General features: G+C 34.7%; 3 protein-coding genes and 2 pseudogenes across 3 annotated transcripts; 1 reads left to right on the forward strand and 4 right to left on the reverse strand.

Annotated features, from left to right (window-relative positions):
- LOC132181548 (cellulose synthase-like protein H1) overlaps positions 1-3,363 on the reverse strand; it is a 4,590-nt pseudogene extending 1,227 nt beyond the window's left edge.
- Positions 3,364-12,862: 9,499 nt separating this feature from the next.
- LOC132183363 (cellulose synthase-like protein H1) lies at positions 12,863-18,131 on the reverse strand. Its single transcript, XM_059596792.1, has 9 exons — positions 17,559-18,131; positions 17,150-17,474; positions 16,912-17,031; positions 16,654-16,770; positions 16,237-16,449; positions 15,711-15,825; positions 14,809-14,987; positions 13,522-13,872; positions 12,863-13,428 (listed from the first exon to the last, which is right to left on the reverse strand). Exons 1-9 carry the CDS (start codon positions 17,813-17,815, stop codon positions 12,880-12,882), a joined length of 2,226 nt encoding a protein of 741 aa, XP_059452775.1. The 5' UTR covers positions 17,816-18,131; the 3' UTR covers positions 12,863-12,879.
- A 5,207-nt stretch (positions 18,132-23,338) lies between these two features.
- Positions 23,339-27,950, reverse strand: LOC132180508 (cellulose synthase-like protein H1). The gene is made up of 9 exons (XM_059593368.1): positions 27,688-27,950; positions 27,259-27,583; positions 26,842-26,967; positions 26,240-26,356; positions 25,903-26,115; positions 25,690-25,804; positions 25,361-25,536; positions 24,283-24,633; positions 23,339-23,984 (listed from the first exon to the last, which is right to left on the reverse strand). The coding sequence occupies exons 1-9, from the start codon at positions 27,942-27,944 to the stop codon at positions 23,415-23,417; spliced, it is 2,250 nt and encodes a 749-aa protein (XP_059449351.1). The 5' UTR covers positions 27,945-27,950; the 3' UTR covers positions 23,339-23,414.
- A 5,844-nt stretch (positions 27,951-33,794) lies between these two features.
- LOC132181549 (uncharacterized) lies at positions 33,795-34,745 on the forward strand. Its single transcript, XM_059594802.1, has 4 exons — positions 33,795-33,965; positions 34,055-34,147; positions 34,244-34,345; positions 34,455-34,745. Exons 1-4 carry the CDS (start codon positions 33,795-33,797, stop codon positions 34,743-34,745), a joined length of 657 nt encoding a protein of 218 aa, XP_059450785.1.
- A 4,068-nt stretch (positions 34,746-38,813) lies between these two features.
- LOC132181550 (cellulose synthase-like protein H1) overlaps positions 38,814-55,386 on the reverse strand; it is a 23,608-nt pseudogene continuing 7,035 nt past the window's right edge.

Below are 55,386 nucleotides of genomic sequence, written 5' to 3' on the forward strand. Positions count from 1 at the left end.
GGTTGCAACTTGAACAAGATCATAGCTAGTGCAGTTAAGTGTAGCAGCAAAATGGTTGTGCCTAGCACAAAAAATGGGGACTCGTCGAAGGTGAACCTACCAGCATTATCATCCTTGGAAGCATCAGTAGATTGGTCTTTTTTTGTCACTTCAAAGGTTGTCTCTGATATTCTTAAGAGCTTGAGTATGACACTCAAAAATCCGAAGAAACATGCAGTCATGCTGATAATTCTCGTCATTTTTTGGTTATTCCACCAAAATCGGACTGATTGGCCAATTCGTAGGTACTCGGATAGTGTATAAGTTATAAATGACAAAGAGAACAACTAGTACATAGAAGACTGGTTCTTCAACCTACAAATACACATGTAGTCAACAAATCAAGATTTTATTATTATTATTTTATTTTTTTCAGATGAGTGAGTTTGGTGATCAAATCATTATCCTCACCTTGGGCAAGAAGAAGGTGTTGGTGATGATACAATACGCTGGAAGTGCCGCATAGCATAGCTCAGGGATAGAGCGTAGGCTCCACAAGAAGATCCACAAATAGACCAAGCATTGCCTGAGTTGGAGCTTCCCGAAGAGGGTGGCAAATATGGGACAATTCTTGCTGAATAGAATTTCAAGCAGGCCAGTGGCCCACCTCTTTTATTGGGTCATTACGGAAGGCCCACCTGAGGGTGCACACCCTAAAAAATGCCGGTGGGTTCGACTTATAATAGATAGACTTCCAACCTCTTGTATGGATCGTTAGCCCAGTTAAGACGTCCTCTGTCATTGATCCATATCTCCAGCCTAACTAAAATGAGACGACCACAAACATGAGAGAGAACCCTTTTACAACTTTCTGCACTTATACTTATAATTCTTTTACAACTTGCTGACACATATTAACATGTAATTAGAGCCACGCGAATCACTAAATTTGCTTTTAACACTCTTCAATCACATGCTAGCACATGCCAACGAGTTGTAGAGAAACCATTTTATGGTTTAGATTTTGTTTTGTTGGATATAATGGTGTACATGGTATCACGTTTCTAAAATTTGAAATGACGTGATAATATATTTTCTAGATTCACAATGTGGACACTAACCTTTGTACCCCAGCCCGTACCATATTCATACTTGCAGCTAGCAATTTGGTATGCTGCCTGAATAGAGGCCCAAAGACCTTCAGATGGATTTGTCTTCCCTTTCAAAGCTTGAATGGCTTATTTAATCAGTTCCTTTAAACTCCCAAATTCTAGAAGTGTATCCTCAACAAATTTTCCTATCAAATAAAAAAGAACAATACGAGTCAACAAAAAAGGAAAAATCCCATTAATGTATTGTTGTCTTTGGAATACAAAATTTCAAGTGTTGCCACTAAAAATTAGTTGAGATAGAAAGTTATAACATGTGAGGAGAATGACACCGTTATAATTAAAAATATCAAAGTTTACTTATTGCTTACCATTAATTTATTCTAGAGCATGATATGGAGAAAGGCCATAAATAACTTTTCGCCTATGAAAACATCATGTTCCTCCATATAACGGTCCTGAATTCCAAATATTCCATGCATGATGTACATATATATGCAAAATACAATAAAGTAATTGACCAATTAGTGAGTGAAATTCTTCAATTTTTCCTTAGTCACACACTTGTGTGGTAAAAGAGAAGACTTATTACAAAGTAAAGATTTAAATTTGACACACCTTATATTGAACCACCATTTGATTGCCGTAGGGGTCATCCTTTAATCCATCATAGAACACTTGTGGGAATTGAGCAAATGCAAATTTCTTTTCATCATTGGATTCTAATAGTAGGCACATTGCATAAAGAACAACTTTTGGGTTGTTGACAAACATATCGCAGTCTACGTTAAGCATATAGGGAGCATTTGTCATCAATCCAGAGACTCTCGTCCACATAAGAATTGTTGTGTAATTTTGTAAACAACTAAAAACATTTAATCTTATTAACTAATTTGGCATAAATGAGTTTGGTTTGTCTCTTGTTGAAAAAAATAAACCATGGATGATGGAGATTGCCTTAATTTAGTACTAGTGAAAAAATATCTGGAGTTCTCCTCCAATCATCCCATGATCTCTATTGTTTATTTATTTATTTTTTTTACAGGAGATCTTTGGTAATTTTTTTTGATAGAGGCAAGCCAAACTCAACATTAAAAAAAAAAAATCTTACGAGGACATTCATGGCACCCGCTTTGTAATTATGTGGATGCTTATGCTGCTTCTCTCTAGCTATATAGACCAAATGTGGCACCCCATCTGGAAGACCCTCCCTGTTCTCCCACATAACCTAAAATAAGATTATCTAAATGAGCCCTTTTGGAAATTGCTTATAACCCATCTGGAAGACTTCCTCATTTCCCAAAGGTTTAGGATTATTTTTTTAACTTGTGCAGGTCCCAGCTAATCAATCTGGAGTTTACCTTGATAATAGTTGGATGGTTTTTGCGTTCTACATTTGAGAATTCTGCAAATTCCCCAGTAAAATCACATGGCCTCGACTTTTGGGCGGCATCCTCAATTTTATGGCAAAGCAGCTAGCTCATACTCATCCTGCAAGATATGAAGACAAACAAGTTTGTGCATAAGTGGCAGCCATTTCTCATCATAGGTCATCAAAATATATATAGTAAAAAAATGTCTCCAAGATATACAAATCACCTTCACACTCTGCCATTCTTGATGGAACTCCCAAATAGAGCTATCAGCGAAGGATAGAGAGTCATTGGAAAAGTATTTAAAAGGAGTTCTGACTTGAATATTGTACTTCTTACAGAATGGAACCTAGAGCCGGGCAAATTTTAAGGCTTCTGTAAGGCAGTAGAAGGTCAAGGGAGAACAAGCATCATCGGAAACATAGCAAGCAAGCTTGTGTGCTGGGTAATCAACTGCCAACAAAGAGAGCATGGTGTTTATGGTAATAATAGGAGGTTCTAGCACAGGATCTGCAGTTGTCACAAACATGTCCACTGAGGGAAGCTCAGTTACCCTATCAAGAAAAATCATAATTCAAAGTTATCAAACAATCATGTCAAAAACATCACAGCACAAGTTTTCGATCATATACCGTCACATGAGGTGGTCAGGGGTTCGGTTTGTATTCTACAGGACTCCATTTGTTGTTGATGCTTTAATTTGGAACCAAGTGAAGGTGAAGGATGACTCGCATAGGAAGGCAAGGAGCCAAGTGAGGCCATGGTCGTTGAGGAAGAGAAGGCGATAAACAAGGAGAGAAAGGAGATCGAAGGAACAAGATTATGACATCAAAGGCTCTTTGTACGGTGTTTTTGCGCTGGATTCTTTCATATAAAGGGAGCTGAGAGTTGGGGTTGGCCATGGAGTAGACAGGAAGATAATGGTTTATGTGCTCCAAGGACTGAGCTCGTTAATTTATATTGGACTAGGTTGTTAAGCAGCTGAGGTGGTGTCCTGGATACAGTCCCACTCACATACACGTATGTTCTGCCAGGATTGGTCCCATAGCTCTCATGGATGATCTTCATACCAATTTGTCATGTTTATTTTATATTAGCTTATGTGACATATTCTAATTAAGTATCTTTTTGGTTTTTAAAGTCGCTAACATAAAAAATCACTTAAAACACGTTGTGTAAGCGAGTCTGAAATGGATGTCAAGAGTAACAAGAGCCGACTCAATAGAGTTTGAGGCCTAAGACTACAAATTTAAATAGGGCCTTTTATATATTTAAATAATAAAATTCAAGTATATATATATATATATATATATATATATACTATTGTTATTTGAAACCTTATTCTAGGATTTACATCTGACTCAACAAATATTAGTTAGAATTTAACTAAAATACACATTTTTTTATTTTTTGATAATTTTCCATTGCGTAGATCCCCAAAATTTATATAAAATAAAAAAATTAATTGGCTCGATCTGATCATACAACCGAGTGTGAAGTTATGACCATTTGAAGCTTTAGGATTTTTTATGCAAAAAGATATGAAATGGATGCTAGTTATTTTTTTTATCCCCTTTTACATTGGATTTTTATGTTTTTTTTTTTTTAAAAAAAAATAAATAAAAAAAATACAAATCTTTTTTTTTTTTTTTTTTTTACACGTCGTCACAATAAAAAGAGGAAAATGGAAAGAAGAATCCGAACTAATGATCTCCGCTTTATGAGGAGTAGTCCCCGGCCAATTAAATTTCCCCTCGTAAACCGTTGGAGTACGTTATGCAATGCCATGAAGAGGTGAAGCTTTAGGATTTTTTTTTATGCAAAAAGATATGAAATGGATGCTAGTTATATTTTATTCCCTTTTATTTTGGAGTTTTATTTATTTTTTTTTTAATAATAAAACAAAAATTCTTGGGGTTATATGTTATTTTTTATTTTTTGACATATCCTCATAGAAAAATGAGAAGGAGAATTCGAACTAATAACTCATGCTTCATGGGAGATAGTTCCCAACCGATTAAGTTACCCCTCGAGGACCATTGAAAGTTATATGTTATGCAATGCCATGAAGAGGTAAAACACGAATACATGATTCTTTTGACTTTATTTTTTGTAACTTTGTTTCTTGGCGGCACTTGAAAGATATTAATCATGAGTTATATACGTCTTGGTTGGACTATTGTGATTAACCATATATATATCTTAAACAATTCTCACGTATTATTTTATAGGGAAAAATTCACTTTACCCCCCTGAAGTTTCAGGAGTTTTTCAATTTGAACCCCAAAGTTTAAAAAGTGGCAATGTACCCTCCCAATGTTTCAAAAAATTTCAATTTAAACCTTCCGTTAATAATTTCCGTTAAATTGGATGGAAATCTCTAAAATTACATAACTACCCTCAGGCTTTTTAAAAAAAAATTTCTGTCCAATTTAACGGAAATTGTAACGGAAGATTTAAATTGAAAATTTTTGAAACATTAGGAGGGTACATTGCCACTTTTTAAACTTTGAAGTTCAAATTAATTGAAAAACCCTTGAAACTTCAGGGAGGTAAAGTGGATTTTCCCATATTTTATATGTTAACTCGTGGCTTAAATCCTTGTTTCTTTTTAGGTTAGGATTCCTTTGCCAATCGGCTGGTTTTATTTTGTATTCAATACAAAACCGGACCGATCGAGCTAGCTTAACCCTAGCTGTCACACCCATGACCCAACCGACTTAATTGATGATGTTTGAAGCCGCAGACAAGCAAAGTCTAAACTAAAATACCATCATAATCACACTGATCATAATCGTAAGGTTACGGCCATATCTGTGGAAGAAGTCATGCCTAAGAAGGAGTCCACTGAGAGTTCAACGACAGGGTGATGATGAAGACTACTACTATTGTTTATCTTTGATAGATAATTTGGTTAGGACATATGATTTGGATTTGGATTTGGATGTACTAGTTGATTGAGATTGGGTAGAATAGTAATGTTACAAGTCTCTCTTGTATCCCTCCAAAAATGATGTGGCTCTTAAATTTACTATTGAGTTTGTGATTGATCATTATTGAATTTTCATCAAATTGTGATTTTAAAAGTCACATCATTTTTGAAGTGATACAAGAGAGACTTCTAGAATTGAATTGAACTTCAATACCATGCGCGCTATTGAGAAATTGACTTAATGGTCCTTCATAATGCTGAAAGACTGAAATTTTATTAATACTTCAAAGCTAAATTTAAAAATATTATAGACATGCCTTTATATAGGCTAAGTTTGAGAGTACTGGCGATTTTCAAAGGAGGGAAAGAGGAAGGGGGAAAGAAGACATCCAAGTAGAATATTGGGTAGTGATTGTGGTTGAGGGGTTGGGTGTAAATTTAGAACAAAGATGAGTGATCGAGTTAAGGGAACGAGTAATGAATTGATGGTAATTAATTAGCATGTATGACATGCGGTTTATTTTGGTATGTAAGATGAATTGAACTGATCAGATGGTAAAATGTAGTGACAATGGAATTAATAGATTTGAAGGATATGTATATGGCAAATTTAAAATTGATATAACAACTTGGTTATAATGTCCCCAACTTTCTTTGGGAAATTTCAAAATCTGTAAAGTATCCTAATTTACATATGTATATAATTAAGCCACATCTTTCGTTCATGTACTTATTAAATAGGCATACATTGACAATATTCAGGAAGCTAGGGACCTTATCTCTCACTATTGAGATCATGTACAAAAGTAATAATAGATGTCATCTTTGTATCTCTTTTGTGTCAACTCAAAACTTATGTAGCTTTTAAAATCACAATTTGATCGAAATTCAATAATGATCTATAACAAATCTAATAATAATTTTAAAAGGTATATCGATTTTGGGTAGAAACAAGGAAGACATGAGGGTGACATCTATCATTGCTCTAGGTACAATGCCTGGTTGTGATTTGTGCAAGAGAAATGATATTTAGTATCTCCCATACTTCATTTTTGAAAATCAACCATTAAATCTGTAGGATCCATAGATCGAGGTGTTTCTGCCAACACAACCACCCCTTCCTTTCTCTCTCTCTCTCTCTTTTTTCCTAATTTTTGTTATATATATTTTTAAGTGATATGCCAATATGGAGAACATTTACCGGCTCATATGCATCTCAAGATGTTGCCGATGAAAGGAGTAATATGATTTGGCAAGAAGGGAAAGTTCAGTCCAAATGGTCGGACCCTTTCAAGTGATAGGGATTGTTAGCTTGGTGGCGTATAGAGTTGAATTGCCGCATAGATCTACATGTCACAGTTGCGAAAGTGCATACATGATCCTTCATACATTATCAATTTCGAGCCTCTTGATATGAAAGCTAACTTGACATATGAAGAGCTTTGGTGCAAATTTTGGATCGCAAGGAGCAACAGCTTAGATCAAGGACCATTCCATTAGTCCAAGTTTTATGGCGAAACTATGGAGTGGAAGAAGCTTCATGGGAGCTTGAGCAGGATATGCAAGATCAATAGCCACATTCTTTCAAGTAAACCCAGGTATGAACATACTTTATAATTTTATCCAAGTACATTTTTTTTACTTGAACGCATATCTTGGTTGTGAGCATGTTTGCGAGGTAAGACTTAAATTTCAAGGACAAAATTTTTATAAGAAGAGAGGGATGTAGTACGCAAGAAAATATTTAATGGGTTTGTTACGATTAAATAAAAATAAGATGGATTAGTATAGCAAAATCACACTTGAAAATTTAATGGAAAAATTCTATTAAGTTTATCATGATTAAATATAATATTATAGGTTAGTGTGGTAAAATAATATAAGATGGTTCTATTCTTATAATATTATGTGTCTTAGTGTGTAACCCAAAGGACAAGGAAAATTGGCATTATTGGGCATACACATAGCAACTCAAGAAAAGAAAATAAAGGTGACAATATAAGTCCCAAGTGTGAGTTAAATCTTTAAAGTCCAATTTACTTTTACATTCATTTAAGCTAGAGAGGCATTTTTGACTTTTTCATTACTAAATGAAGAACCATATTAGGTAAACCCTTTTGGTGTTTAAACCCTAGGTTTATTAATTGTTTGTATTAATTGCGTTTAGAATTTTAATTAACCCTATATTTTCTATCGATTCCATAGATAATGGTGTTTAGGTACTAAAGTGTTGTGCGACAATTAAGATTATGTTATAGATGTGAATTTAATAAAGTTAATTGTGTAATGTTAAATTGCAATCATACGTAAGTTTGGGGGATCATTTTTAATGGTCATGGATTTGCAAGTATATTACTTATTGAGGATGATACTACGTTTTTTATGCTTTAATGATTTAATATTCTAATGTTTCGCAAGTGTTTTACTTAGTAAACGAAAAAAATTTTGAAAGGTATTGAAAGCACAATATGAATGTTTTATTCGAGCTGATATGTTATGATAATAAATGTTTTATGATTACTTATGACTTTACATGTTTTAAGATATGCTTATCAATTGTGTTGAAGAAATGATGATGAATGTAGCATGAATATGAAACATAAGAAAAGATTGTTTTAATGCATATTTCATGATCATGAATACGTACAAGGATAAATAAATGAGTATAAGAGATTAAAGTATTGGGGCTTTTTCCCTGGATTACTGATCGAGCATTCTCTCACAGCTGAAAGAATCAATCCCTAGTATTACACCAAGGGATCAATCCCTGGGGGGCCAACCCTCAATGTTGTTGTCCTAAGAATGTTATGGGTGACCAATTCACAAGTTATTGATTAAGCATACTCTCACAGTTAAAGGGACCATTTCCTCATGATGATCTATGTATGTTAAGCGAAGGATATCCTAAACAGCTATCGGGAACAAGTTCTTAGAGTGACATGATGAGAAAAAAAATGGAATGAATGAAACATATGAAAGCATGCATGCATTGCATAGTTTATGTTGATGTTTATACAATGTGATTTACCAGTGTTAAGAGTATATTTGATATTATTTTAGGGTTATTATGTTTCCTTATATATTATAGGTTTCTTGCTTATTACTCCTAACCACTCTATATATAGAGGTCACTATAATCATATTACTTACACAATCATAATAGAAGAAATGTAGTCTTATATGCTTCTGCTCTCTCTTTCTCCTCTCTCTTTTTCTTCCGCTTCTAATATATTATCCAATATATTTAACATGGTATCAGAGCCACCTTCCGTGGCCTTCAATAAACGTCATTGACGTTTTCCGGCTCTCCCTCCAGCGACCTCCCAATTCCGGTCGTCGGCGCCTTGCCAAGCGGTTTTTCGCTCACAATCCGGCGCTCCCTCCGGCAACCTTCCAAATCAGGTCATCGGCGCGCCGCCAAGCGATTTTCCACTCAAAATCTCTTCCACTCCTTTAGATCTACAGATCTGTGGAAAATCTGCAGCCATCGGCCCTCCGAGCTCCTCCGGCAATTTCTGCCATAGCCAATTGTGCCGCCACCGTGACTCCTATCAGCCAAATAACCACCAAAAGTGGTGTCTCGGCCCCAGAACGGTGGATCTATGCAATCTCAGTTTATTCCAGCATTGAACGCATTTCCACGCTTCGCCCTCAGAAACTGCCGTCTCTCCAACACGCCTCCACGTGCCTCCACCCATGCTGGATCTTCGTGGTTCTTGCTCCGTTCGGTAGATTGGTCGCTGCTGATCCCAAATCCGTCGAGATCGCCGCCATTGGACAACCGACGCACTGCCACGCTCAGGCAAGGGCTACTGCACGTGGGCTTCACGCGCGCACGCGTGGCACGCACCAGTCAACCCTCCTCGCGCATTTGAAACACGCGCCTCAAGCGGCCGTCAGCCTTGGCTCGTGCTTCCCTCTCTCCTCATCTGCCACGTGTCCTCCAGATGTGCCGCCACGTCAGCTGTAATTTTTCTGCCATGTGTTAGTTTTCGAGAAAAAAAAAATCACTACAATCCGGATCCAACCATTTTCGACAGAATCCAAAACCAGTTCCAACAGGGTCATCGGGCTAAATCGGATTTCCACAACCCGGTCCAATACAGGTTCCTAAACCGGGTCACCGAGTCAAGCTCTCTTCAACCCAATCCAAAACTGGTTCCAACCGGGTCATCGGATCTCCACAACCCGGTCCAATACCGGTTCCTAAGCCAGGTCCCGAAGTCAAGCTCTCCAAACCAGTCCAAAATTGTCAACCCGATTCATCGGGTTAAACCCGGTTCATATAATTTTCGAGTCAACCATTTTAATGCTCCATGGGTTTTGGCCATCTTTGGCCCATTTAACCGGCCCAATTGATTCAATTTCTTCCAGACTTCAAGCCCAATTTCTTCAAGGCTTCAACCCAACCAGCAGCCACCCTCAGCCACCTACTGCCACTGCCAACCGCCACACCGGCCACCTCCGGCGACTTTTCCGACGATTACCAAAAAAAAAAAAAAAAATCCCTTCTTTTTTTTCTAAACTCAATAGCTTGAGTTTGAGGGGGGATATTGGAGTATTTGAGAAATTACCTGAATCCAAGATTTTCAACCCAACGGGTTAGAGCAGGGTTCTACCGCTGCCAGCCTCCGGCCGCCCAACTCCGGCCACAACTCCGGCAACTTTTCCGGCACCAAAAAAAAATAAAAAAATCTTCTTCTTTATATTTCCAACCTCAATTTTATAAATTGAGTTTGAGGGGGGATGTTAAGAGTATATTTAATATCATTCTAGGGTTATTATGTTTCCTTATATATTCTAGGTTTTTTGCTTATCACTCCTAGCCTCTCTATGTATAGAGGTCACTGTAATCATATTACTTACACAATCATAATAGAAGATATATAGTCTTATATGATTCCACTCTCTCTCTTCTCTCTCTCTTTCTTCCGCTTCTAATATATTATCCAGTATATTTAACAACTAGGTATTTCATACTAGAAGTTTCTATATGCATATATATGTTTCTAGATTGGGAAGTGGAACATGTGTATACACTTACAACTAGATGCATAAGACGCTTTTGTACAAGTTCTTGCTTAAATATGCCCATATACTTATGTTTAGCTTGATGCAGTGGAATGTATGTACGTATATATATGTGTATAGTTGGGTTGTATATATGGTATATATATGGGTTTTTATGTATATATTTCCAAGCGCGAGATATATATATATATATATATATATATATATATATATTCTTATGTTTTAAGGATTTTCTTTACAGTGTTTACATTATCAACTACAAAATGCTTTAACGTACGTACGTTTTGAGCCTGCATGCACGCACCCACCATTCATGAATGGGTAGCACAAAATATATATAGCTTGTGAATGAAAAATAAGTGAATAAACATATAAGAATGAATCTGATCCTTTAATAAATTTTGTTTAAAATTAATAAAAAAACATGGCCTAAAAAGTAATTGCATGCCTAACCAAGGGCTCAACCCACAAGGGTCTTTCTAGACAAGTACAGAAAAGGTAATGCCAAAGAAGTTGACTTGCATATGGTAGACATGGGAATCCCATGCTTCCCTTTCCCAAATATCCCTTTGAAAAATGGCCAGAAGTATTGCAACAATAACACAAAACACAATAACTCCCCTAACCCTGACCCATGCCCATCATCAGCTGGTGGTTGCAACTTGAACAAGATCACAACAAGTGCAGTTAAGTGTAACAGCAAAATGGTTGTGCCTAGCACAAAAAATGGGGACTCGTCGAAGGTGAACCTACCAGCATTATCATCATTGGAAGCATCACTAGATTGGACTTTTTTTGTCACTTCAAAGGCTGTCTCTGATATTCCTAAGAGCTTGAGTATGACACTCAAAAATCCGAAGAAACATGTAGTCATGGTGGTAATTCTTGCCATTCTTTGGTTATTCCACCAAGCTCAAACTGACTGGCCAATTCGTAGCTACTCGGATAAAGTATATAAGTTATAAATGACGAAGAGAGCAACTAGTATATAGAAGGCTGGTGCTTCAAACTACAAACACATATTATATGCTTTTAAACAGAATAATAAATATATGAAATAGATTTTGAATAAATTATTGTTCATGAGCTTATTCAATATGCATATCTTACTCTGTTGCAATTTCCATTTTGAAATTAAGATTGAATGACATTTCACAAGTCTTGAAAACGTTTTCAAATGTTTCAGTCAAAATTATGGATTAACTACTTTCTAGTTTCTACTATGTATATCATGTATATCCATATTGCCTACATACGAACATAGGAGCACTTCTCATGTAGTCTTTATCACAATTTTCAACTTACATGACCTAATTTTTCAATAAGCGCTCAATGGCTTGTTACTTGTATCAGAAACATTTATTGATATTTAGTGACCTTAATATAAGAAATTGATAGTTTTTTAATTTTGAAAGGTAATTACAAAAGCGATGGAAGTTAAGAGGGATTAAGTAAAATTTTCCCAAAAACTAATTAGCTCCAATTGAACAACCGAGTGTAAAGTTATGACCATTTGAAGCTTTAAGATTTTTTTTGTGCAAAAAAGATATGAAATGTATGTTAGTTATTTTTTATGCCCCTTTATTTGGATTTTTATGTTTTTATTTTTTTAATTACTTGGAGAGGTAAAACATGAATACACAGGATTCTTTAATTTTTATTTTTATTTTTTTGTAACTTTGTATCTTGGCGGCACTTTGAAAGATATTATTGATGATATATGCCTTCGTTGGACTATTGTTATTAACCATGTATCTTAAACAATTCTCACGTATTATTTATGTTAACTCGTGGCATAATTCCTTGTTTCTTTTTAGGTTTGGATTCCTTTTGTCGGCTGTTTTTATTTTGTATTAATTCAACACAAAACCAGGCCGAGCTTACGGACTTTATAAATATATAATTGGCCTTTGATGATGTTAGAAGGTCTAGAAGGTCCAGCAGCTGCCCATCATAATCACACTATTTTAAGCTCACGGCCTTGTCTGTGGAAGAAGTCATATTTCTCACCCTACAGCTCGGCAACCGCTAACATATTTAATTATCTATTTCATGGTATCATCGAATGTTCGTTCTTCGAGGTTCAAACGTTTGTTCTTCTGAGTTAGAAGTACCTTAAAAATCACCATTAAATCCTATTTTCATGCAATAATAATCCTAGCTCCTACATATATATCACAAAAGTCCTAGAATATTAAAGTATACCATACACGCATTGATCAAAATCATTATATTATAAGCACTTAACAACCGTTTAATCTGGCACACAAATCCCAACATACAAATTCTAATGTTCCCATGCACGATTCATTTTCCATAAAGCAACTTATTTAAAAAATCACATGTTTTCTCTTAACAAACAACTAATCATACTTTATGTACAACTTAAACAATAAAATATGCATAAAAACCAAGAGGTTAAAGATGAGTTACTCTTAGGTGGGAGAACAAGGGCTCAACGGATAGTGGTCTTTCTACACAAGTGCAGAAAAAGTAATGTCAAAGCAACTGACTTGAATATGGTGGACATGGGAATTCCATGCTTCCCTTTCCCAAACAGCCCTTTCAAAAATGGCCAGAAGCATAGCACCAACCACACACTACACAACACCTCTCCTAACCCTGACCCATGCCCATCATGAGCCGGTGGTTGCAACTTGAAGAAGATGGCAATGAGTGCAGTCAAGTGTAGCAGCAAAATGGTTGTGCCAGGCACAAAAATTGGGGACTCGTCGAAGGTGAACCTGCCAGCATTATCATCATTTGCAACATCACTAGATTGGTCTTTTTTTGTCACCTCAAAGACTGTCTCTGATATTCCTAAAAGCTTGAACATGACACTCAAAAATCCGAAAAAACATGCATTCATGCTGATAATTCTTGCCATTCTTTGGTTATTCCACCAAGCTCGGATTGACTGGCCAGTTCGTAGGTACTCGGATAAAGTGTATAGGTTGTAAATGACAAAGACAGCAACTAGTACATAGAATGCTGGTTCTTGGACCTAGAAACGCATATTATAAGCTATATATTAAAATGAATAATATATGTATGAAATAGATTTTGACTATGTTATTGTTCATGAGCTTCACCTCACCTTTGGCAAGAAGAAAGAGTTGGTGATGATACAATACGCTGGAAGAGTAGCATAGCATAACTCAGGAATGCTGCGTAGCCCCCACAAGAACATCCACAAATAGACCAAGCACTGCCTAAGTTGGAGCTTCCCGAAGAGGGTGGCAAATATGGGACAATTTTTGCTTAATAGAATTTCAAGCAAGCCCGTGGCCCACCTCTTCTGTTGGGTCATTGCGGAAGAACCACCACCGGAACCACACCCTAAAAAGGCTGGAGGGTCAGGTGTGCAATAGACTGACCTCCAACCCCTTCTCTGGATTGATAGTCCAGTTAAGACATCTTCTGTCATCGATCCATATCTCATACCCAACTAAATTGGGACAACCACAAACATATTATAATAATTAATTACTAGATAATTAATGACCAGAGTCTAATAATATATTATATAATATATGAAAAACTAAAATTACGAACACAAAAGAAAAAGGACATGTGTGTGTTTATATATATATATATGGGTGAAGTAAAACAATTTATTTTTTTTTTGCATTAAAATATTAAAAAAAAAAAATTTCCTGCACGGCGTGCTAACCACGCCGTGTGCTCTGAATCACGACTCTATATATATATATATGAAATGGCAAAAACAAGTTATATTTTGGGGAAATTTCACTTACCCCCTCAAACTTTCGCGCTTTTTGCAGACACCTCTACATTGTTCAAAAACTCTCACTTTAATGTATCTAACTTTCTTTTCCTTCCACTTTGCCCATTTCATTAGGATTTTCTGTGAAATCCTAATTGAGGAGTGTGAAATTATAATTTTGTCCTTATTTTTTATTAAAAAATAATTTTTTTAAAAATAATTTTGACCTATAGGTTTACTCGTGGATCTAACCCACCCGTATTGTGACCCACATGTCATATTATTATTATTATTATTATTATTATATATTAAAAAAAAAAATAGTGACCCACCGAGGGTCACAAAGTAACCCATCCGTGTGTCACTTTTTTATCATTTTTTTTTAATCATTTTTTTAATATAATAATTATAATAATAATTTTTTATTTATAAATAAGAGTACATTTGAAACTTGAAAAAAATTTATGAATATAAAGGACTTTTACTCATTTAATCGTTTGATTTAACTACAAAATCCTAACGGAATGGGCAAAGTAGAAGGAAACAAAAGTTGGATACATCAAAGTGAGAGTTTTTGAATAATGAAGAAGTGTCTACAAAAAGCGCGAAAGTTTAGAGAAGTAAGTGAAGTTTCTCCTTATATTTTTCATCACTGACCTTTGTACCCCAGCTAGTACCATATTCGTACTCGCAACTAGTGACTCTGTGTGCTTCTTCAATAATAGAGTCCTTAAGATTGTAAGCCAGATTTGTCTTCCCTTCCAAAGCATGAGCAGCCGATTCGATCAACTTCTTTGAACTCCCAAATTTTGAAAGGATTTCCTCAGCCAATTTGTCTGAACAAATAAAAAGGCACAAAATACTAGTATATTATATTATGTTTCATATATGACCTTATCTATAAATTTAAATAATTAAATCTATGCAAATATGATAAGTGATCACAATAATCCGGACAACCTGTGTTTATTACATTAGGAAGAGGATTTATTCTTCATCGTTTTAAATAATTAAAATATTCTTGTAATAAAGTTAAAAATTAGGAAAAAATCTTTAGCCTCCTCAACTATTACTCATTTTCAAATTATTTAGGGCCTCTCATACAATAGTATGAGAGGCCCTAATGTCACTTTTAAAAATTTGAAGCCTTGAAAGTATAAGTACAAAATGAGTGATAGTTTAGGGAATTAAAGTGTATATGAGTCAAGCCAGGCTTATATGAGTTGGAATAAATAAGCGTAAACTTTTACTCAAACTAAGTTCTTTTAATAAATGAATTGAATTCGAATTAAATTTGAGATTGACTTATGTGCAGAGTATAATGCTAAAAATCAAATTTTTATTTTACAATTATCTCATAATATTAACGGATAGTCTCAACCAATTATTGGATTAGCACTTATAAAAAAGAAAAGAAAACAAAAATAAAGGGTTGAGTGGGGAATATATATATTTACACCCTAGACTTTACTAAAAAGAAATTGAGATAGGGTGTCATGAAAATATAATCTTGGAGAATATTTTTTTCATAACTTAAAATATCAAAGTTAATTGCTTACCATCAACCGAATCTACATTATCTGGGGATAGACCATATATAATTTTCCGTCTGTGGAAACAACCTGTTCCGTTGTAAAACACTCCTTGAATTCCTAGTATTCCACGTACCATATACTATGTACATAAACAAAATAAAATCAATTAATTACTTGACCAATTAGTGCATGGGTATAATTTGATCTTCATTACCAGTTTCTCTTTAGTCAGAGATTGAAGGTAGGCATATATGAAAGGAGTAATAGTACTATTTAGTAGACTGTTATAGGATTATCATACAATTAGAATTACGTGACTCTCAAATCAGCCCTTGATTTTATTTTTAACTTTTATTTTTTTTACAAGTGCAAATTCAAGGGTTGATTGTCACTGCCACATTATCAAATTGTATAGAAGTCGTCTAACAGTCTACTAAATAGCATTGTCATATCAAAAATCATGTTATTTAATTATAGAATACACAAAAAAGCAAAAAAGGTAATTAAAAGAGAAGACTTATTTATAAGGAAAGATTTAAATTTGACTCACTTCGAAGAAAACCACCATCTGATTGCCGTAGGGATCATCCTTTAATCTATCATAGAGCACTTGTGGGAATTGAGCAAACGCAATTTCCGTTTCACTATTGGGATCTAGTAGTAGGCACATTGCATGAAGAACAACTTTTGGGTTGTTGACAAACATATCACAGTCTACGTTAAGCATATAGGGAGCATTTGTTATCAATCCAGAGACTCTCGTCTATATATGATAAAAATCAAGAGAGGTGTTAATTAGTTATATGACATTGATATGAAAGGATAAAAAGAAGTGTTACACATCCGTCTCTTCCTCATCTGTTGTTCATCCTGTCTCTATTGTTTGAGGGATCAAAAGATATGAACAAGAGACACTCGACTAGTGTTTTGTTTTTTTAGGCAAGCCGTGCTCAACAAAACATCTTACCAGGACATTCATGGCACCCGCTTTGTAATTATGTAGATGCGTATGCTGCTTCTCCCTAGACATATAAACCAAATGTGGCACCCTATCTGGAAGATCCTCCTTGTTCTCCAATATAACCTAAAATAAGATTATCTAAATGAGCCCTTTTGCAAATTACATATAACTACCCCTCTAGCTGGAAAACCTTTCTAGTGATTCCTTGGATTATTTTGTAATTTGCACATGTCCCAACCAAATCAATAATTGAGTTTAATTTACCTTGATAATACTTGGATGATTCTCACGTTCTACATTTGCAAATTCTGCAAATTCCCCCGTACACGCCACTGAGTTTTGGGCTGCAAGCTGAATTTTCTGTCCAAGTTGCTCGTACTCATCCTACAAGACAATTAGCAAGTTGTGCGCGAGTGGCAGGCATTTCTAATTGCTAGCTGTCCTATCACATTTATCAAAAAAATGCTACAAAAATATTGTCTTAAGATATATATATATATACCTTGATCCTCATCCATTCTTGTCGGAATTCCCAAGAGATATCACTGGATGATAGGGTGTCATTGGAAAAGTATCTAAAAGGAGCCCTAACTTGAATATCGTACTTCTTACAAAATGGAACCCAAAGCTTGGCAAACTTTGAAGCCTCGACAAGAGAGTAAAAAGTGAGAAGAGAACAAGCATCATCGGAAACATAGCAAGCAAGCTTGTGAGGTGGATAATCAACTGCCAACAAAGAGAGCACAGTATTTATGGTGATGATAGGAGGTTCAAGAACAGGGTCAGCAGTTGTCACAAACATATCCACCGACCGAAGCTCGATTGTCCTAGCAAGAAAAATTGATATATGATTAAATTCAACGCGATCTCTTTCTATGATATGCTTAAGCTTTTGAGATAGTAAAAGTTACCGTTGTAAGAGGTGGTCCGGGTACGTTTTGTATTCGACGGGATTCCATTTGGTGTTGATGATGAGAACCCAAGCGATGGTGAAGGATGACTCGCATAGGAAGGCAAGCAGCCAAGTGAGGCCATGGTCGTTGAGGAAGAGAAGGCGATAAACAAGGAGAGAAAGGAGAAGGAAGAAGATTATGACATCAAAGATTCTTTGTACGGTGTTTTTGCGCTGGATTCTTTCATATAAAGGAAGAGTGGTCGAAGTGGCCATGGAGGAAGAAAGAGATAATTAAGAGTATGTCTGTTCAATCTATTGAAAGTGTTTATTCATTTATACTAGACCGAGTTGTTGTGTAGAGTCCTCTGACTCACACGTGTTCAACCAACACGAATCCTATGGGCTATAGCCTTCTTTGATGAGGGGAGATGGTCAACATGAAGTTCTGAGACGTAGTGGTGAAGTCACGTGGCCTAGCTGCAAATTCTCTCTCAACAATGTTTACATACTTGAATTCCTTTGTTTTTAGCTGACACAGAGCGACATGGTGATAGAGAGAGAGAAAGCCGCCGCTTGGTGTGACAAAAACAGCGGCAACTTTTCTCACACTAACACTTTTTGAAGTGCCATCATTTGGAGAATTTAGACGTCTTTTGTTGAGTGAGATTTTAATTTTGAATACATATATATTTTTTAAGTGTTTTTGTTGTTTTTTTCTCATATTAGGTTTTAGACTCACTATTCTTGAATGAGATCTCACTTTCCTTGTGTTCTTCTGTTTTTTTTGGTTTTTTTTTTTGGCTGCTTCTTTTCCTAATTGCATTCTCATAAAGTTATATAGAGGTTTTTTTACTCTCGATAGTTGTATATTCGTTCTTTTGGTCTCAATTATTGGAGACTAATAAGGAATACATTTACATACTTACCCAAAAACAAATAATAAGAAACAAAAATTAGACTTCTAGTAAGGAGGATCCTGCAAGAGCAATTAAGGATGCTTCCTGGCCAGACCAGAATGGTCTCATTTTGTAATGTGTAGCCTATTATTTTTCTATTGAAAAGAAAAATGATCAGTAATAAAGTATTTTAAGTATTATTTCATATTATACAGTATACTATATTTTAAATTTGAGAGGTTGAAACTCCCCCAAATGTCCTTTCAGTGTGTTTAATTAGTATTTTATTTACTAGTAAAAGACAAAATTGTGAACTGGACAACATGGGTGTGTTTGCCAATGGCGTACTGTTCTAGGGCCTCCATCAATCCCAAAAAAAAAAAATCTTTTCACTTCAAAATTAATCTCAACATCTCTACTTTTTATACCACATTAATCATTTTTATTATTATTATTTAAATAAAAAAATCAATACAAAACAAATTTTTTACATTTTTCCATAAAATATATATTTTTTCACTTTTTTCCACAAAACATTTTCACTAAAACCAATCAAACACTTATTTTTAGAAAAAGTCTATAGTACCGGCCCTAAAACCGTATCGTTCCAGGGCCATTGGCAAACAGGGCCCATAATATCATAGACAGGTTTATGTGAAGCTGAGGACCAGGACCACTATTATACCATATTTTTGAATTCGGTAAAATGATGCCATTATTTTTATTTATTGTTTCATAGCGGCAAGTGAAACATAATTATATGACATATATAATGGCTGATGTCTATGTCTCCTCTACTATTGCTAGTGACTAATAAATGTAAATTCAAATTCTGACTTATTAATTATATCTAAATTCAAGATATTATTTTTATATTGTATTAGTGACATTGTGTTAAAGGAGGAGTTAGCTCTTTCTTTGATTGTATGATGGGGTTGTATCCCACCTTATGATTGATTATTAATAAAACTTCAAGTCTTTGCTAAAAAAAAAAAAATTCTTGGCCACAATTGACAACACCAATCAGATTTAATTAGTGTTTTAAGCCAAAATCTGGTATTAAATTTAGTGGTCCAAGACATGTAGACATCACCCATCATGTCATATGTTCACCAATCAGATTTAATTAGCGTTTTAAGCCAAAATCTGGTATTAAATTTAGTAGTCCAAGACATGTAGACATCACCCATTATGTCATATGTTCTCTTTTTTTGATAAGTCTTGGACTACTAAATTTAATACCAGATTTTGGCTTAAAACGCTAATTAAATCTGATTGGTGTTGTCAATTGTCATAATTTCAACTTTCCTAGGGTTTTCTTCTTAGAGCATTAAGAGCAGCTTTCTTATATGTGGTTATTTTATTTAAGTTTAGAGAAAATATTAAAAAAGTCACAAAAAGTCATTTATAGCCAATTTTTTTTATATTACCTCTAAATATTATGATTGCTACAGTACAACCTCATATATAAGGTTGCACTGTACTAATCTATGTGCTTATTAAAATAGAAAAAAAAAATTAAAAAAAAAAATCTCACTCTCTCCTAATTCTTAAAAAAAAGAAAAAAAAAAGTAAATAAATGATATTTAATTAGTATAGAGAATGATAAAGGGAAGCTATTATAGAGTATATGTAGATAATGAAGTAAACAGTAGTTTTAATCCTTAAATGTAGGAAAAATGACAAGGAAGTTGGTAATAATTTTAGATGGAGTTTCCAATAGTCTTATTTTTAAGCCTTTTAAGTACATGATTTTTTATTTTTTTATTTAATTTAATTTAATTAATTAAAATTTTTTTTTTTTCTTTTGTGTTACTTTGAAAATGAGGTGGTTTTTAAAATCACTACTTAACCAAAATTTAAGAGTGATCAATCACAAGTCAAATAGTAATTTTAAAAGTCACATCATTCTTGGATAGACACAAAAGTAACTTCTAGCATTACTCCTCGAACGTTTCCCCCTTTATTTATTTATTTATTTTATTTTTTTGCAAAAAAGAGGATAATTTTTTTACGTTTTTAAGTTTTGAAGTTTTCAGTTTTTTATTTTTATATATTTATATTTTTTTTGTTAAGACAAACCCGTGTCACCAATTTATTAGTATTGACATGGCACCTAACAGAATTCATCAAATATTTTGACGTAATTTCACTGCAGGGACTAAACTAATTTTTGGCATATCGTAAAGATCTATTAGTTCATTTTGATACTAGTGAGAGTTATTCGAAAATCAAATAAACTAAAGGGACTAATTTTTCATGTTTTTTCAAATTTTTATATGGAAAGAGTGATAATACCCAACAAAATATTTAATGGGTTTCTTACCAATTGCCTGACCAAGGGCTCAACCCATAGTGGTCTTTCTAGACAAGTGCAAAAAGAGTAGTGCAAATGCAGCTGACTTGCATATGGTGGTGCAAATGCAGTTGATGGGTCACGTGTTGGAAGGCACCCTTACCGAAATTGCACAGTGGCTAGCCGAGAGCAACCTGGTTGCAAAACGCCCTCGATCCTGATCTTTAGATCTACAACAATTAATATATATAATATCTTAAAAAAACTTTTTATCAGATTAACCTATTCAAATAAATTTTAAATTGTCTCACCATCTACCTGAACATGTGAGTTTTATATAAAATTTTGAGAAAAATCATATTTATATCTTATGTTTTTCATGTGAACTGAACCTAGTGATCATGATTCGGTTTTCAATTTTGATTATAAAGTTTTTAGGTTATGTCCAAATTTTCAATAAGTCTCTCTATCACTGTGGTCAAAGTTCAAACTTTTTATTTGCTACGAGAATCTCAATTGACACATGAATGTCACTTAATATCATTAATATATCATTCAGGGTCAAGACATTCATAGAAAACAAAACAAGACTTAAATCTAAAAACAAAAACCATCTTTTTCATCCTCCTAATTTCTTAGATTTGAAGCATTAGATGAAAAACTAATAACTTTGAAACTAACATTGACATTGGATCCTAACATGGACCCTAAAGTGTTAAATGAGAGACACATACATGGCAGATAAACTTCGACGTTGAAATGATAGAGGGACAAATATAAAATTTGGACAAAACTTGACGACTTCATTCTTGAAATTGAAAACTCAATAACTAAATTTAAATCAAATTCAAACTTTAAAAAGCTAAATATAATTTTTTTCCTATCTTTAAAATTGCAGCTAGCATTAATTCTTACGTTACATATATATAATTATAATTGCCATGAATTTTTAGGGGACTAGGATCCATAGCTTTCTTTGAGATCCTTATCCCATGAATCGGTCCCATATATAGGCCATAGCTTTTCTTTGATAGTGAGATGGTAATCATTAAAGCATATTCATTGCTTTGAACAAAGTGAAATGAAAAATGTGCCTTTTCACTATTTTCCTTTTTCAAACTACATGTTAATGAGTGGATGAGTAACAGTTTCATGACAGAAGGAAAAGCTCAAATCCAGTGGGGGGACGAAACTAATATCAAAATGTGGAAGGATAAATCGTTTCTAACTACTAGATTGTATGAAATACATAGATGAAGACACAAATTGATGGAAAGTTTCCCTAATTAAAGAGATATTTCATGAGAGACGTTGCCCCAGCTAAACACGTGACAATTATTATTTTACAAACCTTGAGATATTTAAATATTTTAAGAAATTATTTATGTATGAAAATTCTTAGCAAAACCAAAACACTATAAAGTGTGTTCAAAAGCTATTTCACAATAATAACAATAATAATAATAATAATATTCAAAATGAATTTCAGGCGTCAAACAATCATACAACCTTGAACAATCAATGGACATATGTCATCGATCAATCGAACCAACTTCGAACGTTTGATCATAACTGAAAATTGAACGATCAACCCCTGAGGATGAACTTTTGACAACAAAAATGCATGATTAATTAGGATTTACGTCGCATGATTAGGATCCTTTTTTTTTTTTTTTTTGACATGTCCGCACAAGAGAGGAGAGAGAAATTTGAACTAGTGACCTCCGCTTCAATGGGCATGGTCCTAGCCGATTGAGCTACCTCTTGGAAACCATGATTAGGATTCTATGATTATGTTCAAGATTTCTAGTGTAGTACATGCGTAATATTAGAATGTGGTTTGTAATTTTGTGAAAGTAAGTAAATACTTACTTTCACAAAATGCTTTACCATGCGACATGTTGATTAAACTGAGCATTATTCTTTAAATACTTACTTCTATTAAGTGATTATTTTATAAGCCTAATGTTTAGATTAAATGTTTATAACTGTATCGAAACGAATATTTTACTTAATTACAAAGTGATTTATGATTAATGAACGTAAGTGTGGATTATCATGTATAGATTATCATGTATAGATGGCTGCCAGCCTGCAATATATATATGTTTGTACCATACGAGCTTGACCCTATGGTCAAGAGATTTATGTTTATGTTTAGCTTTGGATTCAATAATTTTATAATATAACCGGTACAACTATGTTTGATTGGTGGTCACTACCGATTGACATCATTAATAAGTGTGGGCCACCTAGAGTCCAATCCGGTTTTGCTACTAGTAATGGACAATATATATATATACATATATATTTCATATGACCGGTACATCCATCCTGATACTATTATCGCATAAGCTTACTTAACTGTGGAGTTCTGATGAGATCATGACCATCATAGCTTTAAGACGTGTTATTGTCATAAATGGTATAAATATACATATAAGTATATCCCAATCTCCAAACCCAGGCGATGTGGGACGTCACAGGTGTAGTAGAGTAAGGTCGAATGTAGTCTCTTGTTTTGGTCCTTTAGAATACCACGTTGACACGTAAATAAGTGGATCTGATCATCAATGTTTCCAGCAAAATCATGTACACTCCATATGAGAAAAATGTAATTATATTTGTATGTATTCATTTTCAACAATTTGAATCTTAAAAAGAATATTCGAAAACATTATTATAAGTGCATGAACGAAGTCTCAACCCATTGTGGTCCATCTACACAAGTGTAGAAAAGTAAGGCCAAAGCAGCTGCCTTGCATATGGTGGAAATGGGGATCCCATGCTTTCCTTTTCCAAACAACCCTTTCAAAAATGGCCAAAAGCATAGCAACAACCACACACTACACAAGACCTCTCCTAGCCCTGACCCATGCCCATCATGAGCTAGTGGTTGCAGCTTCAACAAGCTCACAATTAGTGCAGACAGGTGTAGTAGACAAATGGTTGTACCTGGCACGAAAACTGGGGACTCGTCAAAGGTGAACCTCCCAGCATCATTATCATTCATAGAGTCACTAGATTGGTCTTTTTTGGTCACTTCAAAAACTGTCTCTGAGATTCCTAAGAGCTTCAACACGACACTCAGAAATCCGAAGAACCATGCTGTCATGGTTGTAATTCTTGCCATTCTTTGGCTATTCCACCAAGCTCGGATTGATTGGCCAGTTCGTAGGTACTCGGATAAAGTGTATAGGCTGTAAATGACGAAGAGAGCAACTAGTACCCAAAAGACTGGTTCATTAACCTACATATATACACACACTATAAGCTTTTAAAAAAGAAAATAAATCTATCAAACAGATTTAGAGTTTGTTTGGAATTGCATTTGAGAAATAGAACTTTTCAGTCAAAAAGAGTTTTTAGGCAAAAGTTTCATTTTTAAGCATTTTTAGGTTTTTTAGATCATTAAAAACACTTTTAATTTTTTTAACAAACGAGTATTTTTTTCTTCAAACATTGAATGTTAAAAGTACTTTTAGACCCCTTAAACACAATCTCAAATATACCCTTAGAATTGGACGTACGATTGTCGTTAGTCGTACCTTTGGTAAGAAGGAGGAGTTGGTGATGATACAATACACTGGAAGAGCAGCATAACATAGCTCAGGGACGGAGCGTAGGCCCCAAGAGAAGATATACAAATAGGCCAAGCATTGCCTCAATTGGAGCTTCTCAAACAGGGCGGCAAATATGGGACAATTTTTGCTCACTAGAATTTCAAGTAGGCCAGTGGCCCACCTCTTTTGTTGGGTCATTGCAGTAGGCCCACCCGAAGGTGCACACCCTAAGAAGGCTGGTGGGTAGGGCGTGCAATAGATGGATTTCCAACCCTTTTTATGTATTGTTAGCCCAGTTAAAACGTCCTCTGTCGTTGATCCATATCTCCAGCCCAACTGAAATGGAGAAGCCACAACATGAGAGAAGACCCGGAGACAGAAAAATTATAATAATTAAGATGATAATAAGGATGTGTATCACAATATTGTTTCAATCGAGACAAAAAGAAAAGGAAAACAAAATATCCAAATAATTAAAAAAAAAAAATCCAAATGGTAAATCATTATAATGACCAGAGATCAACATAAATTGCGATAATAGATTACCAACGAACAAATTTTAAATGCTTTGTAGCCAGAGACGGAGGGAGGGGAACCGGGGTGGGCCATGGTCCTCCCAAAATAAGGAAAAAAAATATAATAAGTAAAAAAAAAAAATTAAAAAAATTAAAAAAAGTAAAGTTAATGTTTTAATTTTAGTCATTTGGCCCCTCCAAAAAATAAAAAAAATTGGCCATATTTTTAAAATTTTTGGCCATATCCAATAAAAACTTTTGGCCCTATTTTTAATTTTGTTGGCCCATACCCACTAATTTTTTTTTATTTTTGGCCCTTACTTTCAAATGTCCACTTTTTTTTTGCTCTTACGGTAGTTTTTAGTTCATAAAAAACAACAAAAATAATTTTTTTTTAATAAAAAAAATTCTAAAAAACAAAAAACAAAAAAAAAAATTGACTGTCCCCTCCCATAAAATTTCCTGGCTCCGTATATAATGGAGCTAGTAAAAAAATGTTAATATGAGCTCTCAATTAAGGGATTCCATATTTGTTGGTTACTAATTACCTCTGTACCCCAGCTACTATTATATTCGTAGCTGCAATTGGCAACTTGGTGTGCTGCTTCAATAGAGTCTGAAAGATGGTTAGGTGGATCTGTATTCCCTTTTAAAGCATGAGCTGCTGACTTGATCAACTCTTTTGAACTCCCAAATTCTAAAAGCCAATTCTCAACCAATTTTCCTATCAAAGGGAAAAAGAAAAATAGTCATATAAAAACAAAATCAAAAACAAAAATTTTGTGTTTTTGTACACAATTGGATTTTTGAGAATCATGACATTTTCTTATAAATAGAAAAAAAAAAAAAAAAAAAAAAAAAAAGGTAATTCACATACCGTTTATTGATTCCACATTATCTGGATATAGGCCATAAATAATTTTTCGTCTATGGAAACATCCAGTTCCCCCGTAAAGCGGTCCTTGAAGTCCAGACATTCCATGCGTCATATACTTTTTGTGAACATGCAAAATATGGTAAAGTACTTGACCAATTAGTGAGTGACATTTAAAAAAAGAAGGAAAAATATATTTAAATAAATTTGACGCACTTCAAACAAAACCACAAGTTGATTGCCATATGGGTCATCTTTTAATCCATCATAGAACATCTGTGGGAATTGAACATATGCACTTTCTTTTTCACTCTTGGAACCTAGTAGCAGACACATTGCATGAAGAACAACTTTTGGATTGTTAACAAACATATCGCAGTCCACATTCAGCATATAGGGAGCATTCGACATCAATCCAGAGACTCTCGTCTATAAAAGAGAAAAACAGTTCAAAATTATAGAGAAATAATGTTAGGATTTAAAAGTTATCCTTAAGAACTAAAAAACTAAATGAATTATAAACTAATCCTTCGCATAAATAGCATAATCTCACTAGAACGTTCATGGCACCCGCTTTGTAATGATGTGGATGCTTATGTCGCTTCTCCCTAGACACATACACCAAATGCGGTAATCCATCTGCAAGACCTTCCTTGTTCTCACACATAACCTACAATAAATTGGAAAATGTTTTGAGTTACTACAACTTCTATTACAATTTTATTATAATCTCGTGTAAAAATCTATATAGATTGAAATGTGTACTGCCTCGTTACCATTTACATTTTAGTAATTGATATAGTGAGTATTAATTAAGTGGACTAGTATGATGGTTTGTAAACGTGATAAGTGTTATATAGATTGTTACGTTATTCACATTTTAGTGACTGATATGGTAAGTGTTAAATGGATTGTTGTGGAACATATAGTAAAAGCTATAGTTATCCTAATAAGACTCCAACAAAATTATCTAAATGAGCCTTTTTGGAAATTACGTATCATCAAATCTTGAATATATACCTTGTTTGTTCTCCTTAAGCTTAGGGTAATAAAAGTATATAGGTTCAATTCCCATAATAGTCACTGGTCACTAGTCATGGGACTATTTTGCCAATTTGTACACGGCCAACAAAATCTATAATATATTGAGTTTACCTTGATAATAGCCGGATGGTTTTTGCGATCTACATTTAAGAATTCTGCAAACTCCCCTCTAAAATCACATGGCATGGACTTTTGGGAGGCATCCTCAACTTTATGGCAAAGCTGCTCGTACTCAACCTAAAAAATATCAAGTTTAATTATTATTTATCATAAAAGTCTAAGAAATGATAAATGGCAAATTATTATATTATCATGTTAAAAGAATATCATTTTAAGACTTCTTTTCACATGTGTAATTTGAAGGGTAGGCTATTTAGTAAACTCCTATATATAGGACTGTGATATAATATGAGATGATCCAAGAGCTGAATATCATTGCCACACTATCAATTTCTTTAACAGTAGTATACGAGTTTACTAAATAGCATTATTCAAAAACTAATTTTCACAACTCCAGCTTTTGATTACCTTCATCCTTTTCCATTCTTGTTGGAACTCCCAAGAGCTATCACTGAACGTTAGGGAGTTATCGGCAAAATATCTAAATGGAGCTCTGACTTGAATATTGTACTTCTTACAGAATGGAACCCAGAGCCTGGCAAACTTTGAGGCTTCAGAAAGAGAGTAGTAGGTCAAGGGAGAACAACCATCATCGGATACATAGCAGGCTAGCTTGTGAGCTGGGTAATCAACTGCCAACAAAGAGAGCACGGTGTTTATGGTAATGATAGGAGGTTCAAGCACAGGATCTGCAGTTGTCACAAACATGTCCACTGAGGGAAGCTCCGTTACCCTATCAAAGAAGAATAATAAATACAAGGGATCATATGAATATGAAAGCTTTCCAGTTTCCACTAAAACTTTTTATAGAACATGTTATAAAAACATTTATGTTACCTTGGCAAGAGGTTGTTCGGGTATGTTTTGTATTGAACAGGATTCCATTTGTTGCTCATGACTAGAACCCAGGTGAAGGTGAACCATGATTCGCATAGGAAGGCAAGGAGCCAAGTGAGGCCATGGTCTTTGAACAAGAGGATACGATAAACAAGGAGAGAAAGGAGAAGGAAGAGGATTATGACATCAATGACTCTTTGTGCAGTGTTTTTCCGAGTAGTTTTGTCACATAAAGGGAGAAAGTTGGGAGTGGCCATGTCTGTTCTATAATCTATTGAAGATTTGAAGGTGTTTAAATCTCCGGGACATGTGTTTGTGAATTTATAGTAGAGACTAGAGAGCAGGTTGTTTCGTACATAGTTGCACAATTTGGTTTGTATGGGCATGCCCAAGGAGTTGGTACCACATAGTAATGATATACAGAACACTGGCGTGCATAAACAGTCATGCACGCCGATGTTAGAATTTATATATATATATATATATATATATATATGTATATGACTGTTCATACACGCTAGTATACTGCAGATCACCGCTATGGTATCACATGTTTTTTAAATTGAGATGCTCATCATGATTACATATTCCATCACTTGTTGACTTGAAATATATCAAATCACACAGCCTTTCAGTTTTTATTTATTAATATTATTATTATTTTTTATTTCCAAGTGGTTATGAATTTGCACATGCTGCAGAAACTAGGTCGTTTTTAGCCGATTTTTCACTACTAAAATAGACACCTAAACTAGGTCGTTTTTAGCCGATTTTGATTACTAAAATAGACACCCCTATTCAGCCTTTTGTGGACTAACCATAAAAACATAGTGAGAACGACAAAGCACCGAAAGCTCAAGAAAGCAGCCGCTGGCTGTGAAATAGATAGATCATAAGAGAGAAAACAGCTGGCACCTTTTCTCACGCTTTAGGTGGCTTAGAGAATTTAGAAGTTTTCTTTCTTGTCAAAATCTTTTTTTCTTTTTCCTTTTTTTTAAGGGATAGGTTTTTTTCCGATTAGAATTTAGTCCTTGAGTTTTCAATTTCAAGTAAACAGTTATTAGATTTTGTCCAAGTTTAAAATAGGCTTTAATGTAAAAAATAATGGTTTGTCATTTGTTATATGTCTCATTTGATATGTCATAAACACTCACATGCAATGTCACGTCAAAAGTATTAAGTCATTCATAAAAACCAAAAGACCCAAAAAAAAAAACATCGATTTAACACGAACTTAGAGAGACACAAAACTTAAGAACCTAAGAAGTTAACCCACAGTAACAAAAGACTTCGGTTCCATCGGCGTAGCATTACATTAGGGTGTTGAGATGATGTGAACGTGCATGTCAAATGAGACATGCATATGTGGGAGATGACAAACTATTAATTTTAACGGTAAAGTGATAGATTGACTTATTTTAAATTTGGGCAATACCTAAGGACCTTATTCTTGAAGTTAAATAATTTCAAATCAAAACTTAAGGACTAAATATGCTTTTTCCTATTTTTTAATAGTAAATTTCTTTTAATCATCTTGGTTACATAGATCTTAATTTTATGTGTGATTTAATTATTTTTATATAGTTATCTTGTTATTTTAAAATTATTTTGTCAAAACAAATATTGATTTAGTATTGAAATGAAAAGTGCATTTTTTTCTTGATGGTCTCTGCCTCTAAATCAAACCAAATGTCAATTTTAGTGTTCTAATTAAATTGTTGGAAAAACTTCACAAAACTCGCTATAAACTTTCATGTGTTTTGACCAAATCAAGTCAATTTTGCCTCTTGATATTCAAAAACTCTCAATTTAAAGTATCGAATTTTTAATTTTTTGCAATGTCCCACTTCCGTTAAATCTCGTCAAACTTCAAAAGATGCCCTTTTTTTATTATAAAAAATAAAATAAGAAATTGCAAAGATTCAAAATTTGTCAGGATTTAACGGAATTTGCAAAAATACTTACGCCTGAATATTTTCAATTTTTTTTTAAAAAAAAAAAATTTATAAAAAATGGGTATTTTGAGAATTTTGACAAGATTTAATGGAATTAGGACATTGCAAAAAATTAAAAGTTTAATACCCTAAATTGAGAGTTTTTGACATTAAGAGATAATTTTAAAATATGTGAAAGTTCATAGAGTTTTGTGGAGTTTGTCCTAAATTTTGTTTATTCCTTTCTTTTTTGTTTTCTGCCCTCCTAAAATTATTTAGTGACACTGACAACATATTGAGTGAGTCACCGATGACAGAAGTACTTGTCACTATTGATTTTCTTTTTTTAGACCACTTGTTAATGAGGGGACAAGTAACTTCATCAGAGGAGGAAAGGCCCAAAGAGACAAAAAAATAAATTCAAGTGTGGTTTGCACTCTCTCTCTAGTGACACTGACAACATATTGAGTGAGTCACCGATGACAGAAGTACTTGTCACTATTAGCTACGTTTGGCAAGAGGAGGTCCAGCACTGTAGCGTTCCAGCTACAGTGCTGTCTGACACCAATCTTAACTTTGCGATTTTTTTTTTTAAAAAAAAAAAACAAAGCATTAGAATGGGGTTAAAAATTGCTGCACGTAATTATTATTATTATTATTTTTTTTAAATCGAAAAAAAAAAAAAGGAGGAGAATGATGGGTGGTTCTAGGCCACCCTTAATAAATAGGGTGGCCGACAATTCCATTTCGGCATGGGATTACCGCCAAACTACCTTGGGGTCCGGTCCGGCTGCATACTTTACTATACCTACCCTCCGCCACCCTTTTTTTTGGTTTTTTTTTCCTCCCCCTTTTTTTTTTTTTTTTTTGCTTTAAAAGAAAAAAAAAATTACGTGCAGCAATTTTTAACCCCATTTTAATGCTTTGTTTTTTTTTTTTAAAAAAAAAAAAAAATCGCAAAGTTAAGATTGGTGTCAGACAGCACTGTAGCTGGAACAGTACCGTTCCAGCTACAGTGCTGGACCTCCCCTTGCCAAACGTAGCTATTGATTTTCTTTTTTTAGACCACTTGTTAATGAGGGGACAAGTAACTTCATCAGAGGAGGAAAGGGCCAAAGAGACAAAAAAATAAATTCAAGTGTGGTTTGCACTCTCTCTCTTCTTTTATTTTTTCTTCTTTGATGCCACTTGATGCCATATTATATCATCTGGTACACGTTCTAGGGATTCCCTGTGCTTAGGAGTCATTGCTAACCAAAATAAATAAATAAATATTCAATTGTGGTTGGCACTCTCTCTCTTCTATTAATTTTTTTTTTTTTTATTTGATGTCACATAATGCTATATATATTATGTTAAGTACTTACAATTATAAGTGTTTTATATGACTTAAGTACAAGTTTAGGCTCTGTTTTTTTCTTATCGATCTAGTCCTGATAGTATCTCCCCTCGGTCCCAGTTGAGTCCTGATAGGGTTTCGATTAGGTACTGGTAGCGTCTCAGTCAGGTCCTAGCACGGTTCCAACGACATCTTGGTTGTCGATTTGAGAATAAAATGCTCAAACTCAAAAAATGGTTTACGATTTTTAAAAAACAAAAACATTTTCTAAAAAATTAAAGTAATTTTTTTTTTTGTCAAACCAAAAATATTTTTTCATTAATTACTACTTTCCGTTGCGCCAAACTCGCTAAAATATGAAAAATATATTCTAGAAAAAATCATTTTACCCAAAACAGACGGAGCTTAAATGATGACTTCTACATAAAATTTATAATATATTATGCTGCTACTCTCTATGGATTCCATACGACTCAGAACTGAACGCAGCGTATGATTGCTCAGATACTAAGCCATTTCAACTACAGCTTCACCGACATCCTTAATTTTCAGTTGCCAAATGAGTAAAGTTTGTAAAAGACAAAATTGTGAATCTGGACAAAACTTAATTTCATAGGGAACTTCATTTCATAGGCAACTTCACATATCCTTCCACCTAGAATTCAATTATATATATATGCACTGACCACTGTGATTAAAAACACAAAGCACACATGAAATGTGAATATTGACGATGCTAGTTTCTGGTTTTCTATTCTCTGTATTTTGTTGCCTTATATTAATGCATTGCACGGCTAAAATATGATTCTTGGCAATAAACGATACATATCCTCGTCTCGTCTTCTGAAAGACACAGTTTTTCTCTAAATTAAATATGGTTGGAAATACTTTTTTTCAACAATCTATAATAATGATATATGTACGTCTTTGGAGAACACAAATAATTCAGACACAAAGTACTTAAACACTAAAAATTGCTTTTAACTTTTATCACACGTACCGTTTTTGACCTACATGGATGCCAAATTATGGTGCTAGCTAGGTTCTATGGATTCCCCCTATACGCTCAATTAGATATTCATTGTCAACAATTTGAATCCCAAAACGAATAGTATAAACCATTATTATAATTCCATGAACAAAGTATATACTTACATACATCTTAATGTTTTGTGTATGTGATTTAATTATTTTTATACAGTTATTTTTTTATTTTAAAATTATTTTGTCAAAACAGATATTGATTAAGAGACGGAAATGAGAAGTGCAATTTTTTCATGATGGTCTCCGCCTCTAGATTTTAGTGTTCTAATTAAATTATTTTTATTCTTTTCTTTGTGTTCTCTGACCTCCTAAAATTATTTAGCGACTACATATTGATTGAGGATTGCAAAGGACCCTTTTCAATTTAAACCACTTGTTAAGGAGGGGACAAGTAACTCTTACATCAGAGAAGAAAAGGCGTAAAGAGACAAAAATAAATAAATAAATAAAGGATATTCAAAATGATTCACGTCAATATCGTTTTCATCTTTTCTTCATCTCATCCTATAAGTTCAATAGATCAATCATACGATTTGTGGGCTTATATGGATCCTACACAAATTTGGTTGAAAAATGAATGCTTCATTAATTGACTAACACTCTCTCTCCCTTCTTTTATTTTGTTTCTTCATTAATATGACACCACATTTTTTCTTTTACATGTCCACACAAAGGGAGGGAAAGGAGAGGAAAGATTCGATCTATTGACCTCTGCTTTGTAAGGTGTGGTCTATAGCCAATTGAGCTATCTCAATCTTGGGGATGATATGATGCCACTTGATGCCATATTATATATGCATGTCTTTTTTTTAACTGGTAGAATTTTTTTTTTTTTTTTTTTCCACTGAATTGGAGAAACTTTCTCTTACCTAATCTATAATACACTACAAAAAAAAAGCCATTTTTTCACGTGGCAAACAGTAATATTTTTTTGCCACATCAGTAAATGCTGACGTGCCAAAAGTGGCACGTCAACAAATTATTTGCTAACGTGCCAAAAGTTGCACGTCAACATTTACTGACGTGTTGAAAACAACACATCAGTATTTCCTGACGTGTCATAATTGACACGTCAGTAAATTTGAACCCAATTTAATTTGACATCATTTTAAAATTAATAACTAATTGATTTATTATTTACTGACATGTCAAATATTGACACGTCAATAAATAATGACGTGCTATACTGACACGTCAGAAATTTATTGACGTGTCAGTATAGCACGTCAACAGTTAGTGACGTGTCAAAGTGACACGTCATTAATTATTGACGTGTCACTTTGGCACGTCACTAACTATAATATATATTTAGATTTTATATATATAAATAATATATAATATATATGATCCCAACATTATTAGGTTTAATATTGTACAATATGATCGATCCCAATTAACATTCAATAAAATTAATTTTTAGAAAACAAACACCAGTACTTTAATACTTTTCTTTTATAACACCGTAACCCATTTCAACATTCAAAAATAAAAATAAAAAATTAATTTATGACTGTTAGCCATGTTTTACTCGAAATATATATATATATATATATATATAGCAAAACCATGCAAAAGGATATATATATAACATTAATTTAACGTGCATGGTTCAAATTAACCTAAAGGATATATATATATATATAACATGCATTTTTCTCGTTCATTTAATTATGAGATACCAAATTTGGTATCTCATTAATTAAAATAATTAAAGTAACATTGGTGATCGATAATATTAAAGTTTTGACACATACACACTGGAAGCCGTCAAGGATGAAGCATTTCGGGATATGGGCTCCAAGCTGCGGACTTGGAGGCACGATCTTAAAAAAATTTGTGCCATTACCGAGGAAGATACTCCAGACACTATTCGGGCAAGACTGGGGGGACAGACGCTAGGCGAGTACAATGCCATCGACTTGGATATATTATTGGAGAGATGGTGTACCCAGGAGAATAGGGTAGGTCATGAGTTAAACTATTTGTGTTGTGTAGTGTCATTAATTGTAATTGTGTTAGTATTAACATATTAAAAGTGTTAACTGTGTAGGAGTATACGGCGAAAATGAAGAGATTGCGAGCATTAAATGATTCACCACATTGCACCGGATCAAAGAGTTATGCCAGGTTGACACATGAGGAGGTAAGTGTGTAATTTATCCTATACTTATAGATGTGAACGTACATGTTATCATTTGATATATTAATATGGTATATGTATGTCCTATTTTATTTGCAGGCCGAACGTTTGGGCCATCAACCTACTCGTGCACAAAATTATGTCCGTTCACACACGAAGAAGAACGGTTCATATTCGAATGATATTGTGAAGGAGAGATGTGTATGCTGCTCACCTTTTATATGTTGTTTTGCTTGTATATTTGATAAATTATTTGCGATTAATAGTTGTGCCCGCCCCCCACTGACTCAATAATTAATGTGACATACAGGAACGGATGAAGGAGCTTATACCTACCGACCTTGCAGCATCGTCTAGCATCACAAAGGGAACGATCAAGTGGGCGCCAAACGACGCATTTGCCCAAGCAATTGGAAATAAGCCTGAGTATGCCGGTAGGTTCGGATGGCTGGACCAAATATTCTGCCTGTGCAAGGGACCATACGCTCATACTATACACAGTCACAGGCACGGTCAGAAAACGCCAAGCACTCCACGATATCACAAGACACACTTGATAGAGCGCTTGAGGCGGAGAGGGCGAAGCACAAGGAAGAGATAGATGCGTTGTTGGCCGAGAACAATGCGCGGGTAGCTCAGCAAGTGGCGGAACAGATGGCTGAGAACAATGCGCGGGTAGCTCGACAGGTAGCTGAACATGAGGCTGAACGTCAGGCAAGGTTTGATGCCCGTTTCCGCCAACTCGAGGAACTAATGCGGTTTCACACCCCACCAGACAACGCTTCCCCACCCGTTACGATGGTGCGATCGTCGGTCGACAGTAGATCAGGTAATGACCTTTGTTAATAGTCAATTTAGTTGTAGAATTGTCCATATATATATATGAACTTCTAAATTTAGAGTTTAGATATGTTGTAGTCATTCTCAATAATTAATGATGTTGTAAATCCTGCTTAAATTTGGTTTATATATCATGGTTGGTTTGGTGATTGATGTAGGTTAGAGCTTTGCATTTGAAGTGTTTATTTGTATTATGAGATGAACCACTATAGTCCTTGTAGAATATTAAGAATTTAGTGTATGTGATTGTGTGAGAGTATGTGACGATCAAGTCTACAGTAGATGAATATCATAATTTTATGTAGTTAATATAACATGATTTGAATATATATAAACTCCTATGTGTTAATATCCTCAACAAATTAAAATATCACGGGAAGATTATCAAAATCCTACATGCATTATAAATATATTTCAAATTGTTGGCTTCAATTTGGTCTAGTATGAAATAGTGTTGGTTGAGATAATTATTTAGAGTTATTCATGAGCGTATAAATGGATATAACTGCATGGCACAAAGCAATACATGCATATCAATATCATCAAGAACAGTTGTTCATAAACTTAATTTTGTAACTCTAAATATAAATAGATATAAATGCACTCAATTTTAGAGAGGGTGTTTTTCCTTTTTGTTTATCATCTCTTCCATTGAACCCCCAACATTAATAACCTATATGGAATACATGCATATCAATATCATCAAGAACAGTTGTTCATAAACTTAATTTTGTAACTCTAAATATAAATAGATATAAATGCACTCAATTTTAGAGAGGGTGTTTTTCCTTTTTGTTTATCATCTCTTCCATTGAACCCCCAACATTAATAACCTATATGGAAACTCTATAATTGCAATGGAAAAAAGAAAAAGATCATATGTCTCACATAATTGCCATGGGAAAAACGAAGTTCATTTTCTCATGTCTATATATTATTGATTGCTCTGTGACCATGCATATATATATTGACTTAATTTTTTTCTATTTTTTTTATATGAATTTTCTGCTAACTTCAACGTTTTACCTAGTTTAGTTATATCATTTACTGTGGAAGAATCAATAACTGAGTTGGGTGAATATTTGGGCATTTTTCTTTCACGTTACCAACGTGATTGTTTGTATTCGGGCTCAATGATTGTTTGTATTATCATTTGCAGTTAGTGGATTTTATGTGTTAGGTGATTGTTTTATTGGTGAATATTTTTTGTTTTATTATTTGCAGGTAATGGACATCGTCGAGAGGATGCTATGGATGTCAATGATCGATAGTCTGGTTGATAATTTGAGGCTATTCACACTTGTGTATAAGTTACTTTGTTGATGTAATTGTATTTGTGATTAGTGTATATTATGTTATTTGTGCCATTTTTGGTGTGTTGAAGTTAGTTTTGGTGGATAGTTTGTGATTTATGTTAATGGATATGATGTATGTTATTTGATGGAAAAATTGTATATTATTTGCATGGATTTGATGGATAGATTGAATATCAGGTTAATCGTAATACAAAATTCGAGTATAGTCCTGAAAATAATTCACAAAAAATATAGGGCAGAGGAAAAAAAAATTAAAAAACTAACCAAATTTGCTTACGTGTCAAAAAATGACACGTCAGGAATTACTGACGTGTCAAAAAATGACACGTCAGGAATTCCTGACGTGCCAAAAAATGACACGTCAGGAATTTCTGACGTGTCAATTTTTGACACGTTAGGAATAATTTTTTACGTGTTAAATCCAACACGTCAGATTTTTCTGACGTGTTGGATCTAACACGTCAGTAATTTCTAACGTGCCATATTTGGCACGTCAAAAATTTCTAATTCCTGACACCCACATTCTTCACGACTGAAACACGTCAGGATTGCCCCGTCAGGAGGGTCTACTGATGTGTCAGACAACCTGACACGTCCGTAAACCTATGTCAGTAAAAATTCATTTTTTTGTAGTGATATATTGACTTTTGTCCTTTGAGCATATGAAAATCACATGTTTTTTTTAATAATATGAACACTTGCTGTGAGAGAGAGACAACTGAGTGGGAGAGGGAGATTGATGATCAAGGGAGAGAGTGCAGAGGGAGAGCTGAGAGCTAGGGGTGAGGGAGAATCGAGAAAGAGAGCTAAGTGAGACAGGGGATCGAGTGCACAGAAAGGGAGAATCAAGAGATTGAGAGGATCGAGAGAGGGAGGAGTCGTTTGTCACTATTCAAATGACCCTCTCAAAAAGAAGGGTCATTTGAATAGTGTTGTACTGTTTAAACGATTCCTACTTCTGAGAATGGTGGTTTTACTATTAAAATGACCCCATAATGTCCCCAACTCTAAGGCTTTTTTGTAGTGTATGCTGAATTAGATACTTTTCAACCACGGGTTCATCCACATATATCCTTTTCAGTTGCCAAATGACTAATTTATGTAAAAGAGAAAAGTTGTGAATCTGGCTGGACAACTTTTATAGACAGGTCCCATATATATCTTTCAGATCAACGTACATTGAATTCAATTATGTGAAGCCGAGGACCACGGCCACTATACTCGAGGACCATTGTGATTGAGAAAGAAAAGTAAGCAAGACACATGAAAAGTGATTGACGATGCAGGGCTACAATATGATTCTTGGCGACAAGTGCTAGAGACAGGGCTGAAAGATTCATGACATAAGGGGTGATGTCTACATCTACTGGACTTTAATATTGCTATCATCATCACTTTATATCTGGATTTAACTTTATACATACATATGCTGTAACTTGTGGGATTCAAACATAAGATGTGGCTCAAAGAAGACCTCTTTTGGTTAGCATAAGTGTTACGATCTTTGTGTCCCACTATGGAGGTATATGTAGAGATTTGGGGACCATAATCCTAATTAAAGGACCATAACAATATATAAGTTCCCAAAACGCCAAACTTTTATAGCAAATTTTGGCTAAAATACTCATTCTTTAGGCCTTTTTTTTTCTCTCATTTTTACATTGTCATGTTACATATACTAATTATATTCTTAACTCAGTGACTTGATCCCTCAACTCTTCTTCCTCTTCCTCCACACCCAACCTCACAACCACCATCGTTGCCTTTTCCACCCCTTTGACTTGTCCAAGAGGTGCATGCAAATGTTCTCCTGTTGCTGAAATCTTCACTCCCTATTCATATATATATTTCTTAATTATTTTAGTGGACGTGGTGGTCAAGGGCTTGGCACTAAGGTTCTCTAGCTGTGTTGTTGGGCTTAAGACTAAAAGATGACATCAAGATAGGATGGATAATGGTGTGTTGGAATATATTATCATATTTGATTGTATTCAAATTTGGTTGTGATAGATTTCAGATTTAATTGTAATCTCATACCTTTTAAGTAATGATCTAATTTGATTGTATCCAATCTAATTTATATTATCTCCGCATACGATATATATTTGCATTGGAGCTTGAAGGCCAGTCACTTTGATAAGTCCAGCAAGAGCTTGATGAGCATGTGTGATTTGAGCAATTTGATGGAATTAATCCAGCAACCTCGTTTATGCAATAAAGGTACTATTTAAGAATTTTAACAAATGAGATAGATAATAAATTATTTAGTATTAAGAGGATAATCTTTTCTTTTGCATAAGTAAATTATAAAACTCAGGCTCGTGCGTGATTAAACTGCCACGAAGGGAACTAGAAATTTAACTTGAAGGGTGCTGAATTGAATTAAAAAATTTTAAGGGGCCAAAGTAAAAAGAAAAAAGAAAGGCCTACACTATTTTTTTTAATAAATTTAAAGGCTATTATTTTAAATTTCAAATAGGTTCGCTTATGAAAGAAAAATAGTGCAAGAAACATATAAGAACGAATCCATTCCTTAAAATTCCCTGAAATAGATAACATGGCCTAAAAAGTAATTGCCTGTCCAAGGGCTCAACCCATAGTGGTCTTTTTGCACAAGTGCAGAAGAAACAATGCCAAAGCAGCTGACTTGCATATGGTGGACATGGGAATCCCATGCTTCCCTTTCCCAAACAGCCCTTTCAAAAATGATCAATAGCATAGCAACCAAAACACACTGCACAATACCTCCGCTAGCCCTGTCCCATGCCCGCCGCCATGAGCTGGTGGTTGCAACTTCAACAAGCTCACAACCAGTGCAGCCAAGTGCGGTAGCAAAATGGTTGTGCCAGGCACAAAAATTGGAGAGTCGTCGAAGGTGAACCTACCAGCATGATCTTCATTGGAAGCATCACTAGATTGGTCTTTTTTTGTCACTTCAAAGACTGTCTCCGATATTCTTAAGAGCTTGAGCATGACACCAAGAAATCCGAAGAGCCATGCACTCATAATGGTAATTCTTGCCATTCTCTGGTTATTCCACCAAGCTCGAACTGACTGGCCAGCTTTTAGGTACTCGAATAAAGTGTATAGATTGTAAATGACGAAGAGAGCAACTAGTACATAAAATGCTGGTTCATGAACCTACAAACACATATTATAAGCTATTAAAATGAATAATAAATCTATGAAATATATTTTCTGTACTTTATTGTTCATGAGCTTCACCTAACCTTTGGCAAGAAGGAGGAGTTGGTGATGATACAATACGCTGGAAGAGCAGCATAGCATAGCTCAGGGACAGAGAGTATGCTCCAAGAGAAGATATACAAATACGCCAAGCTTTGCCTCAGTTGGAGCTTCCCAAAGAGGGTGCCAAATATGGGACAATTCTTGCTAAATAGAATTTCAAGGAAGCCGGTGGCCCACCTCTTCTGTTGGGTCATTACAACAGGCCCACCCGAGGGTGCACACCCTAAAAAGGCCGGTGGGTCGGGCGTGCAATCCATGGACCTCCAACCCCTAGTATGGATCATTACCCCAGTGTCGGAGTCCTCTGTTGTCGATCCATATCTCAAACCCAGCTGATACCGTCATATCGGACATCCACAAAGATGAGAGTGGACCAAAAAAAAATAATAAGTGATGATTATGATAAGATAAATAATTAGGGTCAATAATTTATCCATATTTTTTTTATATTCTCTTACAAATTTAATAGTTAAATTTGTGGGGTCCACCATTGACTTATGTGGAATCCAAATAAATTTACAAATCTAATGATTGATTTGTAAGATAAGACGGAAAAAAATATTGACACGAATCATTTCTCTTATGATAATATCGTTTCAACCCATGCCGAGAGGAAAAAAAAAAAAAATTACCCAAAAACTAAAACTTAAATGGATTTGCAATTTAATCAAATCATGAGATAAAAGATATTGGAAGAATAAAATGATTAGTTAAATTAGCCTTCAATATGTAATTTGCTTATTTTTGGTCACTCACCTTTGTACCCCAGCCTGTACCATATTCATACTCGCAGCTTGCAATTTGGTATGATGCCTCAATAGAGGTCCAAAGACAGATGGATTTGCGTTCCCTTTCAAAGCTAGAACAGCTGATTTAATCAGCTCCTTTGAACTCCCAAATTCTTGAAGTGTTTCCTCTTAAGCCAATTTTCCTGTCACAGGAAAAATAAAAATTCTAGTCAGATAATAAGAAAAGTCCCCTTAATTAAGTGTTGCCTTTTGAATAAAAAATTTCAATTGTTACCACTAAAAATTAGTTAAGATAGTAAGTCATGCAAGTAAATTTTTTAGAACAGTATAGCATTACTCTTTTGGAGAATAAAAGTTATTTTATAATTAAAAATATCAAACTTTATTTACTTACCCTAATTGATTCTACAATATGACTTGGAGAGAGGCCATAAATAATTTTTCGTCTGTTGAAACATCCAGTTCCAAAATATAAACTTCCTTGGATTCCAGATATGCCGCGATTCATACACTTTGTGCATATATGTGTAAAACAAAAATAAAGTAATTGTTAGAACATAAACTATAAACAAAAAAAGAAAATGCTCTTCAGGTGCATTACAATGTCGCTTTTCTTAAGACGTTATTTGCCCCAACTAATTCTCATCAGTTGGTTTGCATAGGTTATAGCAAATATGTCTTCATAATATGGTGGAGCCTAGAAAATTTTATAATGTTTGATTGCTAACCGTCCAATCAATCTTATAATTAACGATTATCTAATTATAACCGTTTGATCATAATTTTAATATTGATTACCTAATTTATAGATTTAATCTTACAATTCCAAGTGTGTGTGTGTGTTCACATGCATGTCATACTAGAACATACACTAATTATTGATGATACCATAAATAAGCCTAGGACCCTATTAAGCCTCATGCTTACATAACAAGTATTGAACAACTTTAAGTCCACCATGTGACTGTAAAACAAGGAATCTAATATTAAAGAAGTTCTTCATTCTCAAATAAGGTTAGAACTTCTTTCTCCCTAAAAAACACTTTCTATTCAATTTTCTCTCTATGAATACTTAATTGACTTAAGCTTCAGAGGCTGACACCACTCTAGTCGTTCATTTCTTGTCTTGTAGGTGACTCGTTGTCCATTTTGGTCATGCAAAAATCTACTTTTGCAATTGGCGCCATCTATGGGAAATAATGTTCCTCATTTCTCTGAATATGAAACTGGATTGGGTTGATAGGTCTCCTCCTTTTCCTGATCTTCTTTGACAACCCCACTTTTTTTATAAAGTAATTTTTAGGCCTAGTCCAGGTAAATGGGCTTAGAGTTGTACAGACCCATTAATATGATTGAATTCTCTTAGTTCAACAGATCAAAATACCCTTCATGCATAAATTATATATTTTGTTTTTAAAGTTCTATCCTGAATCACATTCATGTTTCAATGGTTTAGTGCATGGCATATGACATAAAAAGTATAGGTTTGAAGCCCTATACTTCAAACAAAGAAACAAAATTCTACTGATTCTTCATAGCACGTTTTGAAAGAAATGTGAGTAACTTCAGAAAACTCCTATATATAAACCTCCACTCGTTTTGAAACTACCCCGAAAGTTTAAAAACACTCAATTAAGAGAATCGAACATTTAATTTCTTTCAACTACCCCTTTCGATAGGAATTTCCATTAAGAATAATGGGTATTTATACCTATATGTTTAAACAAAGTAAATTTGCACTAAGAAAGTGTTACAGAAAATAATTTGAAAACAAAGTGTAATAATTGGTATTTATAATTTCATGCGATTTTAAAGAACAAGGTGTTTTAAAAATACAGTTTTAAAGAAAATGATTTTATCTCAACCGTTTTCATGGTTGGAGATTTGACTTGCCAAGTCTTTTTCACTTACCCTTTTTATGTTTTGTTTTCAGGTTATGAGCAGAATGGATTAGGAGGCATGGGGACTTATGAAAGCATTAGAGTTCATCTCATGAAACTCATGTTTATTTTAAATTAGTACACTTTCACGGAACTTACTGTTAGGTTTTAAAAATTGACCTTATTCGATGCTCAAAACCATACTTTTATGTCTTATCATCTCCCAAGCATTTGGTGTGAAAGTTTTGTGTGTTTTCGTCAAATGGATGTCAAAAGACCGTCATGAAAATATAGCTCAGAAAGGTCTCCATGTGTTCATTAGATACTCGTCAGAGACCATCATGAAGATGTAGCTTTAAAAGGAGCCTCCTTTCTACATACAACAAACAACCACAAGCCCACCATATGACAATAAAACAAGGGATCTAGCGAATAAAAAAGAAGGCCATCATACCTAAATAAGATAAAAACTTATTTCTCCCTAAAATTCCTAGCTTTCTATTCAATTTCTTCTTTATGAATACTCTACTGACTTTATAAGTATCAAAGGCTCTTCCACCGGCCCTAGGGCCGGCTCCACTCCGTTTCTTGTCTAGTAGGTGACCCATCATCTAATCCAGCCATGTGAAATTATGGTTTTGCAATTATATTAATTTGAAAACATTCTAATAGTAATTATTCTAAAAATAAAAACCAAAAAAGCCAGTAATTGTCCAATATTTTGTGAGTGACATTCTTCACTTTTTCCTTAGTCACACATGCATATATAATTAAACCAATGTTGTTTATAAATTAAGCAAAATAAAAATGTAAAAGAGAAGACTTATTTGCAAGTAAAGATTTAAATTTGACTCACCTTAAACATGATCACGTACTGATTGCCATAGGAGTCATCCTTTAATCCATCATAGAACACTTGTGGGAACTGAGCAAACGCAATTTCCTTTTCACTGTAGAAATCTAATAGTAGGCACAGTGCATGAAGAACAACTTCTGAGTTGTTGACAAACATATCACAGTCTACGTTGAGTATGTAGGGAGCATTTGTCATCAATCCTGAGACTCTTGTCTATATATGATAAGAATTAAAAGAGGCGTTAATTAGTTAGGTGTTAATTTTGTAAACAACTAAAAGACATTTGATCTTATTAACTCCTTTGGGATAAATGAGTTTGGCTTGCCTTTTTAAAAACGTGCAAATTGCCTATAACAAAAAAATAATTGGTAGAAATTACCTTCACTCCCCACCTCTTTTTTAATGAGATCTTTAGTAAATATTTTACTGGAAGCAAGCCAAACTCGACATAAAAAACTTCTTACCAGGACATTTATAGCACCCGCTTCGGAATTATGTGGATGCTTATGCCCACTTCTCCCTAGATATATAAACCAAATGTGGCACCCCATTTGGAAGACCTTCCTTGTTCTCCGACACAACCTAAAATAAGATTATCTAAATGAGAACTTTTGGAAATTGCTTATAACCCACCTGGAAGACCTTCCTCGTTTCCCAAAGGTAGAATAAATGTACAAAAATCAAATTCCCATAATGATCCCTAGTCACGTTTAGGGATTATTTTGAAAAAGTTGTGTAGGTTCCAGGGTACTCCCAGTCAATCAATCTAGAGTTTACCTTAATAATAGTTGGATGGTTTTTGCGTTCTACATTCAAGAATTCTGCAAATTCTCCAGTAAAATCACATGGCCCCGACTTTTGGGCGGCATCCTCAATTTTATGGCAAAGCAGCTCATACTCATCCTGCAAGAGATGAAGACAAACAAGTTTGTGCATAAGTGGCAGCCATTTCTCATCATAGTTCATCAAAATATAGTCATAAAATGTCCCCATGATATACAACTCACCTTCATCCTTCTCCATTCTTGATGGAACTCCCAATTAGAGCTATCAGTACTGGACGTTAGAGAATCATTGGAAAAGTATCTAAATGGAGCTCTAACTTGAATATTGTACTTCTTACAAAATGGAACCTAAAGCTTGGCAAACTTTAAGGCTTTAGAAAGAGAGTAGTAGGTCAAGGGAGAACAGCCATCATCGGAAACATAGCAGGCTAGTTTGAGAGCTGGGTAATCAACTGCCAGCAAAGAGAGTATGGTGTTTATGGTGATGATAGGAAGTTCTAGCATAGGGTCTGCAGTCGTCACAAACATGTCCACCGACGGAAGCTCAATTGCCTTGGCAAGAATTAAATCGTAAATAACTTTGACGTAAAATGTTCTCCATCGAAAAATATTTTTATCACAAAATATTTTCTTAAAAAATGATTTTTAAGAAAATCATGCTCAAACTTGAAAAATGTCCTAACAATGTCTTGACTATTTTCTAGCAGTGTCCCGGTCGAATCCTAGTAGGGTCCTAGCAACATCTTAATTGACTCTATCAATTTGAAAATGACATGCTCAAACCACTACAAAAAAAAAGATTTTTTATTGACATAGGTTTACTGACATGTCAGGTTGTCTGACACGTCAGTAAACCCTCCTGACGGGGCAATCTTGACGTGTTTCAGTCGTGAAGATTGTGGGTGTCAGGAATTGACAATTTCTGACGTGCCAAATATGGCACGTCAGAAATTCTTGACGTGTTAGATCCAACACGTCAGAAAATACTGACGTGTTGGATTTAACACGTTAAAAAGTTTACTGACGTGTCAAAAAATGACACGTCAGAAATTCTTGACGTGTCATTTTTTGACACGTTAGGAATTTTTTTGACGTACCAAAAATGGACAGTCAGGAATTTTCTGACATGTCATTTTTTGGCCCGTCAAAAAATATTCTGACGTGTCAAAAATGACACGTCAAAATATTTTTGACACGTCAGCAAATTTGGTTAGTTTTTAAATTTTTTTTTTCCTCCCCCACTATATTTTTTGTGAATTTTTTCAGGACTATACCCAAATTTTGTATTACGATTAACTTGATATTCAATCTATCCATCAAATCCATGCAAATAATATACAATTTTTTCATCAAATAACATACATCATATCCATTAACATCAATCACAAACTATCCACCAAAACTAACTTCAACACACCAAAAATGGCTTAAATGTCTAATGGCCAACCACAAATAACATAATATACACCAATTTAATTATCTATGTTATCATCAATAAAACTATCACAAATACAATTACATCAACAAAGTAACTTATACACAAGTGTGAATAGCCAACTAGACATTCAAATGATCAACCAGACTATCGATCATTGACATCCATAGCATCCTCTCGACGATATCCATTACCTGCAAATGATAAAACAAACAATATTCACCAATAAAATAATTACCAAACAAATAAAATCCACTAACTGCAAATGATAATATAAACAATCATTGAGCCCGAATACAAACAATCATGTCGGTAACGTGAAAGAAAAATACCCGAATATTCACCCAACTCAGCTGTTGATTCTTCCACAGTAAATGATATAATTAAAATAGGTAAAACGTTGAAGTTAGCAGAAAATTCATATAAAAAAAATAGAAAAAAATTAAGTCAATATATATATACATTGTCACAGAGCAATCAATAATATATAGACATGAGAAAATGAACTTCGTTTTTGCCATGGCAATTATGTGAGACATATGATCTTTTTCTTTTTTCCATTGCAATTATAGAGCTTCCATGTAACGATACGATCTCATATAGCGGAAAAACTGTAATTATCAATACAAAAAAATACTGTTAAAATACTTTTCTTTATACAAAAATACCCAAAGCTATGTCGTACAAGGCATTTATACAAATCTATCCGACAGTCTAAACTCTAGACAAAACTTAACCAACTTGGAATCTATGTACATCTCAATATGAATCTCTAATCACAACTGCATAATTACCTTGATTTTCCATTCCTGCAAGCACTACAAAAACTGTGAAGTAGTGAGTCAATTGATTTACGACAATATAAATCATTGTTGAATCATATATAGCAAAATGCTAGACAAGTTATAAAACCACAAAAATCCGTATTATTGGATATCAATATCATACTCAGTAAGTAAGAATACTTACAGTGGATTACATGAATGGATCATCAAAGGTAATTACTTGAAACCCGTTCTGCTGCAGTTGGTCCATACCCATAACAATCCCTTCACTGACTTTCTCTCTCTCTCTCTCTCGCCTAAACTCTCTTTCTTCCTCTTCAGCTCTCTGTCTTAAATTTCCCATCTCACTCTCGGTTTCTCTTGTGTTCTTTCTTTCTTGTAGCGCTTGGTCTCGCCCTTTCTCTCTCTGTTCTGAGTAAACACTCTTAGAAAGAAGAAAGACCGAGTAAAAAGCGGAAGAAGGAAGAATATATGCAAGAGATGGGAGAGGAGATGAGTGGTGAAAATTGTGAAGGAGAAGAGTTCTATTTATAGGAGAAAATCAAACACTATTCTACCGTCAATTTACAATTATACTCTCATTTTACTATTTCACCAACCCTATACTATTCCACCAACCCTATACTATTCTACCAACCCTATACTATTTCACCAACCCTATACTATTCTACCTTCTTATTCTACCATCCTTACACCTACCATTTACTATCCTATTATATCACCAATTATTACAATCATACTCCAAATTATACCAATCAATCATCAATTATCATATCTCTTAAATCTCCCAATAAAATAATCAATATAAAATCATCATCATGATATAATAACCTCAAATCAATATTCATTCCAATAATATTCATAAGATCTAATAAATTCCTCAAGAATAAATATTATTACCTAATATCATCAATAAATATCTCAACCTCAAAGTAAATGCCATTACCTAATATGAATATTGATATAATCATAGCATCAATTTAATATCTCTAAAATAAGACTTTAAAAATCTGGGGTGCTACATTCCATATAGGTTATTAATGTTGGGGGTTCAATGGAAGAGATGATAAACAAAAAGGAAAAGCACCCTCTCTAGAATTGAGTGCATTTATATCTATTTATATTTAGAGTTACAAAATTAAGTTTCTGAATAACTGTTCTTGATGATATTGATATGCATGTATTGCTTTGTTCCATGCAGTTATATCCATTTATACGCCCATGAATAACTCTAAATAATTATCTCAACCAACACTATTTCATACTAGACCAAATTGAAGCCAACAATTTGAAATATAAATATAATACATGTAGCATTTTGATAATCTTCCCGTAATATTTTAATTTGTTGAGGATATTAACACATAGGAGTTTATATATATTTAAATCATGTTATATTAACTACATAGAATTATGATATTCATCTACTGTGGACTTAATCGTTTCATACTCTCACACAATCACATACACTAGATTCTTAATATTCTATAATGACCATAGTGGTTCATCTCATAATACAAATAAACACTTCAAATGCAAAGTTCTAACCCACATCCATCACCAAACCAACCATGATATATAAACAAATTTAAGCAGGATTTACAACATCATTAATTATTGAGAATGATTACAACATATCCAAACTCTAAATTTAGAAGTTCAACATATATATATATATATATATATATATATATATATATATATATATATATATATGGACAGTTTTAAAACTAAATTGACTATTAAAAAAAGTCATTACCTGATCCACTGTGGACCGACGATCGCACCATCGCAAAGGGTGGGGAAGCGTTGTCTAGTGGGGTGTTAAACCGTATCATTTCCTCGAGTTAGCGGAAACGGGCGTCAAACCTTGCCTGACGTTCAGCCTCCTGTTGAGCTACCTGTAGAGCTACCCGCGCATTGTTCTCAGCCATCTGCTCCGCCACTTGTTGAGCTACCCATGCATTGTTCTCAGCCAACAACACATCTATCTCTTCCTTGTGCTTCACCCTCTTCACCTCAAGCGCTCTATCAAGTGTGTCTTGTGATATCGTGGAGTGCCTAGCGTTTTCTGGCCGTGCCTGTGACGGTGTATAATATGAGCGTATGGTCCCCTGCACAGGCAGAATATTTGGTCCAGACATTCGAACCCTACGGCATACTCAGGCTTATTTTCAATTGCCTGGGCGAATGCGTTGTTTGGCGCCCACCTGACCGTTCCCTCTATGATGCTAGACAATGCTGCAGGGTCGGTGGGTATAAGCTCCTTCATCCGTTCCTGTAAGTCACATTAATTATTGAGTTAGTGGGTCGCACAACTGTTAATCGCAAATAATTTATCAAATATACAAGCAAAACAACATATGAAAGGTGAGTAGCATCCACATCTCTCCTTCACAATATCATTCGGATATGAACTGTTCTTCTTCGTGTGTGAACAGACATAATTTTGTGCATGAGTAGGTTGATGGCCCAAATGTTCGGCCTGCAGATAAAATAGGACATACATATATTTTTAAATATATCAAATGATAACATGTACGTTTACATGTATAAGTATAGGATAAATTACACACTTTCCTCCTTATGTGTCAACCTGGCATAGCTCTTTGATCCGGTGTAATGTGGTGAATCAGTTAATGCTCGTAAGCTCTTCATTTTTGCCGCATACTCCTACACAGTTAACACTTTTAATATGTTAATACTAACACAATTACAATTAATGACGCTACACAACACAAAGAGTTTAACTCATGACCTACCCTATTCTCTTGGGTACACCATTTCTCCAATAAGATATCAAAGTCGACGGCATTGTACTCACCTAGCGTCTGTCCCCCCAGTCTTGCCCGTACAGTGTCCGAAGTATCTTCTTCGTTAATGGTACAAATTTTTTTAAGCTCGTGCCTCCAAATCCGCAGCTTAGAGCCCATATCCCGAAATGCTTCATTCTTGACGGCTTCCAAGTTGCACTCGAGCAGAACGAAAATTATGCATGCACAAGTTCAACATTGATAAATTAAAAAAACCTAAAATATGTGTATATGCATATAGATATAAACACACATATATATTTACAACTTACAGCGTATATATACATATATACATTATGAGTGTTTGACATATTATTAAAAAACATACCATCAAGGCGTCCCAAATATCCTCATTGGTACGGTTTGGTACCTTCGTCCAATTGTCCGGTATTCGGACAAAATTTCCGCTCCTTACTATGTCTCTGGTCATTCGTCTAAACCTCATAGCGCTAATTCCAATGAGCTGGAATGATGCATTGTACTCCATTATGATCCATTTGCCGGGGGGGACTCCCGGCCGCCTGTGCGAGTCAAGAATGGTAAACACCTCAATAATGGTGTTTCCTTCAAAATTGGTACCTAACAAATTAAAAATTAGAAAGGTAAGTTATTTCGAATTCAATACTAGCTAACAAGTAAATTAAAACCTAATATGCACGACATTATAACATATACACTTACTTATGGTCCGGACCTGCCGAGGGCCTAACCGGTCGTCGAGAGCAGGGTCGATGGGCTGCGGGTCATCCGTGGCCTGTGCCCTACCAACCATGTCTTCCTGGGCCTCTGTCTCACTGTCCTCTAGACCTGCTTTGTATTTTTTTTAGAATGTTTAGAATTCTATGAAGTTGTAGTTGTAGTTAAACATAATTGACATTGCACCAATATAGTTAGAAACTTTCAAACTTTTGAATCTTTAAAAAAACAGCCGGGCGTACCTGCGCTATGCTGGGTGTATAGCCGCTCGACATCGCCCTCAAAACTCTGTCGTAACTCGCTGTACTGGTACAAATCAAGCCGATACCCCATCTGGGCCATGCTTGCCCGAGTGTATGGAGCATGGATAGGGGTCTCCCCTTCCATAGTTCCTGGAAGAACTGGTCGATATCCTTCCTGCATTCCCATAAGCTGAGCAACGTCTTGTTTCTCACTGTCATCAAGTTGGCCTGCCGAAGACCTATGCGACATAGACTGCCGCACTATGGACGAGCCCCTGCGTGCTCTCTTCTTTCCCTTAATACTCATGGTACCCTGTGAAAAACACCACAAACCCAATTAAATTCATATACAATGTATGAAATATTCACTACCTTAAGTATGCATGACTCATAATGCTACATGAGATATATATCAAATTTTAGCAAATACACAGCTTAATTAAATGTGTTGATGTAATGTGCATGTAGTGAACAACTACCAATCAAAACATAAATATAAAATTAATTATATTAATATATATACATACGCTTCGGTTGGATCTAAGTCGTGTCTGACGTATTCGATATGATCTTGTAGATCGTGATCAAAATTTCTGAGAAATATGAGAGGCTCACACTCGTGGTAATTGGCACATGAATTTTGATGTCCTTCACCCTGACCAACGTCGTATATGTTTCTAGGTTTGGTCCTTACTACACAAGCCCAATTTGAACATCTATCATCTTGTACGTAAAATACCTAGTCAACTTGTGAAGTTAGCACATACGGCTCATCATAAATCAGTTCTCCTGTGTGAACAAGGTTTTTGAAGTTGACAAGTACTATACCATACTCATCCACCTTGTACCCCTTGTTTCTTGTGTTGTCTGCCCAATCATACCTAAACATAACGTACTTAGTCCTATCGTAATACTCAACCTCAAGTATTTTCGTTAACTTTCCGTAGTATGTGTTGCCATCAAAAGTCGGCACACACACCCCGCTGTTCTGAGTTCTCTTTCCGGCTTTAGATGCAATAGTGCGAAACAGCTTGCCGTTAACCACATATCTATTGTATCTGACTGCTGCCTCCCTCGGCCCTCTACAATGCATTACCAATTTGTCACCAAGTTTCTTCCTAGATCGCTCGTCCAATCGATCGACCTGTGAATATATTACGTACATTGGAAACGCACGGTTACTAGCTTTAGTTGATTTTAAAAATAGCACGCAAATAACTCCGACAATTGCTTCAGGTAAACATCACATCATTTTTACGTAGTCACGGTACCACTCGCAGAACAAGTCATAATGTTGGGTTTCCAACTGAGCCTTTGTTGTTCGTCCCCTATTGCATGATCGCCTAAGCGTATCCATGTGCATCCTACAATTCAAAATTATATTAATTATAATTCAATACGAGCAATATTGTCATAAGTTTATTGAGCATGCAATGTGCCAGCAAAAGATCTCGAGTTACGTCCACAATTGATGAAACTCGTCTAAGTTAAACATAATATACCGGTGTATCTGTGTCATTGTAATTCGGTCGAGTTGGACTCGTGTTCCATTTCCCTTTGAACCATCCGAATTTCTTTGTATCCTATTGTGAAAGGTTGGTATGTTCTTTAAATATTTCGAACAAAATGTCACCAACTCAGTTGCTATGTAACCCTCCACAATGCAGCCCTCAGGAGTCGGTTTGTTGCGCACATTAGATTTGAATACTCTTAGGCTCCTAAATATGAACCAATACATATTTTCAGTTTAGTTAGTACTTGTCATGTATTGGCACATGAAACCAAAAAATGCAAGAATATCCGTAAACAAATTTTACCTCTCTGCCGGATACATCCATCTATACTGTACTAGTCCACCGAGTCGGCATTCACGGATAAGATGCATGACCACATGAACTATGCTCGTAAAAAAGCTGGGGGAAAAAACCTGTTCCATCTTGCACAACGTGATACAGACGTCACACTGTAGTCGGTCAATAGCCTGTTCAATCAATGTTGTTGAACATAGGCACCTGAAAAATGTGGACATTTCAACAAGAGGTCTCACCACGTTGCTTGAAAGTGATCCACGCAATGTAATAGGTAGAAACTGCTGCATCAGTACATGACTGTCATGACTCTTTAACCTCGATATCATACAGTCCTTAAGTCGTATACAACGAGAAATGTTCGAGGCATATCCGTCGGGCACCCTTACATTTCATAACACTTTCAAAAAATGTGTTTTATCATCCTTGGACATCATGTAGGTAGCTTGTTGAATATAGGTGTTACCATCCTGCAGGTCCACAAATGGATGAAGTGTACATCTCAAACCCATTTCTTGCAAATCTAAGCGGGCGGCGAGGTTGTCCTTCATTTTTTCTGGAATGTCCAGTATTGTACCAAGTATGTTGTCCATCACGTTTTTCTCTATGTGCATACTATCAAGATTATGCCGCAATAAATTATCTTTCCAATACGGCAACTTAAAGAAAATACTTTTCTTCTTCCACACTACATTAGAAGTATTCGTCTTCTGCTTCTTTCATTTTTCTTTCTCAGCCTGCCTTGCCTGGCCGGCTTTCTCATCCCCAAACACCATCCCTTCTAATTGGCTTATGACTTCATCTCCACTTGGCACATCAGGGACACATTCTAGTTCTACGTTGCCGTCAAATGTTCTTTTGTTCCGCCTCCATGGATGATCCATGGGCTAGTATCGCATGTGCCCCATATAACACCATTTATGGCCATATTTTAACCATTTCGACCTTGTCGAGTTCATACAACAAAGACATGCCTTCTCACCCTTGGTAGACCATCCAAATAAATCTGTGTATGCTGGGAAGTCATTAATTATCCACATCAACTGCGCTCGCATAACAAAATTATTTTTCTTTGAGACATCATATGTGCGTACCCCTACATTTCATAGTTCTTGTAACTCCTCAATTAAGGGTTGAAGGTAGATATCTATATTCATTCCAGGTGAACTTGAGCCCGGGATAATCAATGATAATATAAAATATGTCTGTTTCATGCACATCCAAGGAGGCAAGTTGTAGGGCACAACCATTACAGGCCAAGTGCTGTGAGATGTACTCATGTTCCCAAATGGATTAAATCCATTCGAGGTTAGTCCGAGACTTACATTCCTGCTGTCCGCTGAAAACTCCAGATGTAAATTGTCGAATGACTTCCATGCTTCGCCATTGGCTGGACGCCTCAATACGCCGTCCTTAGTGTGGCCTTTTGCATGCCACCTCATAAAACGTGCTGAATGTTCTGACATAAACAACCTCTGTAGTCGTGGTATGAGTGGAAACCACCGCAACACCTTCACCGGACGTTTCTTGCCCGACGATATGGGTTGACCGTCCTCATATAAATTGATTGCTTCCATCCATTTAGATTTTTCACATACGGTACATGAATCCAACTCTTTATGGCCCTTCCAGAATAGCATACAGTCATTATGGCACGCCGAAATCTTCTTATACCCTAGTCCCATGTCTTGTAAAAACTTTTTCGCCTCATATGTATTAACTGGTAGAGTTTCATTACTCTCAGGCAGCAACTGATTGATGAATTCTAGGAAAGCCGAGAAAATCGAGTTACTTAGTCCACCAACGCACTTCAAGTTGTACAGGTGAACAGTCGCACTTAGTTTGCTAAGTTTTGTCCTAGTATGAAATGGTTTCTCCGTCTTTTTAAGAAGGCCATACTACTTTTGTGCGTCGCCTTCAGTGGCTTCTTCGGTCACAATTTCCTCACCCTCTTGCACCACGGCCTGAGGCTCACAATTGTCTTCTCTGACTACTTCGTGCATGCCGAATAAATCATGCAACATTCCGTGCATGTCTCCACCCTGATTTGCACTTGCATCTGTATCTGAGGCTGGGCGATTGGAATTAGACCCGGTATCAAGACCCTGTACATGTTTCTCACCGTGATAGAATCAAAGTGTGTATTCCGGCATCATTCATTTTCCTCCTGTCAAGTGATTGATACGAAACCCGGCAGGTGGCGCCGGTTATTTCGACAAACCTTACAAGGGCAATAGATGAATCCATTAGGGGTTCTACAGTTACTAACTGCAAACTTCACAAACAATCTACACTCGTCTCTGTATTCCCTCGTACCCCTAGACTTTGTCATCCAACTCTTGTCCATTTGTATCTACGTACATAAATTAGGAATAAATATATAAGACTTAAAAATTGTATACCTAATTTCAAGCACATGCATATATATAAACATAAACCGAAACTTAAATATTTGAACCACATTAAAAATATAAACCTATATATTCTCATATAGGTTTAAATTGTTTATGTCCAAAAATATATACATATTCATGTGTATCTACATTCATCCGTACCAAAGGGTGTATTTATAACACTTATCTATGATAATTAATCTAGAAAAACCAATAAAAAAAAAAATACTTGATCCAAATTTAAGCATTTTCTTTGATGGAGACCCTAAACAAATTAATTCTAACTAGGTTATTTTATAAGGTTGTTCTAATACATCTACCGAGCTAGGTTCGTTATGAGGACCCTAAATACAATATATATAGCTTAAATGCTGTTAGAATTTGGCATTAATTAGTAGGTGATGACATGCATGGGTCATACAACTCTTTTGTTTGGTGTATTTATTTATTTTTTATATGATATATATAAAGGTTAAAAGAATTTTGAGTGTCTTGCAAATATGGTAAATGTTTTCGTAATATATATTTTTGGTCTGGACGTTTCTTGGGTTATTAACACATTAGATTAATTTCTTTCATATTAATCACAATTTTAACAAAATTCCAACTAGTTTTTAGGTAATATTAATTTTAATGTGTTATATTGCAACTTGAACAAGCTTATAAGTTCCTCAAATTAACCAAAACTTTAATCCATTTTGTATGGTTTTTTTTTGTTTGAAAAAATAATATATGTGGGATAGAATGAAGTAAGAATCAAATTGAATATATTTTGCAAGTGTTTTAGGTTATGTGTTTAATTATGATTAGATTTGTTAAAAAAACTCAAAACAAAAGTGTGAAAAAAAAAAATAGTCTAAAAAACAAAGTCATGACTTTTTACTTATTCATTTGAAGTCTCTCTAAGTTTGAAAAGGTTTACACTTTTGCCAACTCTTTTTCCCGTTAAATCCATGTAATTCGGATTGAATCCTCGCGCTGTGTGAATTTATAACTTACAAATTAATCCATAACGTTTATGGTTAAAAGAATATTAAAAAACTCATTAACTTTAAATATTAATTAAACAAAGTCTTAAATTAAATCTCTATAAATATTATATGGGAAATTATATATAAAATCCTTAGGTAAACGCGTTTTTTTTTTAAAACTCTCTGGGTATTTTTTTTTGGAAATTTAGTCCTTGGGTAACTCGAAACTATAAGAAAACTCCCTACCGTCAATTTTTGTTGACTTCCGTTAGTCTACTCAAAACTCACCGTTTTATCTGATTAAAATATTATTTTTTTATTAATTTAATTTAAAAAATTCAATCTTAAAAAAAAAAAAAAAAAAAATTGAAGGCCGCCACCCCTGGCCACCCCCCCAAACCCCTATGGGGTGGGCGAACCACCC

This window comes from Corylus avellana, chromosome ca5 (genome assembly GCF_901000735.1).
Source record: "Corylus avellana chromosome ca5, CavTom2PMs-1.0".
Classification (NCBI taxonomy): domain Eukaryota; kingdom Viridiplantae; phylum Streptophyta; class Magnoliopsida; order Fagales; family Betulaceae; genus Corylus; species Corylus avellana.

Bases quoted from the DNA above. Each gene is read 5' to 3' on its own strand.
- LOC132180508 (XM_059593368.1), bottom strand. From the start codon at position 27,944: ATGGCCACTCCCAACTTTCTCCCTTTATGTGACAAAACTACTCGGAAA. The intron at 25,805-25,902 runs GTGCGTCAAATT...GTTCACAAAAAG, and splicing joins AACTTGTGGTTTTGTTTGAA to TATATGACGCATGGAATGTC. The intron at 23,985-24,282 runs GTACGACTAACG...GTATATATGTAG, and splicing joins ACTCCTCCTTCTTACCAAAG to GTTAATGAACCAGTCTTTTG.
- LOC132183363 (XM_059596792.1), bottom strand. From the start codon at position 17,815: ATGGCCACTTCGACCACTCTTCCTTTATATGAAAGAATCCAGCGCAAA. The intron at 16,771-16,911 runs GTAAATTAAACT...ATCTTATTTTAG, and splicing joins ATCATCCAAGTATTATCAAG to GTTATATTGGAGAACAAGGA. The intron at 13,873-14,808 runs GTCAGTGATGAA...GTCCCAATTTAG, and splicing joins GTACTAGCTGGGGTACAAAG to TTGGGTATGAGATATGGATC.
- LOC132181549 (XM_059594802.1), top strand. From the start codon at position 33,795: ATGGGCTCCAAGCTGCGGACTTGGAGGCACGATCTTAAAAAAATTTGT. The intron at 33,966-34,054 runs GTAGGTCATGAG...TTAACTGTGTAG, and splicing joins GGTGTACCCAGGAGAATAGG to GAGTATACGGCGAAAATGAA. The intron at 34,148-34,243 runs GTAAGTGTGTAA...TTTTATTTGCAG, and splicing joins CCAGGTTGACACATGAGGAG to GCCGAACGTTTGGGCCATCA.